We start from the raw sequence: 72,089 nt of genomic DNA, 5'->3' as shown, positions 1-72,089 counted from the left end.
TCTGTGCAAGCTTTGCACTTTGGACATACACATATTTTATTTTCTTTACAACACAGACTATTTCATGACATTTGCTTGTGTATTTGCTTATTGCTTATTTCCCCCTCACTAGAATTTAAGCTCAGAGCAGCGATTTTGTCCATCTTTCCATCTCTCTCATTAGCTCCTGGAACGGTGTCCTACAATAATAGGAACTCAACAAATATTTGCCAAAATGTTGAAGAAAGATATTTTGTATTCTTGTACCATAAAGCCCAAGGCACTCTAGACTTGACTTTTAAAGAGGAAATAGCACCCATTAAACAAAATACAGCAAAACAAAACAGCACCTGAAGAAAAAAAGTGTGCTTAAAAATTATGGTTTTTGTTTTACATTTTTACCAAGGAGACATAATTAAAGTGTTTTGCTCTCCACCTGGACTTCTGGCAGCAAAATTAGCAGGAAGGAGAATAGCACACAATAGAAGGTAAAGGTAAGCATTCAGACGTGGTTTGTTTCATGCAGATTGCACAATCCAGTTTTGATTCATGGTGAAAACAACCTTTCCCCCCCCCCTCAGGACTCTTCTAATTGATAGATATCAGTTTAAATGCTGCAGAAACACAAAGCTTTAACTTTGGGTATAAGACTTTGTTTATGGAATAGCTATTTACAAAACACTTCCGAAATGATGTCTACTACACGAGGCACTGGGTGAAAATGATAAACAAGACTGAGTCCCCCCTCCCTGGCTGAAGGCTAGCCGAGCTGGGCAAAAGGCCGATACAGCATATTGTGGTATATGGTGTAAATAGGACTATCATGAGGCGCCAGAGATAGTGCCAGTGGCTCCATGAGAAACTTGGCCATGAAATAATGAAGTTGAGGAAAGTTTAATGGTCTTTGAAGAGATGCTTCAACAGTGATAAAAGCTGACAGATGAATAAGAAAGATGCAGAAATCGCATTTAACAACAGCAGATGTGATACTTCATCAGTCAAGCATTTACTGAGAGTCTCCTGTGTTCTAAGAACTCTGCCAGGAAGCTCAGTGTTAACCATCCTGCTGGGTCTCTGAAGCCTAAGAGGTGCCTCCTGCCTTCAGTAATCCACAAGAAGGGCTTTGGCACTTACAGAGACAACCAAATTGCTTTATTTACCCCACTAGGTCGTCCACATTGTGACTTGACCCTCCAAGGAGGTTGAAATGGGAAGGAAGAGTCTGTCAGAGAACTCGGAGGCCATCTTGTGCCTCCAGCCACTTTCTCCAAATCCTTTGGAGAAAGCTGTACCCTCAGTCCTTCCTTCTACAGCGCGTATTCTCCCTTTTCAAAAGTTATTCATCTCTCTCTAGTTTGTGGGCAGCTCTTGGATAGGCCCCAAGTCCTACTGAGATGGGCGAGATGATTTTATTTATGACAGCAGAGAAGTGGGCTTTCAGTTAGTTTTTGAGTCAAAAACATTTTCTAACTCCAAAATAAATTGTGACAGGAAATGCAGCCCATGCCAAACGCTCTGTGTCGTGTCGAGTTAAAGCGTCGAATTTAAGGAGAATGTTAATAGCATTTGCTCGCTAAGAAATTTGCTACTTCCTTGTGTAGGAAGCCCTGATATTGAATTCTCCAAAATGTCGACCCTCTTCCTGGTTTCTTTGCTCAAATCTGGATTATTCTTGGATTCCACCTTCCTGTCAGTATGGTTTGGGTTGAAGTAATTTCAGGGAGGTTGATGTAGTCGTAATCAGATGCTGCAGTTGATATCCTGGCACGACCCTTCAGACCAAGATGGCGGTAGCCACTGCAACTCTTTCTAGGTGGCTTAAGGGAGGGAGTGTGGGGCGCAAGGCCACCAGTGTCCCAGTAGGGATGGGGGAACCGAGCTACTGCTTGGAACATTCCAGGTGGTGTGAACACCCAACAGCAAGTATACCCTCTCCCTGCCTTGGTAGTTCTTAGAAACTTGTGATTGTAGTTCATCCACTTACTGAGGGACAGAACTTCACATTCTCGAGTTAGCAGTCCCAGAGCTGAAAACCAATGTTTCATATGTACTTACAGGCAGACAACATTAAGTAAGCCTTATTCCGACAAGCAGAAAACATCAATGGATTCAGTGAGGGTTTAAATATAGTGCCTAACCTTATTAAGAAGAGATTGGAGATATTTGGACCATGTCGCCAAAGCCTTTAAATCAACTTTATGGAAAAGCAACTGCCACAAATCTTGCCAAAGACAGATATATGGGTTGGCATTTTGACTTAAAGGGGCATTTGAGAATGCACTTATGTCTAAAGGGTCCCAGATTATGAATTATTTTTTTTCTTTTTCTTTTTCTTTTTTTTTTTTTTAGTTTGAGTGAATTATTATACTTATTGAAATAGAGAGCTGCAGTGGAAATAAATAGTAAAGAACCACCCCTTTCCCTACCACCATCACCACCACAACCAAGGATAGCTCGCGGTACTATAGATCCAGAACCAAGAGGTCTACGTATAGGCAAAATCTCATTTAATCATTACAAAACAAACCAACAAGCAAGTAAACACTTATGAAGGAGGTACTATCGTTTCTATTTTACAGATGATAAAAATTAAGACTTTGAAAGCTTATATAACTGCCCCATGGTTACACAGCCAATAAATTGTAAAGTGAGCCCTAATGTGGCATTTCAAACACCTTGCTTTATAATGTTATAGTGCCTCCCCTTAATGAAACATGGCAGTGAAAAGTGGGACTTTCATTACCTGCCCCCCTCCTTCCCTCCCCACCGACAAGTGTTTCCCAGGCCTTGGTTTGACCTCTGGTAAGGATAGTGCATTTCCCCTTTTACCATCCCACTAAGGGACTCCTCTTACATGTATCATGTGGCCTTTCTTAAACCATAAACCCATGCACAAAACAAATGCCACTAAAGAAATACCAGACCAAAATAGAATCTTGAATTTTGCCCTTAAAAAATTCCTCCAGAAAATGATACATTGCCCTGCTTAGTGTAATGCTAAATGTTCTCCCCTTCAGTTATTTGCTTATGTGATCCATTCTCCTCTCTTCTGGTCCTCTCCGCAAAACCTGATGAGATTTACTTGAAACCTAGCAATTTTGCTGCTTTCTTTTTCCTTATTCCTTAGGAATATCTGGCAGCTATTTATTCCCTACCTGTGAGCTGTAGAGCACTTCGCAGTGGCAGCCTCAGGAGCCGGGAGTCAGTCTTGACTTGGACTAGACTTTTTTTTTTCCTAATTTTTTCATGAACTCGGTTTTCTGCTGGCCTCTGTCTCTTTCTGCCAGCATTATCTGCATTGAGGTTTACCAGATGCTTCCATTGAGGTTTGCTTATTTAGGGTAAATTGTTAATGATGTTGACCCATCTGTTCTTCCTACCAGACCGTGATTCTGTGGAAGGGACTAGTTCTTTTCTCAGTTTTGTGGTTCTGGTACCTGGCATGGGCCTGGCATGGTGGGTGTAGGTGTTCCATGGAACTTAGGAAGGAAGGAAGAGAGGAAGAGAGGAAGGGAGGAAGATAGGATGTTATAATAATAATAATTATTATTATTATTACATTATTTATAATTAATAATTATATTAATTATAATTCTATTATATATTAATATATTATATTGTATATCATATTATATATTACATGATATAATTGATAATTATATTAATTATTATTATTATTATTATTATTTGTTTTCATAGGGTATGATTTCTGCCAAAGGAACCTGAAGCAGAGAGGGGATAGAGAGGAGGAAGATGGATTCCTCTACCTACCGGACTTTTTAAAAATAAAGTTTATTTATTTTGGCGGGGGGAGGGGGGAGAGCATGCACATGCACACAAGCAGGGGAGGGGCAGAGAGAGAGGCAGAGAGAGAATCCCAAGTAGGCTCCGAGCTGTTGGTGCAGAGCCAGATGTGGGGCTCTATCTCACGAACCTTGAGATCATGACCTGAGCAGAAGTCAGATGCTTAACTGACTGAGCCACCCATGCGCCCCACCTCTTGGGATTTTTGAAAGAAGTGATTCAAGAGGAGTTGAGAGCTCTGACTCCCAAAGCAGACTATTGGTGTCAAATCAGACCCCAGCTCTGCTGGCTCACTGCTTAGATGACCTTGGACAAGCATCTTAAATATATTTATATTTATATATATATTTATATTATAATATTTATTGGACATCTCATGTGTGCCAAGAATTGGCTAGGTGTTAGAAAAGATACTTGATCAAGACAGGAATGTGGGGTGTCTGGGTGGCTCAGTTGGTTAAGTGCCCAACTCTTGATTTTGGCTCAGGTCATGATCCCATGGTCATGGGATCCACCCCACATCAAGCTTGGCACTGAGAGTGGAGCATGCTTGGTATTCTGTCTCTCTCTCTCTCTCTCTCTCTCTCTCTGTCTCCCTCTGCCCCCTCATGCTCTCTCAGAAAGAAAGAAAGAAAGAAAGAAAGAAAGAAAGAAAGAAAGAAAGAAAGCAAAAAGAAAGAAAGAAAGAGAGACAAGGACGATATGAAGGCTCTATCATGAATCCTACTTTGAATCATCAGAGGTACAAAGGACAAAATGATGCATCGTAATAGTGAATAAGGTGGGGGTGGGCAGGGGAGGTGGCACCCTGGGGCATCATTATCAGATTTTCCCAATGGGTGTTCCAAACAGTACAGCGCAGAGCTTCTCCAAGGCATCTCTGTAAATACAGGACATGGGCCAGCGCAGGTGTGAAACAGGGCAATGTTGTCTACAAAATGAAGCTGATGGAATGAGCTGGGAGCACGAGTGAGGCACCCCCTGGGAAATGCCAGTCAGTGAGGTCCTGCCTTCTTGGCAAAGCCTCAGAGCCACTGTCATTTGGACATTCCTGTCAGCATGTCCTCATTTATACGCAGAGATGATGGTGTCTGGGGATTTAGGTCACCCAAATAAATGAGAGTTCGGCAATCCTTTCTGTTGCTTGTGGTCCTTCTCAGAAGAGCTTCAATTTCTTCCCTGTAGGTTTAAGAACCACAGAGAGTTAAACTATAACCTGGTCTCCCAAATTCTTCTTCATCTTTTTATTTGGAATATGTAATATCTGATAATTATCCTTTTTTCCCCCCTCTTAGGATATTATTAAGAATTGATCTCTATGTTATTTTATTTTTAGCACACATTTTCTGTTTCTGAGCTAAAATTGCTATATTATTGTATATTGCTTAGGTAGGATTCTTTTTTCAATCTTTTTAGCCTCTGGCAATATTGAGACCCCTATGGTATTTCTGAATCTTTATATGAACAAGATGTGAAATTCCTGATTCTGTTAAGTCATTTAAGGACTGGGAATGACTGTTTTTGTGAGTAATAACAGAGATCTGGTTTTCTTTGGGGCACCTGGGTGGTTCAGTCAGTTAAGCGTCAGACTTCAGCTCAGGTCGTGATCTTGCAGTTTGTGAGTTTAGGCCCTGCGTCGGGCTCTGTGCTGACAGCTCGGAGTCTGGAGCCTGTTTCAGATTCTGTGTCTCCCTTTCTCTCTGACCCATCCCATGCTCATGCTGCGTGTGTGTGTGTGTGTGTGTGTGTGTGTGTCTCAAAAATAAATAAACATTAAAAAAAAAATAAAAAATAAAAAGATCTGGTTTTCTTTAAAAGAGATAGAGAGCAAGAAGGCCCAGAAATTATTCATATGCACTTTTACATGAGACTCCTCTTTTCTTCTATATTTGAAATTTACCAGTTATTCTCTCTAAGAACAAACTCTATTTAAGAGAACTGGACTGATGAACTTGAGAGCTAATACTACATTATTTATGTGAAGTTAGCTCTGTTTGCATCAATTTTATATTATATAAAATAATATCACATATAGTGATATATAATATATTATAGTGTAATATATGTATATTATGTCAAGAAACCCTCCCTTTTATTCACTATTCATGTTATAATACATAAAATATAATAGTGTATATTACAAGTACTAAATATCTTACTATATAATCTTACTATATATCTTACTATATATAGTATATATACATTTACTATAAATAGTATATATGTAAGTTATTTACTATAAGCCATATAGTAAACATTATTAATATTGTTAACATTATATGTTATTATATAGTAAATATTATACTAGGTTAATCAGTGCTTTCCCACTTGCTTTTCAATACTTGGAAAGTTGACATGTGTGCCCATGGGAAAATGACCAAGTTATGGACTAAATCTAGGCAAACAATATTAATTTGGAGAAGAGATGCATTTTAAAAATAGTGTTTCCAGAGCTGAACAAATTGATAACAGCCACAGCCAGCATTCAGTGTCCTCCCAAAATACGACTCTGCCCCATCAAGACCACCCTCCCTGTCCACTTTTCCCTCAGAATTGCCACCATCTTGTAACTTGCTCTCCTGATAACTCTTCTGTCTTTTGAAAGCGGCCAGTCCCCTCTGTTTTTCACTGCTGCTGTGTGTTTCAGGATTCCCATCCTAAGGCAGACCTCTAGGAAGCCAACTTTTAAGAATGGAAAAAAAGACCGTCTCTTTAGCAAATGGTGCCCAGAGAACTGGACAGCAACATGCAGAAGAATGAACCTGGACCACTTTCTTACACCATACACAAAAATAAACTCAAAATAGATGAAAGACCTAAATGTGAGACAGGAAACCATCAAAACCCTAGAGCAGAACACAGGTAACAACCTCTTTGACCTCAGCCGCAGCAACGTCTTACTCAACACATCTCCAAAGGCAAGGGAAATAAAAACAAACATGAACTATTGGGACCTCATGAAGATAAAAAGTTTTTGCACTGCAAAGGAAACAATGAACAACACTAAAAGGCAACCTACAGACTGGGAGAAAATATTTGCAAATGACATATCTGATAAAGGATTAGTATCCAAAATCTATAAAGAATTTACCAAACTCAACACCCGAAAAACAAATGATCTAGTGAACAAATGGGCAGAAAACATGAATAGACACTTTTCCAAAGAAGACATCCAGATGGCCAACAGCACCTGAAAAGATGCTCAACATCACTCATCATCAGGGAAATACAAATCAAAGCCACATTGAGATACCACATAACACCTGTGAGAGTAACTAAAATTAACAACTCAGGAAACAACAGATGTTGGCGAGGATGTGGCGAAACGGGAACCATTTTGCACTTTTGTTGGGAATGTAAACTGGTGCAGCCGCTCTGGAAAACAGTGTGGAGGTTCCTCAAAAAATTAAAAATAGAATTACTCTACAACCTGGCAATGGCACTACTAGGAATTATCCAGAGGATACAGGAGTGCTGATGCACAGGGGCACGTGTACCCCAATGTCTATAGCAGTGCTTTCAACAATAGCCAAGTTATGGAAAGAACCCAAATGTCCATCAACTGATGAATGGATAAAGAAGTTGTGGTTTATACATACAATGCAATACTACTTGGCAATGAGAAAGGATGAAGCCTTGCCATTTGCAACAACGTGGATAGAACTGGAGGGTATTATGCCAAGTGAAATAAGTCAGTCAGAGAAAGATATCATATGTTTTCACTCATATGTGAAATTTTAGAAACTTAACTGAAGACCGTGGGGGAAGGGAAGGAGAAAAAATAGTTTCAAACAGAGAGGGAGGCAAACCTTAAGAACTCTTAAATACAAAGAACAAACTGAGGGGTGATGGGGGTGAGGGTGGGGGCAGGGAATGGGTAATGGGTATTGAGGAGGGCACTTGTTAGGATGAGCACTCAGTGTCATATGTGAACGATGAATCATGGGAATCTACTCCCAAAGCCAGGAGCATACTGTATACACTGTATGTTAGCTAACTTGACAATAAATTATATTTAAAAAATAAAAAAGATCAGAAATGACCTAGCAGGGCAATGGCTTGGATGTAGAACCCTCTTTCAAGGTAGATTTCCAGAGTGTCTTCTTCTCTAAAGAGTCCTATTTCTGCAGTTGGCAGGGAAAGTGTTTCCTCCTTCATGACCTACAACGAGTGGCTTATATTTTTCTTCTGGAACTTAGGATGGGGGTGTTCTGGGGGAGCTGAGAATTAACCACATTTGGGTGGCCGTTTCCTTCCCCCCAGTCCCAGGTAATAAAGCCCCAGGTAATAAGTGGTTTTGGGGCGCCTGAGTGGCTCAGTCGGTTAAGCGTCCAACTTTGGCTCAGGTCATGATCTCACAGTTGGTGGATTTGAGCCCCGCGTCGGGCTCTGTGCCGACAGCTCGGAGCCTGGAGCCTGCTTCGGACTCTGTGTCTCCTTCTCTCTCTGCCCATCCCCTGCTTGTGTTCTCTCTCTCTCTCTCTCTCTCTCTCTCTCTCTCAAAAATAAACATTTAAAAAAAATTAGAAACATTTTTGAATGAATGAATGAATGAAACAAAATGAACAAAAGTGTTAAGAGTGATCAAATATGAGTTCCCCTTTGGTGAAAAAAACAAAACAGTTTCTCTTCTGGGTCTTGTCAAGTGCACAAGCCACAGTGCAAGGAACTGTTTTTGTAATTTGATACTTTTTTTTCTCTCTTTCTGGAGGATATTGTTACATTGAAGTTCACTCTCCTCTCCCTTCTCCTTCCCCTCCAGCTTCACCTCTGCCTCCTCTCCCTCCCTCTCTTCCTCTCCATAGGATTGCTGGGTTAAATACAGGGCACTGAATTACATTTTAGTGTCAGATGACAAGTCAGTTTTCGACATGAGTGCATGCCAACTATTGCATGAAATATACTAATCCTAAAAATTATTCATGATTTAACCGAAATTAAATTTGACTAGCTGTCCTGTTCTCATTTGTTAAATCTAGCAAACCTAGACCTATTTAAACTTTTTTCACTATCTTTAAGAGTAGGAAAAAGTGAAATTCTGTGGTAATCCTGAAGCCCTTTATCAAAGCTCCAAATCTACCGTACTCTTAAGAGTTTCTGAGAAAAGAAAACACACGATTTTAAATAAAATTGGGCAATAGTATCAGAGGTCATCTATTCCTAACATTAGGAAGCATTGCATATTTGCTGATTATGCTTTCGGATTTGAAAAAGGGGAAATGTCCTACAGCTGGAGGGAAACAAGACAGCATTAATTGTTCTAAAGGGAGCTCTGGAACGCTCAGTTTAGAGAAATGGTCAGTAAGAAAAAGTCAACAGGGACACATTTTCCTTGCAGTTTGTTTATTTCCCAGGCGTGCTGTGGATTGATGCCCTTGAGAATTCGGAAGATTCAGAATTACTGAACAAGGACCAGCTTGAGGATGGTATTTCATCTTTTTTTCTCTTTTCTTTCCCACTGAAATAATGGTCTCATCTTAATATGAGAAAACAAGAAACTGTCAACAGTACCTGGTTTTTATATTTTTCATTTAGATTTAAAAAAAAAATTTTTTTTAACGTTTATTTATTTTTGAGACAGAGAGAGACAGAGCATGAACGGGGGAGGGGCAGAGAGAGAGGGAGACACAGAATCTGAAACAGGCTCCAGGCTTTGAGCTGTCAGCACAGAGCCCTACGCGGGGCTCGAACTCACGGACCGCGAGATCATGACCTGAGCCGAAGTCGGAGGCTTAACCGACTGAGCCACCCAGGTGCCCCTCATTTAGATTTTTAAAAAGATGTGTGTTTCTAGAATGCTGTCTGTCTACCTTTGATTGGAGCGAGAATGGCACTGAAGTTTTTTATCGAGAGCAGAAAGGAGCCTCACTGGAGCCAGGAGTCCAAGGCCCCTGCTTCGTCCTGCTGCTCACTGAACGTATCAGTCAGCACCTCTGATCCCTAAGGCCCTTTCCTGGTCTCAGTCCTCTGATTCCGTAATGACCCAGGAAGATTAGCAGTAAGTCTCCTTTGTGAAGTTATCTCTTCCAAAATGCTAGATTTACAGGCCTTTTCCTATCTCATTATGCACCTCTCCCCTTTGCTCTGGAGAGTCAACAGTAGGGAAAAGTTCTGTGGAAAGCCCTGAAATAGCAACAGCCAAAAAACCAACATGGAATCCACTGGGCTCCACTGGGCCCACATCCTGCCAAATACTTGTCATCAAGTCACCAGTAGGACATGGGAAGGACCCAATACTAGGGCAGCGGCGGCTTCGACTTGTGACTTGTGTCATTAACCTCCCCAGAGAACCCAGGCCAAGGAGGAAGTCACTGGAAGAGCCCGCAGAACACCAAAATACCAACTAGAGCAAAAATGTCCTCTGGGACGGTAGCCAGTTGACTGCCTGTGTCCTGGCCGGGCTGAGAGCTGAAACGGTATCTGGCACCAGCCCCTCAACCCTGCTCCCCCTAAACCCCTCAGTTACTATGGCAACTCAAGAAGGTTCGTTGAAAGAACTCTGAGGCTGGGAAATTTTATTAATTGCGTGCCCTGGAACCAGTTCTGGGCATCACCCCAAATCTACAGGAAATAGAATCCCAGACGTTGAAAAATGGCTCCTGGTGCCTACAGGCTCCAGACTTTAAAAAACCACTGTCATATGTTCCATCTTCTGGCCCTTGAGATCACGCACTAAATGTGGAATAAATGAACTCCTTGGTAGAGGACTAGCGCACGAAGAAAGCGGTTTCTAGTTACTGGTACCACAGAATAGAAATTCAGCGGTAAACATTCCCAGCTTTCTCAAGAGTTGGGCCTAAACCCCTGGAAATAATGGTGGCTTTAGCTCTACAGGATGGAGGCTTGTACCTTCTTCTGATCCAGTTCGTTATAGGTTCTCTGGAATAATTACCCTTTGAAATACAGATTTATATAGCGCCCTAAATTCATTTTACTGTGTATCTTAAAATTGACCTTACACATACAGCTTTCCCCTGGCACTGAACAGCGGAATGTGAAATGCTCTGAAATATGGATTGTAATTTCCATTAAGAGATAAAAAAAATTCATGTCTTCGAAGATAAGCCATCTGCAATATAAATCACAAGGTTACTGCATTCAGAACGCATTGCTACTATAATTTCGACGAACAGAGGAAAATAGTTCAGATTTCTTTCTCACGGAACTTGCAATTTATAGCGGACTTTCACTTACATTAGCAGTTCATTTTAAGTCTCCTAACCTGTACTAACTACCTAGGATTTGCTGAACTTCCCGCCAGGCACTGGAGAGATGCCCATAAACAGATAATTGAAATACAGTGCATTAAATGAAAGATATGTATGGTGTGTTGTGTGAACGGCAATAGAAACACTTAACCAAGATAATTTAATCATTTGGAGTAATGTTAATATTTCTATTTAACAGAGAAGAAAACTGAAGCCAAGGAGATCACGTGAGTGTGTCTTACAAAGAGCAGGATCTACACGGGAATCCATAGCCACACTCCTTGCAATGACTCAGTATCAAATCTTCCTCATTTTCACTTTCACTAAAAATTACCAATGCAACGAACACAGTCCTGTCTTAACAGTGAGAGTTTGTTTTTTTTTTTTCCTACTAACCTTCTCTTCCATAAGCTTTCTTGTCTTGACCGTCCGCTCCAGACTGAAAAATCTCGCTCATCGGGAAAACGTGATAGTCTGACCATCTAACAGTGTTAGCTTTTCTCTGTATTCCATCAGCATAGGAAGTCCTCTGAATGTGTGCCTCCGGAAATAGCAGGCTTGGGGCTGAACATCAGAAGTGGCCCCAGAGTTTGTATTAGATTCTGACTTGTGAGGACCCAGGCCCTTGACCGCGAGGGTCTCAGCTAAATTTTGAGGCATACGTTATGCCAGATGTTAGATTCTTTTAGAAGAAAATCCTTCACTTTGGAAAACGGGCCCAAATAAGGGGACTTTAGTCAGTTGGCATAATCAGAATTTTCTTGGCCATGAATTTGAATGTGATAGGTGGGGAAAAGTAAAAGACATGACTCCCACACATTGGTTACCTAGGAAGTGTGTGAGCAGGATTCCAAAAAAGGTCCGGAAGATATAGGAGTCCCTTGGAGCTAGAATGTATCTCAAGCTATAGTACCAAGAATAGAATAGGGGCACCCGGGTGGCTCAGTCGGTTAACCACCTGACTGACTTTGCCTGAGGTCATGATCCAGCAGTTCGTGAGATCGAGCCCCACGTCAGGCTCTGTGCTGACAGCTCAGAGCCTGGAGCCTGCTTCAGATTCTGTGTCCCTCTTCTCTGCCCCTCCCCCACTCATGCTCTGTCTCTGTCTTTCTCTCTCTCAAAAATAAATAAACATAAAAAAAAAGAATAGAGTAAAGCTTGTAAGAGTCAGCCTATATGCAGCCTATAGATTTTCAGATAGTAGCTTAAGAGTATTGCTGCTCTAGGACACACAGGGAAGTAGGGCATAAACTATGAACAGTAGGCAGAATTTATAAGTGACTAGTGTTAGTGTTAGAAACATACCATCACCTTTGGGGAAATTCTTTTCTTTTCTTTTTTAGAGAGAGAGCTAGGCAGACTCCATGCTCAGCGCAGAGACCACCTTGGGGCCCGATCCCACGACCCTGGGATCATGACCCGAGCTGAAATCAAGATTCGGACACTCAACCAACTAACCACTGAGGCATAAGGAGAGAAGATTTCTCCTGAAGGAGGGATTTTTAAATTATTATTATTTAATGGACTCCACACCCAGCTTGGAGCCCAACGTGGAGCTTGAACTCACAACCCTGAGATCAAGACCTGAGATGGAGAGTTGGATGTTTTACCGACTAAGCCACCCAGGTGCCCCTGGGGATTTCTAACTGGATATAGAGCAACTGTGTCTAAACTAAAGACACTCTCAGGAACTCTAGGAACTACCCATATTTCAATTTTTGCCAATGTTGAAGAAAGGAGAATTCGTATCAACTAGTTCTAACTAGCAAACTCTTGGATTACAAATGAGATTATTAACCTCTGGCAATCACTGATCTTTTCATTGCCTCTAGAGTTCTGGTTATCCAGAATGTCACATGGTTGGAATCATACACTCTGTAGTTCTTTCAGACTGGCTTCTTTCACTAAGAAATATGCACTTAGGGTCCCTTCATGTTTTTTTGTGGCTTGATAGCTCATTTATTTTCAGGGTCCAATAATATTCCGTTGTATGAATATACCACAATATATTTATCCATTCCCTTATTAAAGGACATCTTGGTTGCTTCCAAGTTAGGGTGATTAGGAACAAAGCAGCTAAAAAACATTTGTGCGTAGCTTTTCATGTGGATATGTTTTCAACTTATTTGGGGACATGCCAAGAAGTACAATCGCTGGTTTGTGTTGTAAGAGTGTATTGCGTTTCGTAAAACACTGTCAAATTTTCTTCCACGGGGGCTGTGCCATGTTGCATTCCCACCAGCAATGAATGAGCACTCCTGTCATTCAGCATTCTCGCCAAAGCATTTAGTGGCGTTTGTGTTTCAGACCCGAGCCATTGTAATACACGTGCAGGGGTATCTCACTTTTGTTCTCATTTGCAATTCTCTAATGACATAGGATGTTGAGCACCTTTTCAAATGCTTATTTGCCATCTCGATATATTCTTTAGTGATGTATCTGTTCAGATCGTTTGCCATTTTTTTTCATTCTTTGTTGAGTTTTAAGGTTTTTTTTAAATTTTTTTAATTAAAAAATTTTTTTCTTAAATATTAATTTATTTTTGAGACAGAGAGGGAGACAGAGCATGAGTGGGGAGGGGCAGAGAGAGAGAGAGGGAGACACAGAATCTGAAGCAGGCTCCAGGCTCTGAGCTGTCAGCACAGGGCCCAATGCGGGGCTTAAACCCATGAACCGTGAGATTGTGGCCTGAGCCAAAGTCAGATGTTTAACCAGCTGAGCCACCCAGGCGGTCCCAGAAGTTTCTTAAATATATTTTGGGAGGCACCAGGGTAGCTCAGTCGGTTGAGCGTCCAACTTCATGATTCATGGGTTCAAGCCCCGTGTAGAGCTGTGAGCTCAGAGCCTGGAGCCTGCTTCAGATTCTGGGTCTCCCTCTCTTTCTGCCTGCCACCACCCACTCTCTCTCTCTCTCTCTCTCAAAAATAAAATAAACATTAAAAAATATATATATTATATATTATATATTATATATATATATATTGGGCACAAACCCTTTATCAGATAAATGTTTTGCAAATATTTTCTCCCAGTCTGTGGCTTGTCTTTTCATTCTCTGAAGAGTGACTTTTGTAAGGCGGCGGTTTCTAATTTTAATGAAGTCCAAATTATCATTTTTTTCTTTCTTAGATCATGCTGGTGGTGGTGTATAAATGAGCCTGAGATAGTCCCTGCTGGCTTAAAATGGCCCCAGGTTATTACTGTTTCGCATCGGGCTGAGATCCTAAGCCCAAAGCCCGTGGGCACAAAACATGGACTCTTACACATTCCACTGCTTTAAACACAGTCCAAATAAACATTCTTAGCTATTCAGAGCTCACCTATCTTGTACACCCTATGAAACTGCATCTAACATCTGCTAACCATAAATAAGACAAACCCTGTAGCTCTAAAAGGCCAAACGCTCTGCTGCCCTTCAGAGATCTCTGACCCAGAGACTCCTCACCTTGCTGCTGACCAACATCACCCAGACACGTAGTCCTCTCCCTAAAGTCCCTTCCCCCCCCCCCCCCCCCGGGGAGATCCTCTGCCTCATTCCTTTTCTGGGTGATGGCCTGAGCCACTGGCTCTGGAAAGTCCCTTGTCAGGAAGCACTTCCTCTCACATGCAGGCCTGTCGGATAAATGGCTTGTTGTGTGTCACTGCTGCTTGTGGCTCTGTCTCTTTTTCATTATCCCCAAATCCTCACAAATTCACTACATTTGTCCAAAAACTCATTGCCAAACCCAAAGTCACCTAGACTGTCTCTTGCATTATCTTGTAGAAGTTTACAGGTTTGCATTTTAAAGTTAGGCCTATGATCCATTTTGGGTTAATTTTCATGGAAAGTATAGGTAGGGTCTATGTCTACACTAATGCTTTTGTATGTGGATGTCCAGTTGTTCTGGCACTCTCTGTTGGAGACGCTGCCCTTTCTCCATCAAATTGTGCTTACTCCTTTGTCAAAGATCGGTCGACTATCTTCACGTGGGTTTATTTCTGGGCTCTTTATTCTGCTCCGTTGGTCTACTTGTCTCTTCTTGCACAGCACCACACTGTCCTGATTATTGTAGCTTTGTAGTAAGTCTTGAAGTCGGGGAGCGTCAGTCCTACGACTTTATTCGCCTTTAGGATTATGTTGGCTCTTCTGGGTCTTCCGTCCCTCCGTGTAAACTTGACATTCAGTCAAGTCTATCATCTACAAAATACCTTGCTGGGATTGCAATATGCTTTACCAGCAACATCTCTTGTAACATGCTTGCCCAAGCAGTCAATACTCTAGTGAGGCGCCATCATTTTCCAGGACTTCTCTTGGGTTTCCCTGTTGTCTCCTCCCTTATAATAGTAACAGCTCTCTTTTCGATTCCTTTGTATTGGCTAGCTCTTTCAGAGCCATATTAAATACAAATTGCATTGTAGGCCTCCTTACCTTGTTTCTCTGTTTGATTATAATGTGTTTATTATTTCACCTGTGAGTTTAGTGTTGCTATTAGTTCTAGACCTCTCATCCTGTTTCATCAGTTTCTTTCCATGCTTTCTTGAAAGGGTCTCTTGTCGATCTCATCTAATAGATGTTGCTTTTTATCAAGTTCTGTTCTTGCATCTCTCAAAATGACAGTTTGATTTATGCTGTCATGCAAATATAAGCAGATTTGTCAACTTTCCTCTCAATCTTGAATTCTCCTTGAATTCCTAGTTTAAGCCTTTCTTGCATTAACCTGCAGAGTTCTTTATTTTAGTGTACCCAGCATTTAACCTGGTAATGTTTAATTCCATATTTTTGCACTTGTACTCATAAGTGTGATTGAATGTAATTTGAAAAATAATCTTTGCTTTTCTGTATACTCTCAAGCATTTTAAATGAGATAAGATGATCTCTTCCTCGATGGTCTGAAAAATGTAGGGAGTCATCCTTTGATAAAACTCTTCCAATTTTGTCTTTCATGAATGTTTATTCAAGATTTTAAAGCATGAGTCTGTATTAAATTTGGGGCATTTGTATTTTCTAAGAAGACTGCTCATTTCAATTTTATTTTCAAATATTTAAATAAAGAGTTTTATGGTGAGTTATCTCACAGTTTAGAAAACATGTGTTTATATGTCCTTAGTCTTGCTATCTTATTTTTAAATTAAAAAAAATTTTTAAATGTTTATTTATTTATTTTGAGAGAGAGAGAGAGAAAGAGTGTGTGCATGCACATGCAAGTTGGGGAGGGACAGAGAGAGAGAAGGAGAGAGAGAATCCCAAGCAGGCTCCACGCTGTCAGCACAGAGCCTGACACGGGGCTTGATCTCATGAACCCTGAGACCATGACCTGAGTTGAAATCCAGAGTCAGATGCTTAATCAACTGAACCACCCAGGCACCCCACTATTTTATTTTTTAATATTTAACTTATTTTTTATTGAGGCATAGTTAACATAGAATGTTATATTAATTTCAGGTGTACTACATAGTGATTTGACAATTCTGTACATGACACAAAGTCCCTCATCATAAGTGTAGTCACCATCTGTCACCATGCAAAGTTATTATAATATTACCGTATATTCTTTATACTGTACTTTTTCATCCCCATGACTTCTTTATTCTCCTTACTCTTTCTATTGCTAGGTCTATTACTGTCTCTTTTCTTGATGAAATTACTCAAGAACCAGATTTTATACCTATTTTATATAAAGTCAGTTTTACTGTATTTTCCCTTTAAATTCATTATCATTAGTCTCTCCTTCTGCTTAGCTAGGTTCTTATTTCATTTAATTTGATACCTTAAGTTGAATGTCCAGTTCACCCACATTCATGAGCTCATGTTTAATAAGAAAAGCATCAAAAGCTATAAAGTTTCTTCTGATACATTTTTAAAAAAATTTTTTTAATGTTTATTTATTTTTGAGAGAGAGAGAGAGAGAGACAGAGTGCAAGTGGGGGAGGGGCAGAGAGAGAGAGACAGACAGAATCCAAAGCAGCCTCCAGGCTTCAAGCCATCAGCACAGAGCATGATGCGGGGCTGGAACTCACAAACTGCAAGATTGTGACCTGAGCCAAAGTCAGACACTTAACTGACTGAGCCACCCAGGCACCCCTCTTCTGATATGTTTATTAACAGCATTTAATTTTCTATATGTGTTTTCATTGTGACTGATTTCTTTTTCAAAATACATGAAGAAAGTGGACCCTTTGTAGAAAAACGAGAAGAGGAAAAAACAAATCACCCGTTGTTCCTCTAGATATGACATCCGTTACTTAGTTTTGACAACACATTTTGTTAAAATGCCTGAATGTCAAAACCCATAATGAACAGGGTTAAAAGGGCAAAGTAGGAGAAAATGTCTGTAACATATATAAGGAAGTTGAATAGTTCTGGTATAAAAATCAGCTCTTTAAAATCAGCTCTTGTAAAGCTTTTTTTTTTTTTTAATTTTTATTTATTTATTTATTTATTGAGAGAGAGAGTGCGGGGTCAGCGAATGGGGGAGGGGCAGAGAGAGAGGAAGACACAGAAGCCAAAGAAGGCTCCACACTTGGGCTCTATCTCAGGAAACTGATCATGACCAGAGCCGAAATCAAGTGTCAGACGCTTAACTGAGTGAGCCACCCAGGTGCCTCAGCTCTTGTAAAGCTTTAAGAAATGGAAGAATAGGCAGAGTGCCCAATCAAGCATTTCAAAAAAGAAAAGGTATGTTGGCCTAAAATACATTTAAAAAAATCAATTTTACCTGGTAAACAAAAGAGTGCAACTTAAAACCACAGTGACAAAAATTTTTTTTTGCTTGTAGGTTAGCAAAGATTTTTTTTTAATTCTTTTTAATGTTTATTTATTTTTGAGACAGAGAGAGACACAGCATGAATGGGGAAGGGGCAGAGAGAGGGAGACACAGAATCTGAAGCAGGCTCCAAGCTCGGAGCTGTCAGCATAGAGCCCGATGCGGGGTTCAAACTCATGAACCGTGATATCATGACCTGAGCCAAAGTCGGACACTTAACCGACTAAACCACCCAGGCGCCCCACAAAGATTTTTTCCTTTAGTTACAATCTCCAAAGTTGGCAAAGTGGTGAAGAGGTTGACTCTTCATCAACTTTCAGTAAACACTGAAAATCAATTTTAAAAGCTTTAAAAATTGATATATTCTAAGAAAATCACTGCCAATGTACCAAAGATTTAGCTACAAAGATGTTGCTTATGGCTAAAAATCATAAACCAATTGCTAAACAAACAGGGTTGGCTGATTTAACGATGGTAGAGTAATCGAAAGGATTGGACAGTTATTACAAATGACACTGCAGAAAATACTCCTGGAAAGGGAAGGATTGTCATGATATACTGATATGCCCAAACATACATTTGTTGCATGATTTCATTTTGGAAATATAAAGATACTGTGACTTATTTGCATTTGAAAATGCTTATGCACAAATATATTACGGATAATTTTTCTCCTTCTTCTTCTCTATTCCCTCCTCTTCTTTTGCTTACTGTAAAATTTAGGCAAAAGCAAAAATCAGGATATATAAAAATTGCCCATGATATCTTCAGAAAAATATTTTCACAAATATTCCAGGCTTTTTTGTTGCTGTTGTTATAAAAAGACTTTCTTTCTTTTTTCTTTTTTGGTTCACAGCAAAATTAAAAGGAATGTACAGAGAATTCCCATATATCCCCACCCCCCACACAGTCATGGTCTCCTCCATTACCAACATCTCCCACCAAAGTGGTACATTCGTTACAATCAATGAAATTTATTGTAGGCTTTTTCACATAACATCATCTGTTGTACTTTCATATTTGGCAATTAGAAAGTCACTGTGGTCATCTCTACATTTCAGAAGGGTGAGAACAGAGTCTGTTGGAACAGAGCAGAGCCCTGGACACACAAGGGTATACAGACTCAAGAGTGGACAACTATTTGAAAAAGTTTAGTAATAAAAGATAAGGAGTAAAGATAGAATCATTGGTGGAGAGGAGTCCCTGCAGGCAAAAGGAATACCCATTCATTGCCTAATGCAATTCTTGGCTCATTAAATGTTGAATTGGTTTAATGTATTTCATAAGACTTAACTGTCTTTCCAGAGACATAAGCTAGCTGAAGGCAAACATTTTCTTTATATCCTCCCAGAATACCTACCATGTTCGTCTTTTTTAATGAATATTTTAAATTTTATTTAATTTTATTTTTAATTGAATATTTTCTCATTTATTTTTAAAAATTTTTTTTAATTCAAATTTAAGTTAGTTAACCTACAGTGTAGTCTTGACTTCAGGAGTAGAACCCATGGTTCATCGCTTACATATAACAGCCAGTGCTCATCCCAATACGTGCCCTCCTTAATTCCCATCACCCATTTAGCCTGTCCTGCCACTCATCTGCCCTCCAGCAACCCTCAGTTTGTTCTCTATTTAAAAGACTCTTCCGGTTTGCCTCTCTCTCTGTTTTTATCGTATTTTTCCTCCCTTTCCTCTCTGTGTTCATCTGTGGAGTTTCTCAAACTCCACATATGAATGAAATCATATGATATCTGTCTTTCTCTGTCTGACTTATTCTTAATATACTTGGAGACTCACTCGAAGTTTAAGAAATAATACAGAGATCCCACACTTGACTGAGTTCCCCCCGATGGTAACATTAGCAAAACAATAGTATAATATCACAACCGGGATACTGACTTCTACATAATTTTCTGGTCTTACTCAGACTTTCCCAGTTTTACTTGTATTCATTTGTGCCTGTGTGTGTTCTATACAATTTTATCATTCATGTAGGTTTGTGTATCCATAACCACAGTTGAAATACTAAACCATCACCATGAAGATCCCTCATGTTGCTTTTATAGCAAAGCCACTTCCCTCCTGACGTCTCTCAATGCTCACAGTTCCACGTACCTGAAAACCACTAACCGGTTTTTCCATTTCCAAAACGTTATCATTTAAAAAATGTTATATAAGTGGAACCATACAATATGTAACCTTTTTTCGATTGGTTTTCCCTGCCCTTTAGCATAATTCACTGCAGATTTTCTAAATTGTTGTTGCGTGAGTATCAATAGTTCATCTTTTAATTGCTGAGTAGTATTCCTTGACATGGATGTATCACAGTTTACTGTTTACTTGTAAAAGGACATCTGGGTTGATTCTGGTTTCAGGCCATTATGAATAAATGCCCAAGACGGTCATCGCTGGGTCATATGGGAATTGCATGTTTAGTCTTGTATGAAACTGCCAAACTGTTTTCCAGAGTGGCTGTACAATTTTACATTTCCACCAACTGTGAGTGATCCAGCTTCTTCATTTTCTTGCCACCATTTGGTGTTGTCACTATTTCCTATTTTAGCCGTTCTGATAGGTATGTGATATTTTATTGCAGTCTTAATTTGCATTTCCCTGATGCCTTGTGATGCTGGATATCTTTTCATTTGTATATCCTCTTTAGTGTTCATGACTTTTGCCATTTTCTAACTGGACTTTTTATTAATGTTGACTTTGAGAATTCTTTATATATTCTAGATACTAGTCCTTTTTTTGAATCTATAGTTTGCAAATATTTTCTCCCAAGATGTAGCTATGCTTTTCATCCTCTTCACAAAGCCTTTATCATGGCAAAAGTTTTTAATTTTGATGAAGTCAAATTTATCCATTTTTTCTCTAATGGATTGTGTCTTTTGTGTAAAGTTTAGGGACTTTTTGCTTAGTCTTAGATCCTGGGAATTCTCTTTTTTTTTTCTTTTTAAGAGTTTAATAGTTTTACATTTGCTTTTTGTCCTTGATCTATCGTGATTTTTTTTGTATAAGGTGTAAAGTTTAAATTTTTTTTAATGTTTATTTACATTTTGAGAGAGAGAGAGAGAGAGAGAGAGAGTAAGTGGGGGCGGGCAGAGAGAGAGGGAGACACAGAATCTGAAGCAGGCTCTGAGCTGTCAGCACAGAATCCAATGCGGGGCTCAATCTCACGAACCATGAGGTCATGACCTGAGCCCTGAAGTTGGACATTCAATTGACTGAGTCACCCAGGTGCCCCAAGGCGTAAGGTTTAGGTTGGAAATTCACATTGTTTGCCTTTAGGTGTCCAATTGCTCCAGTACCATATGTTGAAAAGCTATTTTTTTTTCTCCATTAAATTGCTTTGGATTGATGTCAAAAACTGGGTGAGCATATTTTTTTGATTCTGGTTTTTGGATTCGCTATTCTGCTCCATTGATCTATGTATCTATTCCTCCACCAATACCACAAGGTCTTGATAACTATAGCTATACAATAAGTCTTAGTATTGGGGAGAGTAATTCCTGTATTTTATATTTTTTTGTCGAGATCATTTTAGCTATTCTAGGGTTTGCACCTTTCTATATAAATTTTGTATTAATTTTATTTTTTATTTTTTAACATTTGCATCCAAATTAGTTAGCATATAGTGCAACAATGATTTCAGGAATAGATTCCTTAGTGCCCTTACCCATTTAGCCCATTCCCCCCCCCACACCCCCTCCCATAACCCTCAGTTTGTTCTGCATATTTATGAGTCTCTTCTGTTTTGTCCCCCTCCCTGTTTTTATATTATTTTTGTTTCCCTTCTCTTATGTTCAGCTGTTTTGTCTCAAAGTCCTCATATGAGTGAAGTCATATGATTTTTGTCTTTCTCTGACTAATTTCACTTAGCATAATACCCTCCAGTTCCATCCACGTAGTTGCAAATGGCAAGATTTCATTCTTTTTGATTGCTGAGTAATACTCCATTGTGTGTGTGTGTGTGTGTGTGTGTGTGTGTGTGTGTGTGTATACACACACCACATCTTCTTTATCCATTCATCCATCGATGGACATTTGGTCTCTTTCCATACTTTGGCTATTGTTGATAGTGCTGCTATAAACATGGGAGTGCACATGTCCCTTCAAAACAGCACACCTGTATCCCTTGGATAAATGCCTAGTAGTGCAATTGCTGGGTCGTAGGGTAGTTCTATTTTTAGTTTTTTGAGGAACCTCCATACTGTTTTCCAGAGTGGCTGCACCAGCTTGCATTGCCACCAACAATGCAAAAGAGATCCTCTTTCTCCACATCCTCACCAACATCTGTTGTTGCCCAAGTTGTTAATGTTATCCATTCTGACAGGTGTCAGGTGGTATCTCCTTGTGGTTTTGATTTGTATTTCCCTGATGATGAGTGATATTGAGCATTTTTTCATGTGTTGGTTGGCCATCTGGATGTCTTCTTTGGAGAAGTGTCTATTCATGTCTTTTGCCCATTTCTTAACTGGATTCTTTGTTTTTTGGGTGTTGACTTTGATAAGTTCTTTGTATATTTTGGATACTAACCCTTTATGTGACATGTCATTTGCAAATATCTTCTCCCATTCTGTCGGTTGCCTTTTAGTTTTGCTGATTGTTTGCTTCACTGTACAGAAGCTTTTTATTTTGATGAGGACCCAGTAGTTCATTTTTGCTTTGGTTTCCATTGCCTCCGGAGACGTGTTGAGTAAGAAGTTGCTGCGGCCAAGATCAAAGAATTTTTGCCTGCTTTTTCCTCGAGGATTTTGATGGCTTCCTGTCTTACATTTAGGTCTTTCATCTATTTTGACTATGGTGTCATCCATTTTTGTGTATGGTGTCAGAAAGTGGTCCAGGTTCATTCTTCTGCATGTTGCTGTCCAGTTTTCCCAGCATCACTTGCTGAAGAGACTGTCTTTATTCCATTGCCTATTATTTCCTGCTTTGTCAAAGATTAGTTGGCCATACATTTGTGGGTCCATTTCTGAGTTCTCTATTCTGTTCCATTGATCTGAGTGTCTGTTCTTGTGCCAGTACCATACTGTCTTGATGATTACAGCTTTGTAGTATAGCTTGAATTCTGGGATTGTGATGCCTCCTGCTTTGGTTTTCTTCAAGATCACTTTGGCTATTTGGGGTCTTTTCTGGTTCCATACAGATTTTAGGAATATTTGTTCTAGCTCTGTGAAGAATGCTGGTATTATTTGATAGGGATTGCATTGAATATGTAGATTGCTTTGGGTAGTATCGACATTTTAACGATATTTGTTCTTCCTATCCAGGAGCATGGAATCTTTTTCCATTTTTTTGTGCCTTCTTCAATTTCTTTCATCAGCTTTCTATAGTTTTCAGCGTATAAATTTTTCACCTCTTTGGTTAGATTTATTCCTAGGTATTTTATGGGGTTTTTTTGTGCAACTGTAAATGGGATTGATTCCTTGATTTCTCTTTCTGTCGCTTCATTGTTGGTGTATAGGAATGCAACTGATTTCTGTGCATTGATTTTATATCCTGCAACTTTGCTGAATTCATGAATCAATTCTAGCCATTTTTTTGGTGGAATCTTTTCGGTTTTCCACATAGAGTATCTTGTCATCTGCGAAGAAAGTTTGACTTCCTCCTGATTCGATGATTCAATGATTTTGATGCCTTTTATTTCTTTGTGTTGTCTAATTGCAGAGGCTAAGACTTCCAATACTATGTTGAATAACAGTGGCGAGAGTGGACATCCCTGTCTTGTTTCTGACCTTGGGGGGAAAGCTCTCAGTTTTTCCCCATTGAGGATGATATTCGCATTGGGTCGTTCAAATATGGCTTTTATGATCTCGAGGTATGCTCCTTCTATCCCTACTTGCTTGAGGGTTTTTATCAAGAATGCATGCTGAATTTGTCAAATGCTTTCTCTGCATCTATTGAGAGGATCATATGGTTCTTGTCCTTTCTTATTGATGTTATGAATCACATTAATTGTTTTTGTGGATATTAAACCAGCCCTGCATCACAGGTATAAATCCCGCTTGGTGTGGTGAATAATTTTTTAAAAAATATTGTTGGCTAAGGGGCGCCCAGGTGGCTCAGTCAGTTAAGCGTCCGACTTCAGCTCAGGTCACGATCTCGCGGTCTGTGAGTTCGAGCCCCGTGTCGGGCTCTGGGCTGATGGCTCAGAGCCTGGAGCCTGCTTCCCATTCTGTGTCTCCCTCTCTCTCTGTCCCTCCCCCATTCATATTCTGTCTCTCTCTGTCTCAAAAATAAATAAACGTTAAAAAAATATTGTTGGCTAATATCTTGTTGAGGATTTTTGCATCCATGTTCATCAGGGAAATTGGTCTATAGTTCTCCTTCTTAGTGGGGTCTCTGGTTTTGGAATCAAGGTAATGCTGGCTTCATAGAAAGAGTTTGGAAGTTTTTCTTTTGTTTCTATTTTTTGGAACAGTTTCAAGAGAATAGGTGTTAACTCTTCCTTAACTATGGTAGAATTCCCCTGGAAAGCCATCTGGCCCTGGACTCTTGTTTTTTGGGAGATTTTTGATTACTAATTCGATTTCCTTACTGGTTATGGATCTGTTCAAATTTTCTATTTCTTCCTGTTTCAGTTTTGGTAGTGTATATGTTTCTAGGAATTTGTCCATTTCTTCCAGATTACCCATTTTGTTGGCATATAATTGCTCATAATATTCTCTTATTATTATTTTTATTTCTGTTGTGTTGGTTGTGATATCTCCTCTTTCATTCTTGATTTTATTTATTTGGGTCCTTTCCTTTTTCTTTTTGATCAAACTGGCTAGTGGTTTATCAGTTTTGTTAATTCTTTCAAAGAATGAGCTTCTGGTTTCATTGATCTGCTCTACTGTTTTGTTTTTTTTTTTGGATTTGATAACATTAATTTCTGCTCTAATCTTTATTATTTCCTGTCTTCTGCTGGTTTTGGGTTTTATTTGCTGTTCTTTTTCTGGCTCCTTAAAGCGTAAGGTTAGGTTGTGTATCTTAGATCTTTCTTCCCTCTTTAGAAAGGCCTGGATTGCTATATACTTTCCCCTTATGACCACCTTTGCTGTGTCCTAGAGATTTTGGGTTGTGGTATTATCGTTTTCATTGACTTCCATATACTTTTTAATTTCCTCTTTAACTTCTTGGTTAACCCATTCATTCTTTAGTAGGATGTTCTTCAGTCTCCAAGTATTTGTTACCTTTCCAAATTTTTTCTTGTTGACTTTGAGTTTCATAGCATTGTGGTCTGAAAATATGCATGGTATGATCTCGATCTTTTTGTACTTACTTAGGGCTGATTTGTGTCCCAGTATATGGTCTATTCTGGAGAACGTTCCATGTGCACTGGAGAAGAATGTATATTCTGCTGCTTTAGGATGAAATGTTCTGAATATATCTGTTAAGTCTATCTGGTCCACTGTGTCATTCAAAGCCATTGTTTCCTTGTTGGTTTTTTGATGAGATGATCTGTCCATTTCTGTGAGTGGGGTGTTGAAGTCTCCTACTATTATGGTATTACTATCGATGAGTTTCTTTATGTTTGTAATTAATTGATTTATATATTTGGGTTTTGTCCACATTTGGTGCATAAATGTTTACAATTGTTAGGTCGTTGTGGTGGATAGACCCCTTGATTATGATATAATGCCCTTCTGCATCTCTTGATACAGTCTTTATTTTAAAGTCTAGTTTGTCTGATGTAAGTATTGCCTCTCTGGCTTTCTTTTGTTGACCATTAGCATGATAGATGGTTCTCCATCCCCTTATTTTCAATCTGAAGATGTCTTTAGGTCTAAAGTGGGTCTCTTGTAAACAGCATATAGATGGATCTTGTTTTCTTATCCATTCTGTTACCCTATGTATTTTGATTGGAGCATTGAGTCCATTGATGTTTAGAGTGAGTACTGAAAGATATGAATTTATTGTCATTATGATGCTTGTAGAGTTGGAGTTTCTGGTAGTATTCTCTGGTCCTTTCTAATCTTTGTTGCTTTTGGTATTTATTTATTTCTATATATATTTTTTCATCTTTTCTCCCCTCAGAGAGTCCCCCTTAAACTTTCTTGCAGGGCTGGTTTAGTGGTCACAAACTCCTTCAATTTTTGTTTGTCTGGGAAACTTTTTATCTCTCCTTCTATTTTGAATGACAGCCTTGCTGGATAAAGAATTCTTGGCTGCATATTTTTCTGATTCAGCACACTGAATATATCCTGCCACTCCTTTCTGGCCTGTCAAGTTTCTGTGGATAGATCTGCTGCAAACCTGATCTGTCTTCCCTTGTAGGTTAGGGACTTTTTTTCCCTTGCTGCTTTCATGATTCTCTCCTTGCCTGAGTATTTTGTGAATTTGACTATGATATACCTTGTTGATGGTTGGTTTTTGTTGAATCTAATGGGGGTCCTCTGTGTTTCATGGATTTTGATGTCTGTGTCTTTCCCCAGGTTAGGGAAGTTTTCTGCTATGATTTGCTCACCTAACCCTTCTACCCCTGTTTCTTTCTCTTCCTCTTCTGGGACCCCTATGATTCTGATGTTGTTCCTTTTTAATGAGTCACTGATTTCTCTAATTTTTAAATCGTGCTCTTTTGCCTTAATCTCCCCCTTTTTTCTCCTTCATTATTCTCTATAAGTTTGTCATCTATATCGCTGATTCTCTGTTCTGCCTCATCCAATCTTGCCGCCGCTGCATCCATCCGTGATTGCAGCTCAGTTATAGCATTTTTAATTTCATTCTGGCTATTTTTTACTTCTTTTATCTCTGCAGAAAGGGATTATAATCTATTTTCAACTCCAGCTAGTATTCTTATTATCGTGATTCTAAATTCTTGTTCAGACATCTTGCTTGTATCTGTGTTGATTACATCCCTGACTGTCGTTTGTTCTTCCTGTCTCTTTTGAGGTGAATTCCTTTGTTTTGTCATTTTGAAGGGAGAAACGGAATTAATGAGGTAGAAAAAGTAAAATTAAAAAAAATTAAAAAAATATTAAAATTAAAAATTAAACACATGCACACACTCACACACACACATACACAAAAATCGAATAGATGATGCTAGATCCTAGGTGTGTTTTTGTCTGGGTGTTGAAAGTGGTTTGACAGATTAGAGGAAAAAAAATGGGGAGGGAAGAAAAAAAAAAGGAAATTGTTTGAGAATTTAAAAAAGTAAATACACTGAAGTAGACTAAAATGAGATGGGGTAAAATAGAATTTGAAAAAATATACACAAAAGTAAAGAATATAGTAGAAAAAATTAAAGAAAAATATTTTTAATAAAAATTAAAAATAAATATGAATTTTTTCTTTTTCTGTATTCAAGAAAAAAGAAACGAAAAAGAGAAAAAAGACTTAAAGGAAATCGTTTGAAAATTTGAAAAAGTAAATACACTGTAGTAGACTAAATAAAATGATGGAAGTAAAATAGAATTTGAAAAAATTTACATAAAAGCAAAAAATATAGTAAAAATTAAATAAAAAATTAAATAAAAATATTTTAATAGAAATTGAAAGTAAAAATAAAGTTTTTCTCTTTCTGCATTCAAGAAAAAGCAAAGAAGCAAAAAAGAGAAAAAAGAAAAAGAAAAAAAGGAAATTGTTTGAAAATTTGAAAAAGTGAATACACTGAAGTAGACTAAAATAAAATGATGGAAATAAAATAGAATTTGAGAAAATTTACACAAAAGTAAAAAATAGGGGCGCCTGGGTGGCGCAGTCGGTTAAGCGTCCGTCTTCAGCCAGGTCACGATCTCGCGGTCTGTGAGTTCGAGCCCCGCGTCGGGCTCTGGGCTGATGGCTCAGAGCCTGGAGCCTGTTTCCGGTTCTGTGTCTCCCTCTCTCTCTGCCCCTCCCCCGTTCATGCTCTGTCTCTCTCTGTCCCAAAAATAAAAAAATAAAATAAAATAAAATAAAAAAATTTAATAAAAAAAAAAAAGTAAAAAATATAGTAATAAAAATTAAAGAAAATATTTTTAATACAAATTGAAAATAAACATCATTTTTTTTCTCTTTCTGTATTCAAGAAAAAGAAAATAAGTGTAAAAGAGACAAAGAAAGAAAGAAAATTGAATAGATGAACCTGCTAACAGATTGAAGTAGAACTGAAATTGCTTCGTTTTCCCCTAAAAGTCAGTCTATGTAGCACTTTATAGTCCATAAACTATGCAGGCGGTGAGACTTGTGTTCTTGAAGAGCAAAGTTGGCCCAGTTGGCCGGGGCTCAGTGTAACAGCTCTGCTCTCCACTAGACAGCGCTGCTAGCCTACTGAGGTGGATTATCGCGGGGCTCGTAGGTGCATATGCGCATCCGCGGGAGTGGTGAAAATGGCGCCACCCAGTTACCCAGTCTGTTCTCCCAGATCAGCAATCACACACCTGTCCCCTGTCTTCAGCTCTCGTCCACTCCCCACTTTTTCACTCTCATGACCAGGCCCCAGGCAGTACCTCTCTCAGATGTGGCTGTTTTTCCCAGCCCCTTACTTCCAAAGGACTGCAGCTTTCACCTGCTCTACCCCTCTGCAGGAGGGTCTCACCAAGCAATGGCCCAATGAGCAATGGCTGAATGTTGGCTGCACCCAGGAACGCCCGCTGGACCCTGCTGCTGCCGGTGCCCCGAGACTGCGGCCGGGTGCCAGCCTGCCCCAGAAAAAGTTCTCAAGATAGTGTAGCAGCAGCGTTTCAGGGATTATGGAAAATCACAACGCACATCTGTCACGAGGCTTCCCCCTTAACGACCTTGTTCCAGCACCAGCGCATGTGGCCATTTTCTGGGGTCTGCTGGGACCAGGTGGCTTCAACAGTCTCTACCAAATGTCCTTCCAGCAGTGGAACTGCTTTTCCTCATGTGGCCTGAGAACTTCCCGGACCCCACTCTGTTCCTGGGGATTCACCCTTCCCACCAGAGCACCACCAGGTATCGAGCTGCGAAGTTGCAGCCTTTGCTCCCCCCTTGTTTATAGTCTTAATGGAATTTAAACCCTCTCCTTTCTCCTTTCTCCCTTTTTAGTTTAGTCCCTGCGGCTGTTTCTAATTTTCCACTTTCTCTCCAGCTGCTTTTGGGGAGGGGTGCTTTTCCCGTATTCTCCCACCCCACCCCCAGTTTCCGTCCTCTCTCTACTCACAAAAGGACCTCCCTTCCTGCACCTTCTCACTCCCCAAGTTCACTTCTCCGTGCCGTGTACCTGCTGAATTCTATGGTTCAGGTTGTGCAGATTGTTGTGTTAATCCTCCAATCAGTTTTCTAGGTGTGTAGGATGGTTTAGTGTTGGTCCGGCTGTATTTCATGGACGCGAGACACACAAAAAAACTTCCATGTTGTTCCGCCATCTTGGCTGCTCCTCCCTCTATATAAATTTTAGAAGAAGCTTGTCAATAGTCACACAAAGCCTTGCTGGGACTTTGATAGAAATCACATTAAACAGATCTGTATCCAGATTCCTTTTTTTTACATGTGGACGTTCAGTTGTTCTAGCACCACTTGTTAAAGAGACTATCTTTGCTTCATTGTATTGAATTTCCTCCTTTGTTAAAGACCAGTTGACTCTATTTTTGTGGGTCTATATCTTGGCCTTTTATTCTGTTCTGTTGATCTATTTGTCTTTTATTTTTCTGATGCCACACTGTCTTGATTATCCTAGCTTTATAGTAAATCTTGAGATTGGGTAGTATCGGTCCTCCAGCTTTGTTCTCCTTCAGTATGTTTTGGCCATCTTGAATCTTTCACCTCTCTATATAAACTTTAGAATCGGTTTGTTGGGGCGCCTGGGTGGCTCAGTCGGTTAAGCATCTGACTTCAGCTCAGGTCATGATCTCGCGGTCCGTGAGTTCGAGCCCCACATCGGGCTCTGTGCTGACAGCTCAGAGCCTTGAGCCTGTTTCAGATTCTGTGTCTCCCTCTCTCTGACCCTCCCCTGTTCATGCTCTGTCTCTCTCTGTCTCAAAAATAAATAAACATTAAAAAAAATGAAAAAAAAAATAGAATCAGTTTGTCAACATCCATAAAACAACTGCTGAGATTTTGACTGGGATTGCATTGAATCTACAAATCAAGTTATAAAGAACTAATATCTTGATAATGGGTCTTCCTGTACACGAATATGGAACATCTCTCCATTTATTTAGTTCCCTGATTTCACAGAGTTTTGTAGTTTTCCTCATATACTACTTGTCCATATTTTGTTAGTTTTATACATAAGTATTTTATTTTGGAGGGGCTAATGTAAATGGTAATGTGTTTTTAATTTTAAATTCCACTTGTTCGTTGCTGGTATCTAGGAAAAAAGGCAATTGACTTTTGTACATTAATCTTATATTCTGTAAACTTGCTACAATCTCTTATTCTAGGAATTTTTTATTGATTCTTCTGGGCTTTCTACATAGACAATCATGTCATCTGTGAAAAAAGATAATTATATGTATTTCTTCATGATATTTATTTTAGTATTTTTTTTACTTATTGCATTAATAAGGACTCAGTACAATATTGAAAAAGAGTGTCAAGAGTGGAAACCCTTGTTTCCACTAACATGCATACTGTTAGTAAAAATGTCAAGTTTCTCACCACTATGATGTTAGCTTTAGGGTTTTGTATATATATTTTTTTCTCCAACAGATTTGTTTTGTTGTTTTGTTTTGTTTTTTGAAAGGAACGGATTTTGAAGAGAAAAACATGGGGAGAGTTGTTTGGAATAGAAAATAAATACAAAAAGAGGTGCTTGGGTGGCTCAGTTGGTTAAGCAACCAACTTCAACTCAGGTCATGATCTCAGGGTTTGTGGGTTTGAGCCCCATGTCCAGCTCTGTGCTGACAGGTCAGAGCCTGCAGCCTGCTTCGAATTCTGTGTCTCCCTCTCTCTCTGCCCCTCCCCTGCTCATGCTCTCTCTCTTTCAAAAATAAATAAATGTTGAAAAATTTTAAAAGAAAGAAAATAAATACAAATGTAAGCTGTTTTGCTAATTGTTTTATAATCAAAAAAAAATTTGCACGGAAAATGCCCTATCCAAAACAACACAATAAAGGTTTGAAGATCAAGGTGTCCCCTTAGGCAAAACTGAAGATTTCAGTATTTGGAAATTCCAAATACTGCAAGGCTGCAGTCTTTGTTTTGGGATGGATCACTGGGTGTGTGACACAGTTCAGGCTCTTAACCAGATTTAAACAGAAGAATGGCCACTTGGCCCTGGTAGTAGATGAAGTGTTTGGTTTCATGTGTCACGTGACTATCAACGTTTCTCACCGCGATGTGGTCCCAGGTGGGGTTGTACTTCTTGTCAAACTCTTTTAATATGGGCCACAAAGTCCTTCTCTATGTTCTATTTCTCCAAGACCTGAGTAGCACACTCCACTGAATCCTGTTACATCTCCTCCAACATGTTGGCATTTTTGATCATTTCATCTGAGCCTTTTGGTTGCACATGGTTACCGTGGAGCAGCCAATAGAAACACTCAGACCTAGCAGGAGCTGCCCTTACTTGGGTCTTTATTAAGTTGAGGAACTCCTCCTCATTCCTAGTTTACTGAGAGTTTTCACCATGAATGTGTGTTGAATTTTGTCAAATGCTTTTCCTGCCATCTATTTATACGATCGTATAATTTTTCTTCTTTAGCTGATTGATAGGAAGGACTATGTTAGTTGATTTTTGAGTGTTTGGGCAGTCTTGCATACCTGGAATAATTACCACTTGGTCACGTGTATACTTTTTTCTACATTGTTGCATTCTATTTGCAAATATTTTGTCGAGGATACTTTTAGACATGTTCAGGAGAAATATGGGTTAATAGTTTTCTATTTTTTTGCAGTGTCTTTGGTCTTGGTATTGGGGTAATGCTGGATTCATAGAATGAGTTAGGAAGTATTTCCTCCGTTTCTGTCTCTGAAAGAGATTACAAAGAATTTGGCATAATTTTTTCTTTAAATGTTTGGTAGATTTCACCAGTGAACACAACTGGTCCTGGTACTTTATGTTTTGGAAGATTAGTAATTATTGATTAGATTTATTTACTAGATAGGAGCTATTCAGATTGTCTCTTTCTTCTTGTGTGAGTTGTGACAGACTGTGTCTTTCAAAGAATTGGTCCATTTCATTTATGTTATCAAATTTGTGGGCATAGAGTTATTCGTGGTATTTCTTTATTATTATTTCCATTTTCGTGGGAGATGTAGTGATATCCTGTCTTTCATTTCTGAGATTAGTAATTAGTAGTGTGTTCTCTCTCTTTTTCTTAGTTAACCTGCCTAGAGGTTTATCAATTTTATTGATCTTTTCCAAGAATTGGCTTTGGGTTTCAATAGTTTTCGTTATTGAGTTCCTGTTTTACATTTCATTAATCTCTGCTCCAACTCCATTTTTGTTTGTTTGTTTACTTTGGACTTAATTTGCTCTTCTATTTCTAGTTTCCTAAGGTAGAAACTTAGCTTTTTAATGTTAGGTTTTTGTTGTTTTCTAACACATCCTTTCAGTGCTATAAATTTCCCTCAAAACACTGCTTCTCTGCATCCCACAAATTTTGTTTTATTTTATGTTAGTGTAGTTCAAGATATTTTTAAATGTCTCTTGAGAGAAATGTGTTATTCTTTAAATAACACATTTAAATGCGTGTTATTGGCTCGGCCACCATAACGAATGACACAGTAACTATCCGGACCAGGAAGTTTATGACCAACCAACTACTTCAGTGGAAATGAATGGTCATTGATGTTCTCCACCCTGGAAAGGCAACAGTACCTAAGACAGAAATTTGGGGGAAAACTAGCCAAAGTGCACAAGGCCACACCAGATGCCATTGTTGTATTTGGACTCCGAATCCATTTTGATGGTAGGAAGACAACTGGCTTTGGCATGATTTATGATTCTTTGGATTATGCAAATAAAAATGATCCCAAACGTAGACTTGCAAGACATGGCCTGAATGAGAAGAAAAAGGTCTCAAGAATTCAGCAAAAGGAACTCAAGAACAGAATGGAGAAAGCCAGGGGAACTGCAAAAGCCAGTGGTGGTGCTGACAAAAAGTGAGCTGGAGATTGGACAATAGGAGTGAAGATTCTGTAGTGACTTTATCTGTGATGGCTGTGCAGATTTTTCATGAGAGGATTAATAAACTAAGAACTCTTAGGTGTCTAGTGATTTGGAAAAATGTATTGTTTAATCTTCACATATTTGAAAATTTTCTAGTTATTTTTCTGTTATTGATTTCTAGTTTACTTCCTTTGTGGTCTCAGAGCAGACACTGCATAATCGTTTTTCTTTTAAATTGGTAAGTTGTGTTTTGTGGCCTAGAATGTGATCTATCCTGGTGAATGCTCCACGTGAGCCTGAGAAGGATGTGGATTCTGTTGTTTGGGATGGAATAGTTTATAGCTCTCAATTACGTACAGTTGATTGGCGGGGCTGGTGAGTTCAACGATTTCCTTAATTGATTTTTTGCCCGATGGATCTGTCCATTTCTGATAGAGGGATGTTATAGTTTCCAATTGTGATAATGAATTCACCTATTTCTCCTCGCGGTTCCCAGTTATTGCCTTATAGATTTTGACACTCTGTTGTTTGGTGCACACACATTAAGGATTATGTTTTCTTGGAGAATTGAACTTTATAAACATGTAATGCCATTCTGTACCCCTGATAATTTACCTTGCTATTCAGCTTTTCTCTTGTTAGGATGGAGTGATGAGTTCTAAGATCCTTACATGTAGGACAAGAAATGGGGAATAATTATATATAATATCTCTCTCTTTAGTTTTCATTGTTGTTACTTTGGGTACTACAATATATATGTGTATATTATACCAATATTTTACCACTTTGAATGAACTATAGAAGCATTCTTTTCATTTCCCTTCTTCATTTTAAAATATCATTGTCTTGAGTATCCTATGATGCTATAAATCAAATGTGATTTATACAACTCAAGAGGAAAAGGACAATCTGTTGTATACACCCATATTTCTGCTGTTTTTCTTCTTCCTTCTTGATGCTTCAGGATTCTTTTATTCTTTCCTTTGTATCTGTTAAAATGTCTTTTAGCCATTCTCTTAGGATAGGTTTGCTATCCCATTATATGAGAATGTCTTTATTTCCCCTTCGTACTTGAAGGATAGTTTCGTGAAATGTAGAATTCGTAGCCGACAGTTCTTTTTCCCCCAGCATTTCCAAGATATTGCACTACTTCCTACTGGACTCTGTGATTTCAGATAAGAAATCTGTTATTTGAATGGTGTTCCCCAATTCATTTCCTCTCTGTCTGCTTTCAGATTTTTCTTTGTCCTTTATTTCTAAACGTTTAATTTGGATATGGATATCCAAATACAGATGGCATTTGGAGTTTGTTTGCTTGGATTCTTGGATCTATAGGTTTATATCTTTCACCAAGTTTGGGAAGTTTTTAGCCATTACTTTTTCAAATACTCTTTTAGTCTCACTCTCTTTCACCCTTTCCTTAGGATTCTTGACTACACCCATGCTGGATTATTTATTATTGTCCCACTGGTCTTTGAGGGTCTGTTGAATTTATTTTTCTTTAGTGTATGTCTTCCATGTTGTTCAGATAAGGGGAATTCTATTGATCTGTCCTCAAGTTCACTTATTTTATCTTCTGTCTTCTCCATTCTATGACTGAGCTCATCTAGTGAGTTTTGAGCTTTTCTGCCTCTTGTATTTTTTTATTCTATAATTTGTATTTGGTTATTTTAATATTTGATTTCTTTGCTGAGCTTTTCTATTTTCCCATTTGTCTCAACAAATTTTAAAAGCATTTTAAAATTGAAGCATTTAAATGTTGAAGCATTTTTATTCTGTAAGCTTTAAAATCCTTGGTGGTAATGTCAGAGAATTCCGACATCTAATTCATCCCCATTTTGGAGTCAATGGGTTGTCTTTTCTCATTCAAGGTGTTTTTCTTGACTCTTGACACAAAAGATCATTTTCTATTGTATCCTGGACATTTTGTCTAATACATTAGGAGTGTGGGTCCTGCTGTATCTTTTAAAAAAAACAATTTTTAACGTTTACTTATTATTGAGAGACAGAGAGACACCGAGCATGAGCAGGGGAGGGGTAGAGAGAGGGGGAGACACAGAATCCGAAGCAGGCTCCAGGCTCTGAGCTGTCAGCACAGAGCCTGACGCGGGGCTCAAACTCACAAATTGCGAGATTGTGACCTGAGCGGCAGTCGGTTGCTTAACCAACTGAGCCACCCAGGCGCCCCTATATCTTTTATTTTAGTAGGAAGTCTCCCTGTTTAGGTTTAACAGTCAAACCTTGGGCTGCTTTTGTGGGCTGTGGTTCCAATGGCTGTGCATTTGAAGCATTACTTTGGCTCATTTGAGTCTTCTGAGGCTTCCTCAGCTCTCTGCTTGTGCTGCCTATGGGGACAGAAAGGATTTTTCCAGGCTGGGATTCTGAAGGAGCACTACGTAGAGATCCCCCAACTGGTGCTTTCTGTCTTCTCTGGTGTCCCTGAGCACGGAAGAGGATTCTTGCACCTGCCTATCAAAAAGTCTTTTCAGGTTGCTGCTTATGTTGCTACATCCCTATAGCTGGGTCCAAGCATCCACCTTGGTGCCCTTCGGAGAGTGGGATTGGCCATTTGTTATGGCTGAGTCCCTCCCACTGGTTCCACATGTTGACCCTGGTGGCTCCCAGTAGGAGAAGGGATATCAGGAGTATTAGCATTAGGTTTGTGGTGCCCAGGGGATAAAGGAGGCTTCCCAGACTAAGTCTGTTGTGGTAAGTTGGTCCCTCTTGCCAGTTCTGGCCCCCTGCCTCAGTGAATCTCAACAGTGCAGGCGTATGGAGGCTGCTGGGGGAGAGTACACGCCCTTGTCTTTTTTCGTTGATGAGGCTCCTAATTATTTTGCCTTGCTAGTGGTGTCAGGCTCACTAATGTTGTCGGAGCATCTCCCATTCGATCCAGGAAAGGAATGAATTTACCTGGGCCGTATTTTGTTGCCAGGTTGAAGGTCAGGAAATGCTGGGTCTCAATGACCTTACTCTGTTGGTTACGAGAAGACACAAGATACCCTTGCACTGAAGTGTTCCTCCAGTCCTAAGGTTCCAAATCAGCTTGCCTTCTGCTTACCACCATTCAGACTTCTTGTTTATTTTCATTATTATTATTATTATTATTATCATTTTTGCATTATTTCCGGAGTTGACAGTTATGCTTGGGAAGAAGAAATGGGGAGAAACAAGCCTGTGTCATCTTGTCAGGCTGGAAGTTCTATCATAATATTTTTGCTAAAAACTAGAAAATGACTTCTGAAAAGATTTCACAAATGCAATACGTTGGTTTCTGTGGATTATCACACTAAACAGTATGAAAAATGAGCATGGTGTAGATATATGTATCATTTTAATGTGATTAATCCTCCATAAGTTTAGACACATTTATGACTAGTACTTGTTTGAGAAGCAAACCTGAGAATTAAATAGACAAAAAGTGATTTTTCTCTATAGTGATGCTATATGAAGTTTTCCTACTGATGAACACAAGAAAAAATAAGCTAAATATTAATGCAAACATATGTCTGTCTTCTCGAGACTGCATGTTTAAAACAACTTACAGAAGTTGCACAAGGTTTAAGACTAAAGATCGTCACTATTAAAATCACATACACTTGGTAAAAATATGCAAACCAATGACATGATGCTATATCAGGCGCTCCACACGTCTCTCGACTGAAATTTATAACTGGAATTAATTGCAGATGACTTTGGCTCATGACTGGGTAATTTATTCCAGGCTAGAGGTTTCAGAAACAAAGCATCTTTATCTGTCTCTGTCTTTAGCCCTCCTGAGAGGAGCCCATTTATCAGCCTTCTTTATTGATTTTTTATTTAGAGAAGTGATGCAAAATGTGCTAGACAGCCAGATAAATTAGTGATCATCGCCTCCTTTGCGTGGTTCTGAATTTCAAAAAACCATATGCATATATGGCATATATCATTCTGTTATATGTGACTGTAATACCTAGCAAGGGTCTCATCACTTAAAACATAAAAACGCACAGAGACCATCTTACTGGCTTTTGTTGGTTTAGAAATGAAAATTATATTGACAGGCTCTTTTTGATATCCCTTAAGCGATAATTTGGTTAACATTAATTATCATCGTGATATGTAATTGTATTTATGTATTTATGCATTTATGCATAGACCATTTGAATATTTTACATTTGCCTGTTAGCATTGTTTTCAGCACGCTTTTATATTCGTGATCTTTTACTCTTTTCACAACTCGGCTTTATGAAGAACCTTCATCTTGCAGATATGCAAGCTGAAGAGAAGTGTAGGACTTATTTTTGTTAAGGTCAAACAGTTAACTTCCAGCAGCCCGGAGACCCGAATATAGATCTTCTGACTCCAGGCTCTTTGCGGTAAACATCAATCCCTCTGTGACTAAAGTCCAAACACAGGATGAAAGAAAACAGAGCAGAATACAAAAGGAGTTATTTCGTGCTGCATGGAGAGGTGCTGTTTGCAACCAGGAAGCATAGCTAATTACCAACCTGGCGTTAATTACTGATCTGCTTCTAGTTTATGACTAAACGTTATTCAGCCTGTGCTGATTAATTCTGCTGTGAATCAGATCATTATATCATTGGTTAAAATTCACACTTTGGCCATACGTCTGGGAACAGTCTTCTAGTTCATACACCCCACATGCAGAGACTATTTGTAGTTAATGAAAAAAAAATTGTGATTCATAGAATTCTAATTTCTAAGTTGCCACAAATGCATAGAAGATTATTATATAGAAAATGATGTTTGGCTAATTAAATACCGATCAATCCAACTTCCATTCCGAATCCCGTGCAGAACAAGAGACTACATTTAGGATCCATTCTTCGTACGCTCAGATTTAAGTAGAGAATCCTTCTTCACTTCATGTGAACGATATAATTTTCTTTGTTTATTCAACATGCTGCATTATTCATTCTATTATAAAAATTGTCTACTCACAAGGTTTTAAAATAATTGAGTCTATTTGTTTCGCTTTCCCTGATGTATTAATATTTTCTTTGCATGGTACTTTAGAAAATATATGACCTAGCAAGCAGCCTAATTCTTGTCACAGCTGCAACCTTACTGAGGCAGAAAATTTGGCATTTATATAAAATGAAACCATCTCTAATGCTTTGTCCGCCCTTCTAGAATCCCCTTTGTTTAATCACCATGTGTAGAGCTTATAAAAGGACTGCTTTCAGGAATAAGTAGATAGAAATGAGGGGATGCTGATGTGTGAATAAAACGGTGATATAAAAGAAAATGGATTTTGTTCCCCCTCCAGCTGAAGTCTGTGGATGTTGCCCTCTGCCTGTCACTGATAGCTGTATGTGTCAGTCTCCGGATTCGTGAATTACATCCCTGACCCACCCCCTCCCAGACCAGGATGTCCCTGCTACACGTTTCCATGGTGCCGAGCTTCCCTATCATAGCGCATTATTGTAATTGCTTATTGTGTCTTCTGAATCCTCTGATAGTCATAGAGTCAGGGACAGGGTCTGCCTTGCTTCGCATTCTTGCATCGTCATCTAGTACAATGCTGGCACACAGGGGCTCTTCATAAATGTTTGCTCAAGAAAAAAATGGACACAGTCTAAAATTTGAGCTCCTGGCCACTCTCACGCACACCATGAAGGCTCTGCCTCAATGTTCGTGTGAATCTCGCCCTTCAGAAACAACACTCCTCTGTTCCTTTTGGTAGTACCAGCATCTAACTCAGTGTCTGCAATATATTAATTGCTTGGTGAATGTCCCTTAAGTAACTGAATTAATGAGTTGCAACCAGTTCTTATCTTGGGCATGAGCTAGTTATTTGTGGATCAGATCTGGAGACTCTCTGGTGATTACATCACCAAGAGTTGTCTTCAGGACTGCGTAAGGGTAGGGAACAGGCACATCTGCTGTGAAAGGCATTTCCCTGATGTGTAAGTTAAACAAAGTTCACATTCCTATGCAATTTTCAGCCTAGTGTAAATTAGACACTCAAATAAACTCAAGAGTCGGATTTTGACTTTTCTGGTACCCTGACTGATTTTTGATGGTCTCAGTGAAGGATGCAGTCCCAAGTTCATTTCTGAACATCCTTCATTTTGATTCTGAAACCTGTCACACAATGAGAAACACCAGCCCCTTGGGTATGGTGGGTTTTATGTCTCTGACCTGTCTTATCTCTTCATGGTAAAAGGAAGAATGCGTTCCATGTCAGAACAGGGGTTCTGAACACCAGCCTCCTTCAGATTCCTCCTGGTGCCAGATGGGCACAGAGGAGAGTGGACGTACTGGGACTGGGAGGGGGAGGGGAGGGATCGTCTGCACTGTGTCAACTGTGAAACCGTCCACACCTTGAGGCTGTGCCGATCTGCTGGTGCCCACTGGACGGGGATGGTGGTGCTGGCCAGGCAGCCTCCGTAGGTGTCAAAGCTGGAAGTTGGAGTGAAGGAGCAGTGACTCAACCTCAACGCAAGAAGAGACCCAGCTCGGGCACATCCTCAAGGAAGACAACGCTGGGGCCACGAGGGATGAATCGTGTTAACAGGGAGGGAGCCACAGAGATGATACCAGCTGGTTGATGCCCGGGTGAGTGGCAAGTTGTTAACAGTTGCTAGTGGGAAGGAAGATTCCTGAGACTCCACAGGTGCCTGCCATAAGATGGAGTGATTTGGGGATTTTCTTGGTCTGTTCATGCTGCTATAACACAGTACTACAGACTGAGTGGCTTATTCAACAAACGCTCACTTCTCAGGTCTGGAGGTTGGTATGTGTGAGATCAGGGTGACAGCATGCTCAGGTTCTGGTGAGGGCCCTCTTCTCGGTTTGCAGATGGCCGCCTACTTGCTGTGTCCTCACATGGTGGGGAAAGATCAGGTTCTCATCTATTCCTCTTCATAGAGAAACACTAATCCCATTATGGGGGCCCTGCCCTCTTGACTTCATGGAAATCTAATTACCTTCCAAAGTCCTCTCTCCAAATACAATCATATGATGATTAAGGCTTCAACACATGGTCTGGGGGGCCAGGGGAATACAATATTCAGTCTATAGCAGGAATTAAAGGAAGGAGTTAATGTACCTCTAGGTGAGGTACCTAGGTACCTCTAGGGTCCAGAGAGAAGTGTTTGTATTTCCTGAGTTACATGACCCATACTTGCTCTTGATCTGTCCTGTGGAGACCTTCAGGTGTCGGTACCATATACCAGGTGACATGTGCTGTGGTGGCTTTACATGTGCCCCTCTGACACCCATGTGCCTTTCAGCTTCAAGCAAGGCACTGCATCCATCAGAAGAGCTTGGGGCTGAAGAGGAGTGACCTTGGGGTAGACACCAACTCACACGTAATCCATATATCATGTGGCAGGCATCCTTGAAGTTTGTAGAGATACAAATGCACACAAGAGAGATCTACTTCCTGTTCTCGTGAAGCTTACATTCTAGAAAGGAGACAGACAGCGTGCAGGGCAATCAACATATTAACCAGATACTGTTGAAAGCGACACATGGAGGCACCTGGGTGGCTCAGTCGATTGAGTCTCTCTGACTTTGGCTCAGGCCATGATCTCACAGTTTGTGAGTTCGAGCCCCACGTCAGGCTCCACACTGACAGTGCAGAGCCTGCTTCAGATCCTCTGTCCCCCCCCCTTCCCTCTGCCCTTCCCCTGCTCACTCTCACTCTCTCTCTCACACACACTCTCTCTCACAATAAATAAACATTAAAAAAAAAGAAAAGTGGCACACACCCTAAAGAAACTAAAATAGGAGAACTTGTGGAGTAACTGAGGGGTGGAGGGATGTAGTTTACACTAAGGGTGATAAATGAATTTGGAGGGGGTGGCATTGGAACTGAACCCAAATGATGGAAAGATGTAGGCAGAGTGTTCCAAGCAGGGGTCACACACAATTTTGTGACAGGATGAGGTGAATGCATTTGAGAAATAGAAGGCCAGTATAACTGAACACCATTCTGTCTCTCACCATCTGCTTGTGTCTCTACCAAATGCATATGTTGAAGCCTTTATCCCCAGTGTGATGGTATTTGAAGATGGGACCTTTGGGAGGTAATTAGGGTTAGATGAGGTCATGGGAGTGGGGCCCTCATAGTGAGATTAGTGCCCTAAAAGAAGACATACCAGAGAGTTTGCCTTCTCTCCGAGGTGCCTTTCCACCGAGGAAAGGCCATGTAAGACGGATGCTACACCTTGAGGAGGAGGCCATCTACAAGCCAGGAAGAGGGCTCTCACCAGAGTGATTGGTGGTCACCTTGATCTTGGACTTCCATTCTTCAGAACTGTGAGGAAGAAATTCCTGTTGTCTTAAGCTACCCTAGTCTAAAATACCCCAGTATTTTGCTATGTCAGTCCAAGCTAACGAAGACACCATCAGAGACATAAGACATAAGACACTTGGGCAAATTAGAGCCAAACTAAGCCTTGTTTATCTCTCCTGTAAAATGGCAATATATAGACAACCACATCATAGTTTGTTGGGAGAATTAAATGAAATTATGCATTTAAAGTATTTAGCACTTTAACTGAGACATAGTAGATGCTCAGAAATTCTGTTACTATTAATAAATTCTGCAGGAATAAATGCGAGTGATGATAAAACCCACTAAAATCTCTTTAAAATTTTTTTCAACACTTATTTATTTTTGAGAGAGGGAGAGAATCAGAGAGAGAGACAGAGCCCAAGCAGGGAGGGGCAGAGAGAGAGAGAGAGAGGGAGACAGAATCCCAAGCAGGCTCCAGGCTCTGAGCTGTCAGCATAGAGCCTGACGTGGGGCTCAAACTCACAAACCACAAGATCATGACCTGAGCCAAAGTTGGACGCTCAACCAACCGAGCCACCCAGAGACCCCAAAACCACTAAAATTTTTTGAGGAGTTGTTTTATTTTGTGTTGTGCCATCAAAATCATTCTTGCGGGGGTCACACAAAGTGGAGGGGGAGATGTCACTTGAGTCACAGGACCCTTGGTATGCGAACCACAGCTGTAGCTTTGGCAATGGTAAGCAAATGAAGCGCCAAGAATCTCTTTGGAAAAGGAGCAAATATAAGAAGGATTTACTGAAACGATTGGATTAGAAATTGTTCTGAAGAAGGAAAGAAGTTGAGAAAAAATGTATAGGGTTTTCACTGCCTTCTACTGATTTAGATGGGACGCACAGTCACACAAAGTGGTAATACGTGTTCATTTGTTTCTCTGAATCGGTTACTTGAGTTTTCAACGAATGGGAGAAAATTAGAAGCTCTTAGCGTTATATGAGGAAAAGGAAGCCATTAGAGCAAGGGGAAGACATCATTTACCAGTAGTATTCCATAGATTATCCTTTTTATCATTTCTAAACCCATACATTAAGGGAAAACTATCACAGCTATGTCTACCATAGTATGTTCTGCTGGGTGGACATTTATCCAAAGACACTTTCATGAGCTCTACCATGCACCCAGCACTCTCAGAGGCACTCACTGCTCAGAACGAGGTCCTTGTGCCCAGGAAAGCAGCTGCAATGGTGCTTCCAGCTGAGGAACAATGGGATGCTATGCCATCCCCACTCTGCAAACTCAGGGCTGGGCACTGGCCACTCAGGAGAGAAAGGAAGACTCTCCTTGCCAGTCAGATGGTGGCCGAGTTGTCCAGACTGAAAAATCCTGGTTAGAAGGGCGGGAAAAATCTCATAGCATTGATACTCTAGCAGGACAGGAGCTTCAGGCCAAAATTTAAGTGAAGATGGCTACCTAGAGAAGCACATAGGGGACCAAGGCGACTTTGGCTCCAACTGTGCTCAACAAGATGACATTGAGATTTGGTTTTCATGAACACATGGGTAAAGGGACTGGGGCAATGCCCAGAGCCTGCCTGAGGTGATGGGTCTAATAGAAATCCCTCATCCATAAAGTTGCGATCCCAGTGGCCATGTCCTTGATGTGAAGGTGAAACGGAAAAAAGAGCATCGATGTGGGTACATAGGTAGGTAACAATCATTCACCAAGAGCCACACTTATCAGGATTCACAGTTTTAGAAATTCCATATCATTTCTTCTGTTCAGCAGCAATTTATTTCTGAGGCGATGAAGTATCTGCTCTGACAGAGAAAAAGAGAGGGTATTTAAAGGAGATTAAAAGGGACATCAAGTCAACATACAAGCGTTTGTTTGCTTTAGGTCCAGGGTGAGGTATTTTGGCAGCAAAATCCAGTCTTTTCTTTTTTGGGCACATCTTAAGCTCCCTGGATGGTCATGTGACAAAGTTCTCTCCAATGGAGTGTGAGCAAAGGTAACGTGGCTCCCTTCCAGATCAGGAAACACTCTGGCACATGCTTCTCCACTTCTGCCTTTGGAGCAGACAATGACGGTGTTGTCCAGAGAGATCGAGTGTAAGGATGAAAGAGTGTCCATCAGCGCGAGTGCCCGAATGGCTGTCCGTCGAGATGACCCACAGACCTGAACAACTGTGAGAAAGTAATAAACTGCCTTGTGCTAAACCCCTGACACGTTGGGGTCTGGTGGTGGCTTCCAGCTAGCCTAACCTGACCAACGCAAAATCCAAGCACCTGCCATTCTGAAGAGTAAGGACTTGGAAGACCGGAGCAGAGGGGAGTAGTGAATCCTGAGACAGGCAGGAGAGAATGAAAAACAGAACTTACTACATGTTTTCATTTGTTTTATTATGGAGACCATTGCTGATTATAAAATCCATGTTGAGATGAAGAACAAAGCAAATCAAACTAATGTCCTGGTACTACGGTCCTAGGACCTTGGGAACTTCTCAGATGGCCCTTCCTGATGGCATGCCCTTCCCGCCTAGAGAGGCGGCTCCTGTGTTGACTTTTACAATAATCTCTCGCTTGCTTTTCTTCATAGTTTTACAGACATATTATTCATACCTAACATTTTCTTTTAAAATTTTAAATAAGTGGTATATGGTTTTACGTAAAAATCATTCTGTACATTGTGATGGTTAATCTTGTGTTAACTTGACTATACTAAGGGGTGCCAGATAACGCATTGTTTCTGGGTCTGTCTGTGAGGGTGTTTCCAGCTGAGATTAGCATCTGAATCACGGCAGATTGCTGTCCCTAGGGGCATCATCCAATCCTCCCGGGACCTGAACTGAACAGCAAAGTTGAAGAAGGAAGAATTTGCCCCTTTTCCTTTCTAGCCTACCTGTGTGAATGGGGACATTAGTCTTCTCCTGCCCCAGGACTGGAATTTGTACCATAAGCTGCCTGGTTCTTAGGCCTTTTGGAGTCAGAGTGGAAATGTATCAAGAGCTCTCCTGGGTCTCCAGCTTGCAGAGAGCAGAACCTGGGGCTTCCCAGCCTCCATAATCATGTGAGCCAATTCCCTACAATGAATCTCTCGCCCTCCCTCCCTCTCTCTCTCTCTCTTTCTCTCTACAGCTCTGAGAATGAGCCACCAGCGACCTTAGAAGCAAAAATTCACAAGGAAAGAACAAATGACAGCAAAAAGGGGAAAAAAGAAATTGATAAAAAGAGATACAAATGAAATATAAAAAGACTAGCACAAATCTAAAATTTTATTTTAAAGAATATATATATACATACATATATATGTATGTGTATATATATATATATATACAAAAAATTATGTATATTGGAGCATATAGAGAGGAGAGATTGACTTTAACAAATAATAATAAATTATTGTATTAAGTTGGATTCCATGGTTTTCATATATATATATATATATATATATATATATATATACATATTGTTTCTCTGGAGAACCCTGACTAATCTAATACATACATGATTGATTGTGTTACTCAATATTATGTTTTTGAAATTCATTCCTGTGGTTGCACGTAGTTGTCCATTTCACTTTTTGACTGTTAAATCACATTCTGTTTTGTGAACAAAATAGTTGCTGGGTCATAAAATATATGTATGTTCACATTATTTAATAAAATTAAATTGTTTTCCACAATATTATACTAATTCCCAGATCCACAACAGTCTCTTTTGCTCTCTATTCCTGCCAGCACTTGGTCTTGTCACAATATTAATATTATTATTATTATCGCCAAACTAGTGCCAAAAGTAATCTTCTGTCCTGTTGCTACATCCTCTCCCAGATTATAGTTTGTGCTTTTACTCTCTAACTGCAGTCTTTTAGTGAAGAGGAGTTTTACGTTTTAATGTGTTTGAATTGTGTTTCTTCCTGAAGAAATTTTTCTTCACATCAAGGTCAGTGGTAATTTGAGCTTCAAACCACAGGAGAGCTGACTGATGGATATAAATCTTCAGGTGGACACCCCCTACCACAGCAAAAGCTGAGAAAGGCAAGTTTACTCCTATCTTTCTTTGTAAGGTGCACCCCTCTCCCCCATCATTTATTTTCTCATGGATTCTAAGGTCCCTCAGGGGTCCTACTTCCATTAAAAGTTCTCCGCCTGCCCTCTGCCTTGTATGAACCCTTGCATTTATAGTAGGACTTAAAGCATTCATAGAGCTTCCATTTGAACTCAGGTTCTAGGTATATAAGGCTTGGAAGGCACTTCAAGACAGCCTTTGGCTTCAGCCTAGCTAACTCTCTGGATTGTACTTTAGTTTCGTTTTGCACTCTAAGGATTTTCCTTGGTTTCTTACCACTTCTGGCATGTATTCAACAAGAGTTTTTAATGGTTTATCCAGACTTTAAAATTGTTTTCCAATGGGAGGATTTTCCGGGGTATTTTGGATGACTTATGGACAGACACAGAAGTCCAAACAATACATTTTAAGACAAGAAAAAAAAAAAAACACTTATCATTGGGTGAATGGGTTTAATAGATAAGGGAATATAAGGGATAACAGTGGAAAACAGAGCCCAATTCTTGAACACAAAAGGAAAACCAGTAAAAGCCAAGGCAGATTTTACCCCAGTTTCTCTCTGAATAAGTGGGGGGCTCTGTAGATCTCTCCCCAACTCTAAGTAAAGCTCCTTAAAACAATCTTCAGCCAGAGGATCACCAGTTATTTAAATTATAACAATTCCTAACATGTAATATTATTAATTATAATTATTTAAGTCAGTTCCATGCCCAGCGTAGAGCCCAACTAGGGGCTTGAACTCACCACTCTGAGATCAAGACCTGAGCTGAGATCAAGAGTAGGATAGGTAACTGACTGAGCCTCCCAGGTGCCTCGATTGTTTTTTTAATTTTTATTTATTTATTTTTAAGCTCGACTCCAATGTGGTGTTTGAACTCATGACCCTGAGATCAAGAATTGCATGCTCTCCAGACTTAGCCAGCCAGGCACCTTAAGAAACTTTTTTTTTTAAATGGAAATTGTAAAATATAAATATGATCCTGTCATCCTGTGCTTAACATACATCAATGTCAAAGGTTTTCCATTGTTTATAAATTTCCTACCATGACGAATAAGGTCTTCCATTGTCTACACCTTTGTGTGGACTGTTGTCTCCACCTGGAGTTCCATTTTTCTTTTTTGTCCACCCAATTTGCTCCTACTCATCCTTTGAGAATGTATGTCAACTGCATCACTTCCGTAACAGTTTCCTCCTTCAACCCCAATTCCTACTCCTGCACCGACGGTCTCTTCCTTCTCCTCATTCTAGTGAATCATCTACACACAAAACTGTGTCACATCACACCATGTTGTTGTTATTCGTTATGTTACTGCTTGACCACTGAGTACGCTAGAAGTTATTTGAGCACCAGGCAGTATCCTAGACAGTTCCCTATCCCAAACACTCAATTATTGTGCCTAGAAAAAAGATGTGCAAAAAATTGGTCAAATGACCAAATGGAGTGTTCCAATTTCCTAATCAGGTTGGGAGGCTGTACATTTTAAAAATAAAGTCAAGATGGGGCGCCTGGGTGGCTCAGTCGGTTAAGCGTCCGACTTCAGCTCAGGTCACAATCTCACGGTCCCTGAGTTCGAGCCCCGCGTCGGGCTCTGGGCTGATGGCTCAGAGCCTGGAGCCTGCTTCTGATTCTGTGCCTCCCTCTCTCTCTCTCTCTGCCCCTCCCCTGTTCATGCTCTGTCTCTCTCTGTCTCAAAAATAAATAAACGTTAAAAATAAAATCAGGAATCCCATTCAGTATGAAATCTGTGTAGCAACCTATTTCAGCCTCTTCTAAATCTGTTAAAATAACAGTGAAGCTATAGAAAAATGAAAAAAAAAAGCTTTGTATCTTTAAAAGCTAAGGCTAACAGACAAGCCAACGACAGAATGTGATGGTGATCCCCACCAGCGATCTGATAGATATAACTGAACTAAAAATTAAGCATATCTAAGCCTCACATTGCTAGATTCTGTTTTGGGTCACACAGGATTTCTGGAAATAAAAAGCCGAAGCACTCCTGTCTGGAAGCCCACCCTCTTTACTCCCATACTGAGGAGACATAGGGGTTGCACTAGTAACAATAACATGCTAATGAATCTTCAACACTTTGGGCACTGACTTAAGATAGAAGATGAATTCTCCCATCCTCCTCTGCTTGAACATGTCTCAATGAGAGTCCCAGAAAACAAGCATGCAGGAAATAAAAGAAAGGTATGAGCTCCTCATAGGAGTGGGGGCTAACAGTAGCATGTTCTATTCATATAAATGCAATTCCCAGGAGTGAAATAAGCATAGTTTGTGTTCACGTGTGTATGTATGTAGGGGCAGGGCAGGGGTGGGGGTACAGCAGGAGGGCAAACAGAACAGACTTTCCAGTGCACACAAGTCCTTTTCTTCAGTGCAACTGAATAATAGAGGTCCAGGCAGAGAAAGAGGGTGAAGTTGCCTGTGTACTGAAGATTTCTCTTAGGAACCCATCCAGTCACCCTCCACATAGAGACCCAAAAAGCAGATGAAACCATCAAACAATGGGGTGTCCCCACTTATAATTTATATATTTTGCCTATTGGTAAGCAGCGTGGCAGATTTCCTCTCATGAGAATGGGTAAAGATCATGAGACCAAAATGAGGTATACAAATGTTGTTTATCAAAAGTAAAAGGAGACGGGATCAAGAGGACTCGAAGAAAATCACAGCTCTGAGAATGAGCCACCGGCAAGCTTAGAAGCAAAAATTCACAAAGAAAGAACAAATGACAGCCAAAAAGCAGGGGGGGGGGTAGAAATTGATGAGATAAAAAGAGATATAAATGAAATAGGAAAAGACTAGCACAAATCTAAAATTTTATTTTGAAGAATATATATATATATATATATATACATATATATATGTATATATATATATATATATAAAGTCAAGAAATTCTGGAAATTGGAGCATATAGAGGGGGGATTTACTGTACCAAATACTAATAAATTATTGTATTAAGTTGGATTCCTTTGGAAGTTGGCTCTGAGGTGGAGAATCATATGTAGGAATTTTACCAGGATATATACTTAAGATCAACCCGTGTGAAAGAGTAAAAAAGCAAGGAAAGAGGAGGAAAGAGGCACTGGCAGGTGCCTATAGCGTCTCCTTTCCCTGAGGGTGTAGCTGGAACAAAGATGGCCCCTCAAAGTTGCCCAAATGAAGACAAGGAGCCGGATCTTTATTCTCCTGCATTAGTTATGGAGTTCAACTTTTCACAGGAGGAGGCAGTTTAGCTTGGATGAGCAACTTTCTTTAACGGAGTGCTGTCCTAGGAAGTAAGTGGGGGGAATTAATACCTCAGTCTCTCAGGGGGATCTTGGTGGTGTCTCACAGTATCCACTGAACTCCAGAAAGAAAATAAGTGAAACACAGTGATACCGGATCTGTATTCCTAGAACTGAAGAAGATCTACGTACCTAGAATATGAATGCATATACAAATCCAGAGTACAATAAAAGAATGTAGATAATTAGGAGAGGGGCACATGGGTAGCTCAGTCATGTAAGTGTCCAACTCTTGATTTCGGCCCAGGTCATGAACTCATGGTTGATGAGATTGAGCTCTGAGTCAGGCTCTGCACTAACAGAGTGGGATTCTCTCTCTCCCTCTCTTTCAGCTCCTCCCCCCCCCCTCAAAATAAATGAATAAACTGAAAAAAAAAAAAGATTTGTAGGAGAAAGAATGGATTATTCAATAAATTTCAGGGTGACAGGGGATTCACAATTTTGACAAAATTAAAGTTATGCCTTTAATTTACCCTATATTGTTTAGGATATAGATCTGCTATATGAGATCTGAAAGAATCCAAGGACTTCAATATGATAGTTGTATATGATCATTTTGTAATCTGGGTGGAGGAAGTGCAGGGGTAGAATGGTGAATCTAATACATGAATCGCCCACTCTCTGCATGTTTCTAGACGTAGCACGAACACGTTGTGAGCAGCTAGATGGAGGACGAAGAGAGGATAAAGGCCCTCCTTTTGAGAAAAGACCCTGAAATTGCATGTCACTTACGCCCGCATTTCATTGGCCAGGTCATACCCGCAAGAAGGCTGAGAAATGTATTTCATTCTGAGTAGCCACACATCTCGCCCAAACACAGGCCTTTTACTTCTACGTTGGAGAAAGTAAGCATCAATATTGGAGACTACCTCTGTCACAGGCACCAATTCCAGACGAATTAAACTTTTATTCAGAAAAAATGAAATGACAACCGTTGGCAAAAGCTTATGCCAGGATGTGGGAAATAAGTCCCCTCAAATATAGATATTAAAAATATCATTGTAACCAAGTCTGTTGATCTAGGACTTGCATTTCTAGTTATTTATCCTGAGGCATGAAACAAAGATGTGTGCAAACATTTAAGTGCAGTGGGTATCACAACATTATGATTATGAATAAAAAAATGAGAACAAGAGATTGTTCAATATTTGACAATATGAGATACATAAAATATTTTTATTTCTTTTGTCTTTATGTAGAGTTGATTCAGCCGACAATGGACTACTATAAAGTAATTAAATATTTTGGTGCAAAGAATATTTGATGTAATGGAAAATACGCAACACATGTTACTGGATGAAAATTTTTCAAAGGGGTATGTATAACATGAAGCTGGATTTTTTTAAATGTTTATTTATTTATTTATTTTGGAAGAGAAACAGAGAGAGAGAGTGCACATAAACAGGGGAGGGGCAGAGAGAGAGAGAGGGAGAGAGAGAATCCCAAGCAGGGTGCAGGGTCCCAGCTGTCAGTGCAAAGCCCGACTTGGGGCTTGATTCCATGAACCGTGAGATCATGACCTGAGCCAAAACCAAGAGTTGGATGCTTAACTGATTGGGCCACCCGAGCGCCCCAACATGATGCTGGTTTTTGAAAGAGCATGTACACATCTAGGAAAGCTAAAAAAGTGTAAGACAAAATGTTAATCACAATGTGCATCACTATTTACCTATATACTTTACCCAAACATGTATAAAGTATCACCTTGAAAGTAAAAAATAAAATTCTTTAAAGGAATCGAGAGTCTAAAGTATTAGTAGGATGCATGAAGTGGAACACACAGCAGTCATGGGTGACTTCCGAGAGGATGGCACTCGACATGGCTCTGGAGGGCCCTTGAGGGACGTATGGAATTTTTTTTATGTTTGGAAAAGGGAGGAGCATTTGTCATGGCGAAGTGACAAGGCAGAGTAAAGTTTGTTCAGGGAAGAGTGAGCAATTTAGCGTCTTGGAAGGATAAGCCTGGAAAGTCAGGCTGGAATGGGCTTACAAAGCGATATTAGGAAGCTTGAGCTCTTTCTCTTGGGATAATAAAGAGCCATGGAAGATGTCAGTTGGAGGGAGTTGTATGATTAGATTTGACTACTGAAATAGGCAAGGTGGATCGTTCCAGTCCCTCTCCTCCCCAACTGTGCCATCACTTCCTGGCAGATGGCCAGGAGAATCCTGGGGTTTTCAGCTTCCCTCTAGTTTCGGGAGCGCCTCACTTTGAAATTCATCATTGTACCTTGTGTTCTCCTAAAATTCATCTGTTGAAGCCTCATCCCCAATGTGATGATATTAGTAGTGTTTATAAGTCAGCCCGTTTGTGGTAACTTATTATAGCAGCCTCCGTGGACCAAGGCACACTTTGCTATTTGAATGTGTTTCTTTTCGCCAGGCGTATGCAGTGTTCTTCACCTCCCCAGCCCTGGTAACATTTATTTCATTTCTATTTCCACATATACTTTTGTATAAGTTCGTTAACGTGATTATATCAAATAAGCTTTCTTCACGCATTTTGATAACAAATTTTGTTCGTTCCATAGTTTTTTTTCCCATGTATACATAGATATGTATGAAGTTTTCCAAAAAAATGGGATCATATCACACTCGCTTTACTGAATGTGCATTCCTTCTCTCATCAATAACTGGAACTATCCTCCAATTAACTGATACAATTCTAAGTCATTCTTTTCAAAAGTGCTCATCTTGTTTCTATGCAGTATATTTTCAGTCACTTTATCATCTACAGCTTTACTTTACTTTTTGTCTAGTTTTTCATCACCACAATGCAATAAACATTCTTACATATGTTTGCTTCTGTAGCATACCCTAAAAGCAAAGTTGCTGGGTCAAGTGTAGGTGTAATTATAATTGTTAGAGGAAGCGGCCAGAAGGATTTTCAAAAAGGTTTAACGCTACATTTCTAATGGCCTTGGGAAAGAACACTCTGTTGTAGAGATCTTCACCAGTGATAAATATAATAGCTTTTCGGCATTATTGTTGCCAGCCCGATGGATATAAAATGATATCTTATTATTTTTATTTGCATTTCTCTGGCCACTAGTGAATAGCTGGTGTGGTGCTCTTGTCTATTGGAGCTGTACTTCAAGAGTTATTATTTATACCCTGCTTTCCAAATCTTCGTCCCTTCATAACCTTTTTTGATATAGGGCCAGCTGACTGGTCAATTTAAATTCTTCCTGGCCTCTGTTGACACAGTGTCCCTGAGTACTGTTAGAATTCACATTTTAAAACATGAACTGACTCCTCTGTACGAGTGTCTCCCTCGAGAGACTTAGTATGCCTTACCCAAGCCAGATAAACTCCAGGCAGGAGGAATTGGGAAGTTCACTCACATCCCTCTTCTGGGGAAAAATGGGTGTGAACAGTACACAAATCCCTAACTCCTAAAACACCTAAATGAGTTCAGCGCCTTATCGAGAAATGCAGGTCTGCAGCTGTGGGATAAGGCCTCTGCGTGTCAAACACCACCTTTGAAAACATGAACTAGCTTGCAAATAAAGCATTCTCTGGGCATAACAGGATTTCAGAATGACAGATGTGACTCTGGGCGGTCTTGAAGGATACCCTGGGAGGGTGGTATGTTTCTCTCTCATTGATTGCTCAGTGTCTGTGCTCACCATTCTAATCTATTCCAGCCAGCTGCATGCGGCAGATTATTACCTAGTCAATGTGGAACACGGCCAACCGCTGGGGAGGCATCGGACATTATGCCATCATGTCAAGCAGTCACCAAGACCAGCCCTTTCCCCTGGAGCCCGTTAACAATTAGAATGTTGTGGATTGTCACTACAGTAAAAAAAAATCGAGAGAACTCAGGCTTGCTGTTTATGACTAACATCATCTGGGTTGCGAGAGGACTAAAGCCCAGCAGGAATTCTCTGCTTCCAGATGCCCCCCCACCCCCCGCCCAAATATCCCTCTGCCCACCACATCCTCATCCAGGGTTAACTGAGAGCACAGCCTGCTCCAACTAGTTCTAAACTGTTTGCTCCAAAATGATTTAAAAGAGAGAGAGAGAGAGAGAGAGAGAGAGAGAGACCTCTCTGCTTCCTTTTTAAGGTAGTCATCTCTTTGATACCAAAATAATTACATAACCATACACATTAAAGAGGAAAAGACCATCCCTGTACATGTGACAGGTCCCCAAATCACATCAAGAAGGATTAAATGACTTGCCAATTACAGGTTAGCCAATGTCAGGATCAAGACCCTGACATGTGTACTCTGACTATAACATGAGTATTAGAATGTTCACGGAGGGGGCGCCTGGGTGGTGCAGTTGGTTAAGCGTCCGACTTCAGCCAGGTCACGATCTCGCGGTCCGTGAGTTCGAGCCCCGCGTCAGGCTCTGGGCTGATGGCTCGGAGCCTGGAGCCTGTTTCCGATTCTGTGTCTCCCTCTCTCTCTGCCCCTCCCCCGTTCATGCTCTGTCTCTCTCTGTCCCAAAAATAAATAAAAAACGTTGAAAAAAAAAATAGAATGTTCACGGAGGATTTTCAGGGAGCGTGCGGAACCCCTAGAATTGTGTGAAAACTTTGTGTCTTCTTTTTTGGTGGGCAGGAGTCCATGGTTTTTAGATTCTCAAATGGCTCCCAGGTCGAAAGTGACTTAATAAGAGTTACAATTCCAGGGGAAGCTCAAGTCCTCACTCCAGTGGCCAGGAGGGACTCTCATAAGGATCGGACCAAGTTAGAAACTTCGAAGATATACAATAGGACCCAGGCAGCAGAATGAAGAGAACTTTTGGTGGAGAAGCAAAGATGTGATTCTCTTTCAACTTTAGGATCTATTCTCTATGTGCTCTGTTTTCTCATGAGGCAGATGCGATCACGTGGAGCTCTGAGTGTCCTCTGTTTGGGACTTTCCTTCATTCTTTGATGGCTGAGGGACTCTATGATCAGGCTTAGGGCATGGAACCCTGGACAAATGGACTCAACCGATTCTAGAAGCTCAAGGCTTCTCCGGCCCTTGCCAACTGTCATTATCTTTGGTGAGGAGGAGCCAGAGGGCCAGCTAGAACAGAGGGCAGAGCTGATTGGACACTTCTCCAGACCTTCCTTGACCCAAAAAGAGTAGCAGGAGCTGAGGCTCCCATGCTGTTCAGCTCAAGTTGCCAGAGTGAGAGACCAGACCTGAGGTTCACGTAGGAGCCTGATTAGTAATAAGCCTAATAAGTAATAAGACATTTACTTGGAGGGGCCACTCTGTGCAGCTGTCAGAGGCCCATCTCAGGAATAAGAGGCTCCATGGAGATACAGAACCTGGAGACCGGCCACATCTGACATGACTAATGTCATTTACTATTGATTATCCATGCATCTAACTGCATTCAGGCTTCCAAAAGACATCACCAGTGGGTCGTGTCGGGGAAAGGCAAGCTCATTTTAGTAGCCATGCCAAGGAAACTAGATTTGCAAAGTAGGTCTGACGTACATTGACCAGCATACTTTTAAACACATACATGTATATGTGTATATACACAGGCACACGTTTGCCTATGCAGGTGTAAAACACTTGCCTGCGGTGAATAGAAATGATTTTGAGCAACCACTTCTCTTAGATGATCCACACCACGGGTGCTCTTCAATAATGCAAATACAGAGGAAACAGAGACCATCTTTATACTCTCCTCTCCTATTATTTGTGGCTTAATGTTCAAACACCTGGCATGTCTGAGAACAATGTGGTACCTTCTTCCAGTAACCAGCAAACTGTATCTACTGCTCATCCTGGACTAAATCTCAGGGATCTCATGCAGGGTATAGCTCCAGCTCCAGCTGGCTTTTGTTTCAAAGCTATTGCATCAATGTCCTGAGCCCTAAAAGATTCATTTATTCCGTAAATATTTATTAAGGGTTCACTTTGTGACAGTCCCTGCTCTGAGAGCTGGAGGCACAGAAAACTAAAACCACTGCCTTTTTTAGAGATTGCATCTTGGTCTTAGGAGACAAGCAAATAAAACATGCGAGATGGTGATCACACTATGGGAGAAAGAGAGGGATGGGGCTGCAGAAGTGGGGCGGGGAGGGTGTGTGCATGTCACTTAAGATAGAAAGCCTCAGGGGCGCCTGGGTGGCTCAGTCGTTTAAGCGTCCAATTTTGGCTCAGGTTATGATCTCACAGTTCATGGGTTCGAGCCCCGTGTTAGGCTCTGTACTGACAGCTCAGAGCCTGGAGCCTGCTAAAGATTCTGTGTCTCCCTCTCTCTCTGCCCCTCCCCTGCTCATGCTCTGTCTTTCTCTGTGTCTCAAAAATAAATAAATGTTAAAAAAAAAAAGATAGAAAGCCTCTTTGAAAAGGAGACATTTGAGCAAAGATCTGTCGGAGGTGAGAGTGTACCATGTGGCTGTCTAGGAGGAAAGAGCTCTAGGCCGAAGGAACTGCAAATGCAAAGGTCCTGGGGTAGGAACCTGCTTGGAGGCCAGTGTGGCTGGAGCACAGTGACTGGAAGGTCAAAGAAGTGGCAGTGAGCCATGACCTGACACCCAGGAGTGGAATCTGACTCTGATGTTTTATTTGATTAGTTGTTTCTTTTTTCTGAGTTGCTGAACAAATACCTACACTGGTTTTTTGGGTTTTTTTGTTTTTGTTTTTTTTTTTTAAGAATTTAAACTTGACAAAGGTCATTTCTGGAAAAAAGGTTCTATGATGTTTCCTTCATAATCTCTCTCTGTTTTGTTTTGTTTTGTTTTTCCCAATTCTTGTTTCTCTCAGCCCTTCTTTAGCTCTCTAGCTGTCCATGCTTTTGTTGCATGGCTTCAAGTTTCTACCTTCCAAAAAAGAAAAAAGATTTCCACCTTCAAACTCAAAAGCAGGTGAGACCCGGCAGCACCTGTATGTCAATGAACCAGACCCATGAAATACATGCAGCGAGAGAAAAGCACCAGTCTTTGGCCCACTGTCAGGTCACTGGGGAAGAAGCCCTGGGACCAAGGTGGTCATGGCTCCAGGCACAGCCCAGCCCAGGATCCCGTCTCTGGCATCATGAGAAGGATCTGTTGGCTTGTGTTTGCTGCCTGCTGCTGCTCCCCATATCAGGTGGCCACAAATAGGATAGGATATCAGCCCTGCCACAATTTCCTGGCTTCGTTTCTAGCCTTGGTAAGATTCCAATAAGCTCACTGCCCATCTGCCTCCAAATCCACTTGCCCCCCTTCCCCATGTCCTTGTAAACATTGGTCACTGGTTGACTACCACCATCCCCTGTGTCAGTTACCTAGTGGCGACCTTGGGTGGTTGTGACTGTGTTGCTCTTCCTCCTAATTACAATTTTGTTGTTTTTTTTAAGTTTTTATTTACATTCCAGTTAATTAACATACAGTGTAATATTAGTTTCAGGTGTACAGTATAGTGATTCAAAATTTCCATATATCACCCAATGCTCATCACAACAAGTGCACTCCTTCATCCCCATCACCTGTCAACCATCCTCCACCCACCTCCCCCATCAATTTGTTGTCTATAGTTAAGAGTCTATTTCTTGGTTTGTCTCCCTCTCTCTCCCCCACCCTTGCTTGCTTGTCTTATTTCTTAAATTCCATCTCTGAGTGAAATCATATTTGTCTTTCTCTGACCTATTTATTTCAGCATAACATTCTCTAGCTCCATCCATGGCCTTGCAAATGGCAAGATTTCATTCTTTTTATGGCTGGGTAACACTTCATTGTGTGCATACACACACACACACATATCTTTATTCATTCATCAGTTTCTACACTTGGGCTGTTTCCATATCTTGGCTATTGCAGATAAGGCTGCTATAAACATTGCGGTGCTTGAATTCCTGTGAATTAGTATTTCTGTATTCTTTGGGTATATACCTAGTAGTGCAATTGCTGGATCGCAGGGTAGTTCTATTTTTAACTTTTGGAGAAACCTCCATAGTTTTCCACAGTGGCTGCACCAGTTTGCATTCCCATCAACAGTGCAAGGGAGTTCCCCTTTCTTCAAGTTCTTGCCAACACCTGTTTCTTGTGTTTTTCATTCTAGCCATCTGACAGGTGTGAGGTGGTACCTCAGTGTGGTTTTGATTTGTATTTCCCTGATGATGAGTGATGCTGAGCATCTTTTCATGTGTCTGTTGGCCATCCGGATGTCTTGTTTGGAAAAGTGTCTATTCATTCATGTCTTCTGCCAATTTTTTAATTGGATTATTCATTTTGTGGGTGTTGAGTTTTATATGTTATTTGTATATTTTGTATACTAACCCTACCAGATATGCCATTTGCTAATATCTGCTCCCATTCCACAGGTTGCCTTTTAGTTTTGTTGGTTATTTTCTTTGCTGTGCGGAAGCTTTTTATTTTGATGAAGTCCCAGTTGTTTACTTTTGCTTTTGTTTCCCTTGACTCAGGAGACATATCTAGAAAGAAGTTGCTATGGCCAATGTCAAAGAGGTTACTGCTTGTGTTCTCCCCTAGGATTAAAAAAAAATTTTTTTTAATGTTTATTTACTTTTGAGAGAGAGGGTGTGTGTGTGAGCAGGGGAGGGGCAGAGAGAGAGGGAGACACGGAATCCAAAGCAGGCTCCAGGCTCTGAACTGTCAGCACAGAGCCCGACACGGGGCCTGGACCCATGAACTGTGAGATCATGACCTGAGCCAAAGTTGGGTGCTCAATCGATTGAGTCACCCAGGCGCCCCTCCTCTAGGATTTTTATAACCTCAAACTATTTCAAAAAATAGAAAAGAAAGGAAAACCTCCAAATTCATTCTATGAGGCCAGTAAATTCATTCTAAGACTCCACTAAAAAAAAACCCCACAGGCCCATATCCCTGACGAACATGATGTAGAAATTCTCAATAAAACACTAGCAAACTGAACCCAATAATACATTAAAAAAAAAAAAAAACATTCATCATAGTCAAGTGGGATTTATTCCTGGGTTGCAAGGGTGGTTCAGTGTTCATAAATCAATCAACATCATATGCCGCATTAATAGAAGAAAGGATAAGAACCATATGATCATTTCAATAGCTGCAAAAACAGTATTTGACAAAGTACACCATCTGTTCATGATAAAAATCCTCAACGAAGTAGGTTTAGAGGAACAAACCTCAATATAATAAAGACCATCTATGAAAAACCCACAGCTAATATCATCTCAGTGGGGAAAAACTGAAATTTTCCTCTACAGTCAGGTACAAGTCAGGGATGTCCACTCACACCACTGTTATTTAACATTACTAGAAGTCCTAGCCACACGATCAGACCAGAAGAAGAAATAAAAGGCATCCAAATTGGCAAGGAAGAAGTATAACTTTCACTATTTGCAGATGACATGATATTCTATATAGAAAACCTGAAACACTCCACCAAAAAACTACTAGGACTGATCATCGAATTCAGCAAAATCTCAGGATGCAAAATCAATGTACAGAAATCCGTTGCATTTCTACACAGCAATAATGAAGCAGCAGAAAGAGAAATTAAGGAATCAATCCCATTTACGATTGCACCGAAACCCATAAGATACCTAGAAATGAACTAACCAAAGAGGTGAAAGGCCTGTACCCCAATTAAAATTTGAATCTATCCACTGATCTCACCCTCTTCTGCTGTGAGCCTTGTCTGGTCATTGCCATTCTAGCCAAGTGACTCACACGGCCTCCAGCTGTCCTGCCTGATCCATTCCCTGCAGAATAGTGAGATGATCTTTCTAAAGGGTAAATCTGATTGTATCACTCTTCTGGGTAACTTAGGATAAAACCCAAAATTCTTCATATGACCAGCAAGGGCCCTGTGTGATTTTTTTCCCTTACCTGCTTCTAGAGCTTAACATGGCTCACCTGTCTCCCTGTTTGCTAAGCTCGAGCCATTCTGCCTTTTTTTTTTTTTTAGTTCCCAAACATACCCAGTTACTTCCCAATGAGACTACATGTGTCGAATCTTCTACCTGAGGCACGCTTTCCTGTGCCTTTCTCTCCTCGGTAACTCCTACCCACCTGTGCATCTTAGCAAGTATAGTTCTTCCTCAGAACTGCCTTCCTCACACTAGACTAAGATAGATGCCCCCTCCTATATGGCATTTCTGCACCCAGAACTTTTATTGTACGGCACTAGGCAAAATGGTCATTGATTTCTTTTTTTTTAATTAATTTATTTAAATTCAAGTTAGTTAACATGCAGTGTAGTATTGGTTTCAGGAGTAGAACTTACATAAAACACCCAGTGCTCATCCCAACAAGTGCCCTCCTTAATGCCCATTACCCATTTAGCCAATCTCCCCACCTACCTCCCCTCCAGCAACCTTCAGTTTGCTGTCTGTATTTAAAAGTCTCTTATGGTTTGCCTCCCTCTCTGTTTTTGTCTTATTTTTCTTATGTTATTGTTTATTTATTGTTTGGACTATGAACCTCGCGATGTCAAGGAATTGCTCTTTCCTTTTACCTTGTGTTCTCAGCTCCTGTTTTTTTTTTTTTTTTAAAAATGTATTGTTGTATGGAAACCAATTTGACAATAAATTTCATATATTGGAAAAAAAAATTGTACTCATGAAACTTGTTGAAAATGGTAAGGCAGACATTTTTCAGGGGGACTGGTACAATGGGGTTTTGTAGTAGAGGAAAGATTGGGCTCAACTCTGAACATGAACACAGGCGGCGGGGAATTACGGCTAAGTAGCAAGGCAGGGGGCAGTGAATAGAGCATCACTGAGAGGCAATATCAGAGCTGGGGGATTATTGCTAGACCAAAGCAACAAGGTTCTTGCAAGAACACAGAGTTGAGGAATCTGATCAGATTTGTAGGAATCTGATCCTACATTGACCCTGTAGGATTCTTATCTGCCCAGGACAGAGCCCAAGTTTGGGTCTTGAGGATTTAGCAAGCCTGACTAGGGCTGGGTCACACCTAGCACAGTGCCTAGGGCATAGTAGGTGGTCTCTCTCTCTCTCTCTCTATATATATATATATAGTGAATTAAGTGCCTATCTGTTGGTGTAGAAGTGAGTGTGATTAACAAAGCTGTCAATTCTAATTTTACCCCTAACATGAGCTTACAGTCAAGCTCTTCTCAAAAACTGAAAAATGAGTTTAGTAATTTAAAATGCCTTTCACTGTATCTGAAGTTGAATTTTTTTGAGTTCATTTTGCTATGTAGCAGAATAAAGGGCCTTGAAAAAGTACAGCTTTCCCACAATAGATACATAATTCTCCAAGTGATTTTAGAAAGCATAGCTATAGATTTAGCAAGCAGCATTTTGTTGCAGAATAATATTATTTATACCATGTACCAAACCAGACAGTTTCTTTCTTTAAAGCCAGTAGGAAAGGTTGCAAGCATCTAATGGAAAACGTGAAATATTAGCAACTGTTTCATTAGTCATTTGGACAGTCTAGTCAGCTTGGATGCTGGTTACTGTGCCCAATAAATAAGAAAGTAATTCCTCTTCCTACTTAAAATCATGGCTACAAATTTTAAAATTATTTCACGGTGTGTAGGCAACCAAGTTATGCAGCAAATGTATTACTATAAAGACACAGGGGGCCTTAAACTAATTCTCCAAACAAAGCACATTAGATCAGATAGACTCTGGATATTTTCTGTTTTGTTTTGCTTCTGGCCCCTATTTCAAGCCTTAAACAGCTCTGGGCCACACAGCGGGGGTAGGTACTCCTTGCGGCTACCAAAATCAATGGAAGGTCAACTGATTTACCTTACACTCAAGTGGATAACCTGCCGAGTGACCTTTTGTGAATCAAAATGTGATTCCTTCAAAGACTCTGATCTCTTTCCAAAAATAAAAAGATTTTTTTTTTTTTTTTTTTTTGGCAAGAGAACTATTTATGACTTCTATGTGCAGAAAGACAACAGTGTCCACTTAGCCCAGTCTTTGCGTTTTCCTGATTGGCGATGTGAGCTACCGACTTTGGACCCGGGACACTGCCTGCTCCGTGATGGCGGATATCATCATATCTGTCATTGTCATCGGTCCTGCTGGCTTCCGCCAGCTTCGCCAGAGCTCCTTTGTCTTTGGAGTTAACCTGTGTGAAGGACAGCAGTGGTGCAGGTCTTCCTGTGGACCAGACACCCCAGCCTGCACTTCCCCTTGATGATGTAGTAGGGAGCCCCCTTCTTAGGACACAGGGCAGGCAGGAAGACCACAGGCTCAACGGGATCCACACCATGTGCAATCACTACCGGCTGAGCTTTCTTGTCCACCAAGGTGGTGACGGTATTAACCCCAGCTCAAAGGACAGGTGACCTGTTACTGGTGTAAGAAGTGAGACGATTCATGTTCAGATATACCAAACAAATGTAGTGCTGTCTAGCTAACAATAGGTTTACAACCTGTTGGAAATATGTAGGAGACTCCCCCACCAATGGAGTCCCAAACCCTTAGACACTTCACTTCCTGGTTCTTCTTCCCCGCCCCATTTTGCGGACTTACTTTCCCAGGCTTTGCAATGAGCATGCGCCAAAGAACTGAAGTCTCTGCATCTCCTCCAGGAATGTACTTTTTTGTACCTTTGAACATACTCAGCCAATGAGGAATCCGGGAAGGGACTTGCACACTAGGAGATAAATTGCCTGTTGTGGCTGCCGGGAGTGTGCCTGTCCATCAAACACTCACTCTTGGAAGAACATTGATTAAAGCCTCACCTCAAAGTGCTCTGAGTCTCCACCTCCCTCCTTTGATTGGGTCAGTGGGCTTATTTTTCATAGTAGGGACATCTGCTTTGCCAGCAGCTTTTTTCTCTGCCCTGGGCCAACAATCTCTGCTGCTTCTCCTTGCTTTGTCCTTGGTCTGTATTTGTGGGCCAGCTTAAGCTGAGTAGCTGTTTGGCGGCCCAAGGCCAAGGTCCTGGATGGACTGGTCAGTTGCGGGAGGCACTTTTAGAAGTTTATGTGAAAGAGCCCTTTGCGGCTGCAGCCGGATATAGTGGGGCTATTTGACAAAGAAGGTGAGGTCCCTTGTGGGCTGGATGTCCTGGCCGATGCCAGATGTCTTGGGCCTTTTCTCAAACAAGGGACTGACTGCCTTCTTGGCCTCCTGCTTCTTCAGGACAGCAGGGACAGGGCCCCTTAGCCTTCTCTCCTTCCCCTTAGCCTTCTTTCCTTCCAGCATCTTGTATGGCTACAGGAGAGAGAGAGTCCAAAATGAGAAGATTTAATGACCTTCTAGGCCCAGCACTGCTTAATTCTCAAACACAGTAACTGTTCTCACCCTTACCGTCGTGTGCCTGCATTTTCCTTTTTCTTTTGTTCTGATGTCATACTTTTTCTTTCACTGAGCTTTTTCTTTGGTTTAAAAATGCCTCAAGTTTGTTTTTATTTTTGGAGACAGCTTCAATTTAAAAACACTCAATATGTAAAAAATGTTACATTTATTTTATAAGTGTACAGAATGACACTGTTTATGTAAAATTTTAAAAACACAAAATGATCCTAAGTAATGCTTGTAGAAAGAGGCATTCATAGGAAGTGAAGATACGAGACACACACGGAAGTGACACCCCACCTTAGGATAGCCGAGACCTCCCAGAAAAGACAAAACCGGGATGGACTGGTTTAGCATTAAACCAGCTAAGATTTCACATTAAAATTTGTCACATTCTAATGCAGTACACAAAACAGATTTGCAAGATGGCAAGCAAGTGTGGTGAGTAGCTGGCTCCCAGAACCCAATCTGGAAATGCTCCAGAGTGAGAATGAAATTGATGGGCCTGCCTAATTAACTTAAAGACTGTCAGAACCCCCTGGGGCATCGCAAGTGGGGTGATGTGGGTGGGAACTGCAGGTCAGACTGAAGGAGGACCGGAAGCCACAGCAAGCAAGAGACAGAAAAAGATCTCTTAACTCTGTTCTGCTCTCTCCCCAGATCAGCCCAAACGGATCAGCCCGGTCACCCCACGCAGGAAGGAAACCTGAATTAGAGCCTAGTCTGGAGGCAGGGGCGAGTGATATCTCGGTGGAGCCGGTGGAGCAGCTCTGGAAGAACAGGTCGCAACAAACCGTGGTTATCACCCGAGGGAGGTGACAACCCTCTGGAAACCTGAGCTTGTAGAGAAATACAATGATTGTCTAAAATTCAGCTGAAGAATCAACATAAGGCGAAGCACGATGAATTGATTTCACTTCTATGTGGAATCTAAAGAAACAAAGTGAACAAAGAAACAAATAGAAACAGACTCATAATTGTTGGGGAAGGTCATCAAAAGGACATGACAACCAGCTGATCTGTGAGATGGGACCTGGAGTCTCCTCACCCCCTCCCCTGTCCTTGGAATGTGGGTTCCGCTTTCCAGCTCCCGGAGGCTGCTCCTAGGACCTAGGCTTGAGATAGCGATGTGGTGTGGAGAACATCCACATGAATCAGTGACTAAACCCAGTTAAGGCCTCTTTATAAACTTTTCGGAATTGGCAAAAGCAGGTCTGAGAATCCATTTGTCTTGCTGCTGCTCAAGACAAGCCTCGTATGTAAATTTCCTTTGCTTATTAAAACTACCACCTACCAACCTGGAGTGGCCTCTTTCTTCAGTCTCTTCCTGCCTTCCTAGTACTGATGGCCAGTTTCAGATTACACCAGGAAAGCTCCTCGTTGGATTGTGAATCAACACGGATACCGAGAACAAACATGGTTGCCAGAAGGAAGGGGTGGGGGGATGGGCGAAATACGTGAAGGGGATTAAGAGGTACAATTATAAGTTATAACATCAAGAAACTGTGAAATTAATAAATCACAGGGATGAAAAGTAGAGCACAGGCCTACGGTCAATAATACTGTCATTTGGCGACAGTCGTATAGAAATGCTGAATCACTGTCTTGTCCATCTGAAACTAACACGACATTGTATGTCAACGCTACTTCAGTTTTTTAAAAAGTAAACAAAAGCAATGTTTTTCAGGAGGACATTGGTAATTTGAAGCAGGAACGAAGGGTTGTGAAGAAGAGCCAATTGCAAATTATCATTACAGTAAGAAAATCTGTAAATGGATTGAATATCAGAATGGATAAAGCCAAAGAATGAATTACTAAAGTGGAAAAAAAGACATGGAAAGGAATTTTCCCGGAAGGCAAGTATGCCTAAAAAGAGCAAACTGTAAGAGAAACGTCAAGAGAGGAGGATTGGAGAAGCTTCCGAAGAAGACAACGAAATAAATGGAAGGGAGAAAATATTTGAAGAAATAATGACTGGGAATTTCCCACGATTAAAGAAACAAGGAAGACCACAGACTGAAGAGGTTTAGAAAACGTCAACCGAGGACATAAGAAAAGCCCACACTTTGTTATAATACAGTAAAGTTTAAGACCATGAAAGTCAAAGATTCCTGACACAAAGAAACAAAAGTCAAATTGATACCAGACTTTTCAGCAGTGATATTAGTGAGATCAGGCTAATATTTTCAAAATGGTGAAGGAGAAAATAAAATTAGAAGACTTAGAATCTGTGTAGAGTGTTTCCGTCTAGCTGGTTTCTTGTTCAAGTGCAATAAATGTAGTCTCCAGCATGTTATTGTCTCAGAGGGATTAACACAAAGACTCTCTTTGAAACCACTCTTGCAGGAAGTATTCTGGCAAAAGAAAAGGCATCCAAAAGATACAAAGAGATACAGACAGGAACTAATGGGGAGTAAACCTGTATTTGGATGTCACACACCTGATTCATATGTATTTTTGTGTGTCCGGGTTCTTTCGCTTTAGCATAACATCTTTGAGATTTGTCCACATTATTATATGTCATCTGTGATACTTTCAATTATTGCAATTTTGAGGGATCAGAGGGAAAAGAGTCAAAAGGGCAAACAGCCTAGATTTGAAATACCTGAGCTGAAATTCTGACTCTTTTTAGTTGTGTCACTTTGCACTAAAGGATATAATCTCAGGGCTGGCTGTTTGCACAGATCTCTCTAAACCTCAACTTCCTTAACTTCAAATGACTATAAAAATACTCAGCTCACAAAGGTGCTGTCAAGATTAAGATAAAATAAGTGAGAACTTGGTGCTAGACACAGAATAGTTGTTCCTGGAAGAGGAAAAAAAAAAAAAAAGATTTGTTCCATCTGAATATAGCTGGCTACTCACAGATATTGACTAATTACACTTCCTTAATGATCAACCACAGAGGGGATGAAAAGGAGAAACTGTTTTGTTTTGTTTTGTTTTTCCCTATCAAACCTGACAATAGGAACCTTATGTTCTCCCCTGGAATACAATTTCAAGGTTTAAAAGAGATTATATATAAGAATATATCATTTCAATTTGGAAACAAAAGAGCAAGCAATTAAACATAGAGCCAGCAGCAAGGCTTGGGGCAGGAGGGACCCTTGTGAGTCTTATCTTGAACTTCAGAGTGTGGATCCCAGCCATTTCCATTGTCTTTCCTCAGGGAGGATAAAATTAATTCGAGAGATTTAAAGATAGACATTCCTGCTATGTTAAAATATTGTGGTGTTCTTCAGCAAGATGCTATGACTCAAGCAAAAATCTTTTTCATGAGAATAAAGCAGAACCAATGTATTTGGTGGCATTAAAATGAAATGATAGACCCAAAGACCCCCATCATCTTCCTGCCTATGTTAACATCAGCTCAGAGAATTTCTTCCCATACACATCAATGATTCCAAGATGTAGAGAATTAAAAATGTAGCAATCATTTCCAATTATCTGGGATGTTCTTTAAGAACTATAGGGCGTGAACCACTGAAAAGATCTCATTTAGGAAGGAAGGCCATCTTTGAATATCTTGAACACAGACACCTTAGACTACACTGCCATTCTGTTATCGTGTGGTTTGATGTGACAGTTGAAATTACCATTTAACTGAGGCATTTCTACATTGGTAATTCATGGACTGGGTAACTTACAATGAAAAAAAAAATACTAAAACAATCATTTTTCTTGTGGTTAATTTTATATGAATAGAAAGAGATAATACAAGTCATTCCTTTTTCTAATACTTCTGAATAGGGTTGATCTCATAGAAATTTAATTATAAAACACATGTATGAACACTGATGAATCTATTAGGAGCCTGTGGCCCAGACAAAAGGTTTGGAAGTAGCTTCTCTCCAATAAAAACTACAAGGTTAAGAAAAATAAATGTGTCATTGACTAAAAGAATACATCTTTATGCTGTTTTTTTAGATTTCATATATATTTATTCATTTATACATAAATAATCCTATAAAATAGGTAGAGCGAGTGTCATGGTTTCCACTTTATAAGTAAAGAAACTTGGACTGAGATTTTTGAGCAGCGTACTATTAGAAGAGATGATATTTTTCCCCAGATGTTATCACCGCCTCCAATTTTTATGGCCCCTTTTTCATCTATGAAGCATTTAGAGACAACTTGCTAAGGCAGACCACTCAAACCAGGTTAATCCAGAAAGAAGGGAATGAGTGGATTCCCGTAACTAGGAAAACCAGGATGACTGAATGCAGACGGAATCAGACTCCACATTATTGACGTTTCTTGCTTTCTTTCTTGCCTCAGTCCTGTTCTCTCTGTGGCTGTCTTTCCCTCCCTCTGCAAATGGGCTTCCTCCATGTGGCTTGGTAGCCCCACTTACCACTTCCTGCTACACCCACATTCCAGAAATGCCAGGGTCGGGGCGCCTGGGCGGCTCAGTCGGTAAAGCATCTAACTTCGGCTCAGGTCAGGATCTCGTGGTTGGTGGGTTTGAGACCCACGTCGGGCTCTGTGCTGATAGTTTAGAGCCTGAGCCTGCCTCGGATTCTGTGTCTCCCTCTCTCTCTGCCCTGCCCCCACCCCCATGCTCTGTCTCTGTCTCTCTCAAATATAAATATACATTTAAAAAAATTTTTAAATACCAGGGCCAATCTTCTTCATTTGCTCCCGTTGAAAAAAACCGGGATCTCAGTTTGGGTCCCTTGTCATTTTTTTTTAGCCATTTCCTGAGATCAGAGTTATAGGAGACTGTGACTGGCATGAGTAGGACCCTATCTCTCATGTACAAATTGGGGACAGAGCACATGACTGACCACATATAGGGGGAGGGGATGATGCCCCAAAGAAAAGGATATTGGCAAATACTCATTGTCTCCTGTACACTGGCATAGAAATAAACAGACAGGAAGCTTACGGGTTAGACTAGAACATTTAGAAACAGATACATGTATATGTAAGGATTTGTTACAAAATTTTTTCTGGAAATTCAGATAGGTGGGGAAAAGATGAGCTGGATAATAAATGCTGCAAAAACTGAGTTGATGATGTGAAAACATCAGTAATTGTTGGATGTAATGAAAGGAACAAACGAATGAATGAATGAATGAAGAGGTCTGAGTTAGAGTCTCATTTCTGCCGCTCATAGCTCTGGGATTTGGGGATAGTTATTTCTCTCTCATAACTTCCATCTTCATTTCGATTCTTCATTGTTGGATTAAATGAGCTCTTAAAACTACAGAAGCTGCAACGGAAGTAATGGCAGAGGACACAAGTACGTAATAAAAATACACAATCCCATATAAAATAAACACAAGGAGTGCACTGGAAGATATTAATGCTTATACTCCATTTTGGTGGAGGGAAGTCACATATCACTGATTTCAAACTTAAGTTGGTACAGCCTCTTTGGAAAGTGACTTGGCAATACTTTGTCAAAATGCTACAGAGTTTGTATGTTTTTCATGCTGACATTTCACATCTATGAATGCGATTTTGATTTAATTATAAAGATCCCTTTCGGGGCGCCTGGGTGGCTCAGTCGGTTAAGCGTCCGACTTCAGCTCAGGTCACGATCTCGCGGTCCGTGGGTTCGAGCCCCGCGTCGGGCTCTGGGCTGATGGCTCAGAGCCTGGAGCCTGCTTCCAATTCTGTGTCTCCCTATCTCTCTGCCCCTCCCCCGTTCATGCTCTGTCTCTCTGTGTCTCACAAAAATAAATAAAAAACGTTAAAATTTTTTTTAAAAAAAGATCCCTTTCTAGCATTGTTTATTAGAACAACCGACTAGAACGGACCAACACTTCATAGATGATGGTGTATCGATAAATAGAAACACTAGAGTCATTAAAATAAATTTGTAAAAGAATATGTAATGACACAGATGTTCACTGTGTATTTTTATATTAAAATAGAGAATGTACAGATAGTAATGGAAGTAATTCCATTTCCATAAATAATATGTATTTAGATGATTTGTTTTTCAGAGTTGAAGGGTGCGCAAGCGTAACATGGACAGCAGCTAAGGAGAAAGGCTTCGCGATCTCACCATCCTTGTTCACTTCCAAGCCTGATCTGTTTACAACCCAATTTCCCCTCATTCAAAATGAATATAACCAGACATACCTTACTGCAAAGCTGTACACTTTATTTTTTTTTATTTAAAAAAATGTTTATTGGGGCACCTGGGTGGCTCGGTCGGTTAAGCGTCCGACTTCGGCTCAGGTCACGATCTCGCGGTCCGTGAGTTCGAGCCCCTCGTCGGGCTCTGTGCTGACAGCTCAGAGCCTGGAGCCTGTTTCGGATTCTGTGTCTCCCTCTCTCTCTGCCCCTCCCCTGTTCATGCTCTGTCTCTCTCTGTCTCAAAAATAAATAAACGTTAAAAAAAATTTAAAAAAATGTTTATTTATTTTGAGAGAGCGAGTGAGCGAGAACGGGGTAAGGGAAGAGAGAGAGGGAGAGAGAGAGAGAATCCCAAGCAGGCTCCATGCCCAACACAGAGCCCAGCATGGGGGCTCGATCCTACCAACCATGAGGTCATGGTTACAATATGTATGTGGAAAAGTGGATACACGCTCAGAGATCAACCCACAGGTGCTTCTGTGTGGTTGGACAATGGATCGTCTTCATTTCTCTGCCTTGTTTTCTGCAAATTCTTCGTAATTCACGTGTTAGTTTTTAGACAAACACAAAGGTCAAAGGGATTTTATAGACTCTATTGAGGATGTGAAGAACGTTACACAAAGACTGGTGGGAAAGAATCAGTGTGAAAATTGTAGCCGTCCTTGGAAGGCGAAGTTTTAGCAACGTTTTTCTTTGTATTTGTCTCCATGTTCAAAACTTTTTAAAACAAGCATGTATTTCTTTGTTGGTTTCCTAGTCTAGCTGCCTTTTGCCTTAACCTTCCCACCCTTTCCTCTTCCAAGGTAAAGGTGGCGAATACAATCATGAAATGATGGAAACCGCTTTCTTTGCCAGCCAGGAGATTCTGCTCCATTGCTTCAGGCATCGCAAAGTCAGTGATTATTGTCAATTTGTTTTTAAGTCCCACATTGGACATGCCGTTTGGTATGTTGTCTGAAACATGGTGTCGCTGTGGGACTTCCCATCTGAATTTAGGACTTGCCAGAAAATCCGAAATGAATTCTCTCAGGAGTCCAGATTCCTTTCTGCATGGAAGATGCATGCATGACATTCAGAGCCCAGGCATGTCACTTTGTCTTCATAGGAGACTGATTATTCTTTTGCCTTTTGGTCCATTGCACTTACCATGTAGAAAGAACCCGGACACTTTGGCACGCTGTTGTTTCCACACCGAGGGAGGAAACATGTTGACTGTTACTGTCATTGTTACATTAAAGCGTGTGTCAATGTATTACTATTTTGTCAGGTAGATTTTCTTCTGTACGATGATGATCTGTGGTCACTTACCTCCAAAGCACTGATTTTTAATTTGATCTTCTTAGAGACGTTATTCCTCCAAAAATACAAAGAAATACCCATGCCTATACAGTGCTAAGATTGCAACACAGGAATAAGGAAAAAAATTGATTGTGCCCTAGGTGCCCTAATGTTCTTGTTGCTAAAGAAAGTGAACGGGCTGGAGGCCAATGTAGCTCTGTGTTACTAGTTTTAAATTGTCTTTTGGTTCTTAGTAGCTTAAGAGCCACAAGTTTTCACCCACTTGTAATTTTATGTTGGATTTCTCCACACAAAAGTAGGAACACTGCCTAAAGAAAACCAAAATAGATCCAACGAAATCCGCTAGCAGTCCATGAACTCCTTGTTTCTTTCTGCTTGCCCTGCTTTCTTCCTCATAATCTGAAACTGGACTAAATGACTCCATAGGAAAAGCAGGCATTTCCCAGCAGTAGGGTATAAGAGTGATTTTGAATTATACGGGTGATCTGCTATCCCCAACAAATGGACTAAAGGTCTGGATTGAAGGGAATTTTCCTAGCTTGACTTGTTAGATTGGTTCACAGCAGATGACTTTTGGCCCCAGTGCCTCTTATCAGCTCTCAGTTGTGCAGCATGAGGTTGTGTAGGAGCAGACACTTATTTTGATGTAGTTTGAGTCTCTAAAGAAATATTTACGAGGTAGAACAGCTCAGGGTAAGAAACATAGAAGTTAGACATCAATTCAGTATTTATTAAATGTGATAAAATGAGTGACAAACAAGACGAATGAGGTCTAGAAATCTGCTGTGCAACATTGTACCTACTGTCAACAATAATTTATTGTACACTTAAAAGTGTGTTAAGAGGACAGATCTTGTGTTCTTTTCAAACAGAAAGAAAGAAAAGAAAGAAAGAAAGAAAGAAAGGAAGGAAGGAAGAAAGAAAGAAAAGAAAGAGGAAGGAAGAAAGGGGAGAGGGAGAGAGAAAGAAAGAGGGAGAGAGGGAGGGAGGGAGGAAGAGAGAGGAAGAAGAAGGAGAGGAGAGGAAAGAGAGGAAGGAGAGGAGGGGAGAGGAGGGAAGGGAAGGGAAGCGAGGGGAAGGGAGGGGAAGGGAAGGAAGAATGAAGAGGTCTGAGTTAGAGTCTCAGGTCTGCCACTGACAACTCGTCTTGGGATAATATTTATCTCCACATAACTTCCATCTTCACTAGATTGTTGGAGGAGTAAATGAGATAACAAGTGTATAAAGCTAAAGTTTAGTAAGCAATAATTACCTCACTTTGACAGGATGGTCGTGTGACCCTCCGGCTTCATAAACACTGCCAGAAACAGTAATGTCAGCCAAGATACAGAAATATCTTCTCCGGCTGGTGCCTTTTTCCTTTAGACTTTGGCAAATGTTCTCACACTGGAGAGGGCGTGGCATCGAGAGTGCTGGAACAGGTATGTGACACCTGCGAAGGGAAAACTGTCCCCCCAGAACAAAAGACCAGCCTCATTACTGTTGGAACTGTACCTCCGCGACAAGTCAACTCAAACAAAGGAAGGTTATTCGTTGCGCGCCACTTGCCAAGAGTAAAAAAAGAAATCCAGGACTTGGAAAAGAAGGAAACACGTTCACAGTCTTTTCACTTCAAAACTGTTGCCTACTGCATTTGCATGTACTAAACAAGCACATTCCTGTTACTCATCTGGAAGAGAGGGTTGATTTGCCTTCAGAACGGTTACTGTTCTTAGAACTTCTGACTCTATTACGCACAGTTCTACAGGAACCTGTTTTCTTCTCTATGTGTTCCCTCCCCGTATTGTGTGGCTTGAGAGCATCTGGGGTCACGGGTCAGCACCAAACGTGCATCTGAAATGTAACCCACTGTTCGATCCTGTTTTGAATTCATAGCCTGTTGCTCTGAGGGAAGCAGCAAGCTCATGTTCAGGAAAGGAAACGAGCAAATGCAAATATTCCTGGCTTCCTTCGGAGCTGAAGAGTTGGACAGGGCAGCTAGCTCAGTCAGCTCAGCCTCAGTGCTCAGTAGCGTAAGAACTCGGCCTCTGTCACTGACTTACACGGCAGCATATATATGAGACTGGGAAACAGATTATTTGATGTCTACACTGCATAAAAGCAGAACGTGTAGCAATCCATTTCCCAAACAGCAGCAATTCCACAGACCCAAAGAAATTTCTAGAAGCAGGTGGGGGCACAGACGGGGACAGGGGAGGGGAATAATGCATCCTCGGGATTTTGTTGCTAGTGTTTGAGGCTGGTGGCCATCTGTTGGTTTGTACTCATTATTTGCACTTTTGCATGGTATGTGGGGAAAGATAATGCGTTACATGCGTTATTTGTACCTTTGCATGATATATGAGGAAAGATCATCTGTGGAGGTAGATATTTTAGGAGTCCAAACTGAACAGGGCTTGGATCTCAGATTTAAATGCCTGGAGGACCGAGCAGATGACCTGACTATGTAAAACAGACGGTGTATGAGCGCTTCCAGTGGTTTATTTCATGATGGTGCTTTGATAAGGTTACATTCAGTTTGCATGTAAGCATGTAACGATGTTGTTTACCTCCACCAAAATATGGGTTAGCTCCCAATTTGCTCATCCCTCTCAGTCTTTCTTGCATTTTCTTACTTTTGGAAGAGACTTAGAACTTAATAACTATTTTATTTCCTCTTATTTACATTGTAAGAAATCCACGATTTCTTGCAACAATCCATGCATGCAACAATCCATGCATGTCTGATGACAAATGATAATTGATACTCCTCAGGGTGTGGGAGACAATAAGACCGTGGCCAATGCAGAGAACACGCCTGGTGCTTTGGACTGAACTGTGTCCCCACCCAAATTCATATGGCGAATCCCTAACCCCCAGTGTGACTGCTTTTGGAAGATAAGGCCTTTAGGAGGTAACCAAATGTAAAGGTCATAAGGGTGGGGCCCTGACGCATTAGGCTTAGTACCCTTGTAAGCAGAGGTACCAAACGAAGCTCTTTCTCTCCCCTTCCCAAGTGCACAAAGCAAAGGTCAGGTGAGCACAGAGCGAGATGGCCTAAAGCCAAGAGAAGAGGCCTAAGAATGAAGCCTTCCCTGCCTGCACCTTGACCTCAGACTTCTGGCCTCCAAAACTAGAGGGATACATTTTGGTTGTTCAAGCCACTCAGTTTATCTTACTTTGTGATAACAGCCCCATCAGACAAATGCACCTTGTCAA

At 40.6% G+C, this 72,089-nt stretch overlaps 3 pseudogenes; 1 reads left to right on the top strand and 2 right to left on the bottom strand.

The window, feature by feature from the left end:
- Nucleotides 1–30,847: 30,847 nt before the first annotated feature.
- Nucleotides 30,848–31,094, bottom strand: LOC125923376 (dynein light chain 1, cytoplasmic-like; annotated as a pseudogene).
- Nucleotides 31,095–32,374: 1,280 nt separating this feature from the next.
- On the top strand, nucleotides 32,375–32,717 carry LOC125923377 (40S ribosomal protein S24-like; annotated as a pseudogene).
- Nucleotides 32,718–38,872: 6,155 nt separating this feature from the next.
- On the bottom strand, nucleotides 38,873–61,515 carry LOC125922497 (60S ribosomal protein L7a-like; annotated as a pseudogene).
- Between the last annotated feature and the right edge of the window lie 10,574 nt (nucleotides 61,516–72,089).

Source organism: Panthera uncia, chromosome B1, assembly GCF_023721935.1.
Source record: "Panthera uncia isolate 11264 chromosome B1, Puncia_PCG_1.0, whole genome shotgun sequence".
Lineage (NCBI taxonomy): Eukaryota > Metazoa > Chordata > Mammalia > Carnivora > Felidae > Panthera > Panthera uncia.
The sequence above is the reverse complement of the archived record's forward strand: the minus strand, read 5'-3'. Positions and strand labels throughout refer to the sequence as shown.